This window comes from Ruditapes philippinarum, unplaced genomic scaffold, assembly GCF_026571515.1.
Source record: "Ruditapes philippinarum isolate M1 unplaced genomic scaffold, ASM2657151v2 ctg494_1_1_1_1, whole genome shotgun sequence".
In the NCBI taxonomy this organism is placed as follows: Eukaryota; Metazoa; Mollusca; class Bivalvia; order Venerida; family Veneridae; genus Ruditapes; species Ruditapes philippinarum.
Window position 1 is genome coordinate 454226 of NW_026858021.1, and position 72089 is coordinate 526314.

General features: G+C 29.3%; 1 protein-coding gene across 1 annotated transcript; it reads right to left on the reverse strand.

Moving 5' to 3' along the window:
* Window positions 1-9932: 9932 nt before the first annotated feature.
* On the reverse strand, window positions 9933-32752 carry LOC132751843 (secretin receptor-like). Its single transcript, XM_060742055.1, has 13 exons — window positions 32151-32752; window positions 21351-21447; window positions 19216-19326; window positions 18602-18738; window positions 17812-17906; window positions 16949-17117; window positions 15947-16103; window positions 15151-15211; window positions 14556-14625; window positions 14146-14237; window positions 13454-13592; window positions 12462-12503; window positions 9933-11884 (listed from the first exon to the last, which is right to left on the reverse strand). The coding sequence occupies exons 1-13, from the start codon at window positions 32226-32228 to the stop codon at window positions 11582-11584; spliced, it is 1551 nt and encodes a 516-aa protein (XP_060598038.1). The 5' UTR covers window positions 32229-32752; the 3' UTR covers window positions 9933-11581.
* Between the last annotated feature and the right edge of the window lie 39337 nt (window positions 32753-72089).

Consider the following 72089-nt stretch of genomic DNA (forward strand, 5'->3'; position numbering starts at 1 on the left):
GAAGATAATCTTACAAGAAGTTTCTTTAAATAACGTTATCACTGTTAATTAAAAAAATTCAAATCCCGAAAAATAAAATAAATCACTTATAATCAAGAATAAAGCGAATTATTTGAACGGCCTGCAATTTTCACATATGCTGAAATTAATCATGAAACTTATTAGTTGAACCGAACTATTTCAAGAAAACAAATTTGAAAAAAGTACGTATATTTAAGAAAAGCAAAAGGATCCAAGATTCAAGTTATAGAACAGAACAGAACATTTCTTTTATTTCATAGACACAGATTACAAAACATACATTTTGTAATAACATGTGAACAAATAAACAATTAGTTTACAACATAATATATATGTTACTGCGTTTTTAACGATAACTATACACTCAGGATTGTGAGATATGGGGATGGTGATCATATCTGTATTCTATCATTATTAAAGAAATTTCAGAGCATAGGAAAAACATCAAATATCATTAAGTATTTACAAATAATTATGGTGTCAAATGTTCAGTTTTTTATTATGCATTACTAATTGTTTAATTTCATGTATGAAGGGAGAGAAAAAAGAAATTTACAGTAATCATTCTTTATTTATATATATGTACATGCATAATCATGATACATTTACTTGTTCTTACAAAAATGTCAAGTAACACACAGAAAAAATAAAATAGAATCCAAACACATAAATAATAATCCTATTTTTTGAACATAGTTTCGCTCGTAAAGATTATAGTTTGGAGAATTGCATGGTACCGATAAAGTCGTGGAAAGCGTGACACTTCATGTGTGGTATTTCTTTGACTGGTGAAATAACAATTGAAATTGGTTTACGCCTATCTTTTTTGACTGATAGAGTGACAGGTGAAGGTGAAAATGACCCAGTTAGTTGAAAGTAAATTTTGATGGTATATATTTTTTCCTTTCTACGTTAAAGACGTGGCAGGTCAAGAGATAATGCATCTCGTCACCTAGGTCATTGGACGTACAGAGTGGAAATAATTCACATTGTATTGTGATAGAAGACAATTTTGTTATTATTTATTACAATATTTCTTCTGCGTAACTAAAGTAGTAAGGACTGTTTTGCATATTCTGATCCCCTTTTTTTTTGGTAATTAAACTAGATTGTAAGTGCCGCTTGTAATGTATAAATAACCATCTTTGTTCACATGATATAATTTTACTTTTAAATACATTTTCAAAGTTTTATGAAAATAAGCTTGTATCTGGTGGCATATAACTTGAAGATTTATGTACAATGTATTCAAATAAATCTTGATCACTTAGGAAACAGGTCTGTTCACTTTAAATGGAGATGTGACGTATATATTTTTGTTAATATAAAGAATTTCGATTAATATGTCAGCGTTAAATGAATAATTATTCTATAAAGACGTCAGTATAACTGATTAATTGAACCTTGATTATTTTACAAATGGCATAAGATTGGCATATTTTCTCCTCCGCTATATTTGGCATGTCAGTATAAATTGAGTGAGTTTTAGTGAGTTTACAGAGATTAGAAGAAAGTCGGTGTATGATTATTTGAGATTATTTGATTACCAAATACTAGTCTTAAATGATTTCCGTCTTGCTTAAGTAAAAAGCAATCTGTATTGTTGATTTATTTTGAGAGATTGATTACGTCGAAGCCTTACTAGAGAGACAAGATTCCGGACAAATTCTTCCCGAAAAGTGTCACATAGTAATAAAAAAAAAGAAATTTATGGACGTTTATAGGTACCTGTTCGTAAACAAATTAGTGATTGTATACTTAATTCAATGTTGTCTTGGTAAGGGACAAAATTGTTTGCTGTTTACTGAGAATTGGGTAAATTTCCATTATCAGTCATTCGTAATATCAGAATAATAAAATTTTGGTCTAGAATTAGGAAAACCCCAGGTACACTTATGTATAAAATTATGTATTTAAAAGACCAGAATGATAATTTAGTCAATGCCTGGACATTAAATGTAAAACGTTTGTTAAATTCGCTTGGTTTACAATATTTGTGGGATCCAAACTTAGTATTAAATAATTCTCAATTAAATAGTATTATACAACGTATTAAAGATCAAAATATGCAAAATTGGTATGCTGAATTGCGTGTATCTAGAAAATTAGAAGTTTATAAAGAAATTAAAACTGATTTTGGTTATGAAAAATATCTTAGTATTATAACAAATGATAAACATAGAAAATCCTTTTCAAGATTTAGATGTTCGGCTCATAGATTAGCTATAGAGGAAGGTCGCTTCAGAAATATAGATAGAAACAATAGATTATGTGTGAAATGTAATATGAAAGTGGTTGAAAATGAGTATCATCTGTTATTGATATGTCCATATTATTCCGATTTAAGAGCACTTCATTTACCTAGGTACTATTATACTTGGCCAAATATAAACAAATTTAAAAGTATAATGACTGCTTCTTCTAAAAACGTTATAATAAAATTAGCTTAATATATTCACTTATCATTTGAAAAAAGAAATACTGTCTAGTTTTCTGTTAATATTTTTTTCTTTATTTACAAACAATATTAATTTGAAAATCAATGTTGTTCTTTGTGTTTCACTGTTATTTGCCTGTAATTACTAGTATATAGCTATGTTAAATCCATCACCATACTTTTCTGTACTTAAATATTATGTATGTTTTGTACATGTATTTATTACAAAATTTGTAATTGTATATGCAATGTTTTATGTTAAATTATAAACCGCCATTCATATAACTTGGCGATGAACGTGTAAAATGTTTATGCCAATAAACTATTTGACTTGACTTGACTTGAGAAAAAAAAACAAAAAAAAAACTGTGTGTTCTGTACTTAGATGTATGGGATGATTGCAAAACATCTTAAAAGTTAAAAAGTTAAGTTTAAACAATTAAAGTTTGATAGTGCAATATGATTTTGCAAGCAATTGGTTTCATAAGTATCATAACAAACGGAGTGTAAATTAAGGCATATTTCCTCTAATACATGTATTGTAAGAGGTGCCCGTAAATTTTGCGTAGGTCTACTTCTGCGACAGCCCTCTAATAATTTGTTTACCATGAAGACTTGATTAAAACTCTTAAAACCGAGGATTTTATGAACGTAGTTAATTCCTGCCAAATATGTAGTGATTGATATAGGGGATAACCCCTTCTCAAAGCAAAATGATAAATATAAAATCATATGATCGACCGGAATTGGCCAACCAGAAGTTAAATTATATTCGTGCCTGAATTTTTCGAATGACCTTATGGCATTATTATATACGATCATCGAATTTGGAGCTACTGCTGAACTAAGCAACTGTCTAGCTCTTCCCTGAAGACGCTCCATAGAAAATGTGATACTAGACTGGGCTCGGGGTCTGCTTCCGGGGCGAGTGATCGAAATCGGGATAGCTGTAAACGAGACAAAGAGTCACAAATAGCGTTTTGATGACCAGGCACGTAAATTGACCTTATCCAGATATTTAATTTAAGGAAACGTAGTGTTATCAAACGTACCAGTCTCATTACTCTACAAGACTTTGAAGACAATTTATTTGGTGTACTTAATTTTTGTTGTCGGGCGATACCAATGGGCAGACCTTTTTCACGTAGATTAATTGATTCTATATGCGGGCTTACTAAACCATTTCACCGCATAAGGCTTAAAAAAGAGATAAGATTGGATTTAAATATGTGGTAATCGCTTCATCAAGATTTTAATGGTTTATCCTTATTTCATGACAAGTACTGGGTATCGAATGTTGATGTTCAACTTTTCACAGATAGCGCAGGGGGACCAAATTTAGGATTTGGTGTATATTTTTGCGGTCACTGGTGTTATGCGAAATGGCCCCTTGAATGGCAAATAACATACATATCACTTTCAAGTTTATTTCCTGGAACTATCTGGCACTGGTGTCATATAAGGAAACTCCTTTTATGTAATACAATACAGTGACCTTGACTGATTTCTTGCGCGTATATCTTAAGTGTGATGAAGTAGGATAATAAAAAACTGTTACAATGAAATATAATTTTAAGAAAACCATGGTTCATGTGACACAAATGACTTAGGGAACATAGCGTATTTCAAATTCATTAATGTATAGGCTGTAATAGCCTCTAGATAAATTACAATATTGATTTGTTATATATATGCATGACATTATATGTATGCGGTTATAAATAATTCATAACTTAAAGGATCTTCACTAAGGTCCAAAGGCCTGAAACATAAAATTTGAATTTGTTACACGTATACATTAACTGGGAATATATAACTAAAAAAAATTAGAGAAAGTATAAATAGAAATCATATTTTCGTGCTATACTTAGCCTGATCATTGGTCATTTTTTCACAATTAGTATAAATATTCTAGAAAAAAAACCATTGGGCGAATGTTCTGAATTTTATACACATGTTATTGGTCTATATATTATTTGATTAAACTATAACCAAATAGAATGTTATTGGTTAGTTTGTTAAAATGATTAAACTGATCTTGTTCCGTCCAAGCTTGAGGATTTAAAATCGATTTTAGAAATCAAAAAGAAAGCATTGTTTACTGAAGCACAATTCAAGGAGGTCACAAATATGTTTCTTTTTTAAAACGCCCTTTAGTATTTATGTTGCTTCATTTTTGCTATTATCAGTAACAAGCATATCTTAGTGTTGAAACATTACGTAGGTTCTTTTAAGAGCAAACAAAGCACATTCATACTTAGAATTGACGATTATTGCATACTTAAATACATAATCACACTTTATGTCATTTCGTGCTTAATGTCAGTCACCTTTGTTATGTACTTATAAACAATCCTTATCAATTGACTTATTAAGACAAGTCTATATTATGTCATCATGATATATAAACATTATTCTGATAAAGGAGAATGGATTGCTTCCGCCGTATTGTTATCAAAATGATTCTATCAACTTGATATGCATTATTGTTGCGTGTGTTATCACATTATATGTACCCTTAAAATGTCTTGCTGAATGATATTGAAATGTGTTGAGTTTGAGGTTAAATGAAAAGCCATAGAAATGCGCTATGTTCTATTCATACTATAATTCAGTCAATGATGAATTTTTCTACACAGTTAAAAATGCATAGATAAAATATCGTTAGCTTTATTCTAAGAAAATATAGATGTATCTGTTTCCATTAAGGAACTATAGCGTTTTGTGCTATCTGATTTATATTCTAATCAAGTAGCCTGTAAACATAAAGTAATAATTTGATAATTGTTTTTAACAAAACGCTCTGTAAAAATGCGTATGCATATTATAAAGTCACATTCTGACAAATTAAGAAGCTTCTTTACTTTTAAACCATTTTGATTTCCTGATACGAGTTGAACGTGTATTAATCATCCAATTTCCTGAAGGATGTCAGTTCTTTGATTGATTATCGTCTATGTTAGTATGTTCAAGGTTATCATTATCAAAATCTGATCAATTTCAGATGAGGGAAACTTTCTTAAAAATGATACAAGTGTAATATCAGGAAAGATCACACTGTCTGATGCATCTCATTGATACATGAACTAGTTTGGATAACAAAAAATATCACTAAATTAGAATAAGTTCGTTGTTAAGTAAAATAATCGAACAAAAGTTATGTTTATCGTACAGCATAATATAGAGAAAAACAAAATCCCTAAAGAACACTCAGAACACAAAATTGTTAATGTTGCAGGCTCAGTTTAATTAATCTTGTTCATGGACGGTACTGGAAAGTGCAAGTTACCGAGCACACAAACTTGCACCGACTTAAGCAGAATTCAACATTTAATCATAAAAATGGTGTTTTTTTTTAATCCAGAAACATCCGCAGTACATTGTATCATGCGGAAACAAATGTTTCAGACATATTATGAATACTCGAAAGTATTGCAGTCCCCAAAAAGCTTCACTCATGCGGCATTTTAATTATTTTCTTTATCTATAATTTGTAAATTAATTTATCTTCTTGCGAACAATTCTACGAGTGTAAAGATTAGCGGTAGAATAGTACTAATAGATATATGGCTTTCTCGATACGCATTTGACTGCTTTGTTTTGGGATTGATACCAAAATGAAATACCTCCTAACATATGCAATATCGTAAATATAGACTCTACAAAGTTTAGTAGTTTTGTTGTTTTTAATGCTACCACAACTTTTCTAGATTTCACAACAGCAGTTGACAGGAGGGCTGATGGACTTTTTTCTCTTATGAACAGATTCAATCAGACCTAGTTTTCATTTTTGGCATAATTTTCTTGGCTGTCTGCATTGCTTCCAAAAGAAACACGCCTTTTTTTCAAATGTTTGCATAAATTTATTTCTTCAATGCTTCCAAAGGAAAAACGCTTGACAAGAATTTTAAAAACTAAACATATTCTGCCACTCAAAGTTTTGTTTCCGTCTTAATTTAATGTTTAACTATTTAAAATCTCAAAAAAAAAAAAAAAAAAAAAAAAATGGCGTTTAATCGGCGTTATTATGGATTCTGTACTTTTCCCTTTTCCTAAAGTATAATAATATAAAACAATACATACAAAAACATGCAAATTTTGTTTTTCTATTTCATATTAAGCCTTATACTGAAATATGTCAAAATGGTTGAACAGAAAAAGAAATTTCATAATGCTTCAATGGCGTCATTGCATGGCACCTTAAATGTCCCATATTGTAATTAGACAAAGTTTTTTTAAATTATCCTAATAACTCGACACATAAATTAAGCAAATTAATATTTTGGCTGTTAGTTCCAAAACGTGTAAATGAATCGACAACGTATCCCCGGAAAACAGACAAAACAGAAAAATTGATGGCCCCATCCTTTTAATAGAACATTTATATAATTCTCAGGTAATAATCTAGATAAAGAAAAGGACAATTTAAATTACGAAATAAATCATAATTTGAAGAAATAGAAGATTTGTTTAATTAGCATTAGCCTTTGTTTGTTATTTCACTCATAAACACGTAATTTCGCAATTACCATTTTTTATATTTTCAATTATACAGAATTATACAAAAGGAAAACGCTGACACAGTGAGTTTACTTTACAAAATACTGGAACAAAGCATCTGCCCTGATGATAAAAATAAATGATCAAATCAGGTTTAACTAATTCACAATCATATGATTAATATAATTGTTTATAATGATAGTAATAATTCCGCAAAAATGGTTAAATATAGTTGTTAAATGTAGTCACGATACTCAAATTTGAAACAAAATATGGATCTAATTTCTTCAGTAATTTCTTTAGTAGTCCAAAAACATGCAAAAGAAATCTTATCGAGTTGATGTTGTTTTTTTCTTGTTGGTTGGCAAACAAAGAGCAAATATAATTATTGTTTTTGTTTGTTTGTATTATTGTAAGATTAAAGCCATTCTTAAGAAAAGTATCCAAAAATGAAAACCTATCGGGCTTTATTTAGGCTTTTAAGATGCTCATTCGTCTAGTTTCTCTGCGCTGGTAAACAACTTAATTCAGTATAAAATTGCACAAAATACGATGTTGGGAATTAACTGAATTTGACAATATTTATTTTTTTGAATCCAGACAAATGGCTTAAGTACAAGATTTAAAATCTTGAAATTTATATAAAATACAGTCTGCAACAGATTTCTTACACGGTCAATGTATTACATGCTTTGTTATTTGTTTTGTTTTTCTTATTAGTTGGTTTCATTTAGTTGTACAGCGCACTAACACAATTTAGGTCATATGACAGTGAAAATAGGGAAGATGAGTTTGACTAACCTACTTTTTAGGATGTAACAATTAAAAGCAACACAGGGATCAAAAATATCAATTTTATTTGAACCAATTTAGTTGCTTCTTACGATTACGAAGAGGAAAAGGTTTGGTTTAACCCCTCAGCCACAATTTAATTTATTGTTTAATAAATACTTGCAATATGTTATTCCTTTCAACTGATGAATTCGATGAAAATGTTAATGTGATAGCTGAGTCACGAAACTTGTAAATTGTTTTTGTATTTTGTCTGTAGGCTGATTATATAATAAAACTTGTTTTCGTTATAATACCAGTTGGGTATTTTTTAGATAGTTCTGAAGTAGCATTTATAAATGATATTACCATTTGCCTTCAAAGTCTACGTTACATTAATTTACTTTTTTGAGATTTTGAAATGTTTCATAATATCACACGTCAATTTGCGATGATAATTTCCGACTCAACGTTTTAGATTTTACTATTAAAATCCATGTTTGAAATTATATAAAACTATATGATCAGAGCACAAAAAGTACTTCCAGAGAAATATTTTTTTTGTGATAATTCGAGCTATAAATATTTGTATGAATTTTGTACCGGCTAAAATGCAAGATATTGACGTTTTTAATAAAACCTTTGCACAGAAATGTATGTCTTGATGAATTTATTTTTGTTAATCGTTTTTTTTTAATATATATGTTTTCCTAATTTTAGAGAGAAACAAGACCAAACATAGTTCGGCGGCCAGATTAAAAAATCATCTTACCTTAGTTAGATTTTGCAAAAATACTTTTTTTTTTCTATTTCCTGCGAATCAATCTCTTAAACATTGCTTTCTACGACAACAAATATATACTTTCCAAAATTTGGGTAAGTGTCACACAGCAATTATTGGCAGCCTGAAGCTTAATAAATAAATTTTAATTGTTTTAAAATACCAGGTTATATCTTACAATACACCATCTGCTTATCAATTCGTAAATTGCTATTTTCCGAGGTTGAATGATAGAATAGGTGTTATTTGCACCTTATATAATACTTCCTTTAGTGCAGTAATGGTAGAATAGTTGCCTAGATTTAAGAATTTATGTTCCAAGACAGTGAAGCTTTTATTATATCATTTTGTATATCAAAAGTAATCCAAGAGTGTTTTGAATAGATTTTATTTCTGTTTACAATTATTGTTACAGACAGAAATGCTATGAATACGAAAACTATGTTTGTTATATATGCTAAACTGTTGGTTATATATGTTAAATATTTATGTTGTAAATGTTTGTTATATTTTTATAATGTTTGTATATAATGTTTGTTATAGTTACATTTTTGCCTTTTTTGGTCTTACTGCGCACCAACACAGTTAACGTCATTTGGCGCCATAGATGATTTTAGCTTACCTCGGGTGTTGCAAACTTAAAGTTATACCTATAGTCAAAATCCATCTTACCTACTGAAGCCTAAGAGACGCATAGATGCCAGTAACTTATGCCCATTAAGCCGCCGCTGCAATGCTGATACCTCAACTAGCAAAGGCAACGGGTTTGTTGTATATAATAAAAGATATTTTTGCGGAATTTTCTTGCTTCATTTATATCTTATATCGTATAGATAGTAACGTTTACCTTGAAGTTCGTTCTACAGAGACTTTATATTTCTATTAAGTGGGCATTTGTTGATTTCTTGTTCATTGTGTTCACTAACTGTTATAATACATTGTATTTGTGGTATACCACTAGTATATTCATATAAAGTAACATAAATAAAATAAAACAAAGAACACATTATTACATGTATATTCATCGGTATATAAACATTATTAAATTGAAATCAAAACAAATCAAATTTTCAATAACTTTATTATCCAGACATAATCAAATATCACAAAGTAATAACAATTTTAACAAACACAATTTCATAAACAGTATATGACGAATTCAATATGTCATCAATATGACAGAATTTTATTTTATGTGTTCAAAGTGACATAATGCCCATCCGATTGTAAAATATGAGTGAACCGGAAAAGGTCATATGAATCTTATAACTTTAAACTTTGTTATTTTTGTTTTCGAGTCTCAAATTTGTTACATATAAACAATCGGTAATTCGTGTGATTTAAGTGAATTTCTATCAAAAGTCTTCGTTAAATATCGGTAATGACATGTAATGAAAAAAAGGTTGGGGAGTCTTTCTATATGTATAACATGCACTCGTTTTAAATACAAAACCAATGCAGCTATATTTGACAACAGGAAATGAACATTATGTCACTTTGAGTAAATGCACTGAATTTATCAGTGATATATATAATATATCACTCTTAGCCTTTTTCTTGTCCTTATTTCTTTTACTTACAAAAGAAATAAAATTAGAAATCCTAAAGAACGCCAAAAAAGCAAATTCATTTGAAACTGTTAAAGGATCAGTTTAAGTAATGTTTTATTATACATTTCAAGATACATATTATAGTTTATATCCTTCAAATCAAATGGAGTTACATAAAGCTCAGTCATAAACATTTTTTTTGTTAAGAGGTATAAACTTTAGTAAAACAATAGCTCATTTTGTCTTGAGTTTAATCTATTGTTAAAGTGACATTATTTCATCAAAGGGCATGTACCGAGAGAACAAGTGACAGTCAAATTTAGTTTACATTTTGCCAAATATCCTTTCAAATTTATAATTGTTTTCGCCTTGACGATAAAACACTCACGATACCTAAAGAAATATCTGAAACGTTCAATTTATAAAAGGAGTGGGACAGTCTTAGTATGTTAAGCAGATTTATATTTTATCCTAAACATTTTCCAATATCAACTGTTGGTCAATCACCGTTATAAAAATCAATCGTTTTTTGAATTTATAGTTAATGCAGCTCAACTTGACTATGGAAAAATGAACATAATGTCACTTTAACAGCTACTGTTTTTGACACTCCTGTTTTAAAAGTAGCATTAAAAAGTTTTAATTCAAATGATTGTCATGTGCAATACCATTTGTTGTACACACTATTGTGTCGAAATTAGTACCTTTTCTAAAAAGTAATATTATGAGGAAAAAATAACAATCGCGTATCGATCGTGGCCTAACATGCACAATGCTTATAATAACATTCACCTAACAGAATGTGTATATAAAAATTAAGGAGATGACAAACACGACTTGGAACTGTTCAAGATTAAACTGACATAATGCCCATCCAAGGGTAAATGGTCAGTAACTTGTAAAAATAAAAATCACTTTTAAAAAATCCGCAAATTGTTTAGCTTGTGGATTTTACTATAAAAAATAAGTAAAAAGTTAACTTGACCAAAATAATTTTTAAAAAATATCGTTCTAAATGTACATGTACACTCAATTCTTAAAAAAGTTGGGCAGTCATTTTTTTAGTAAGGCATATTTTACATTGTATGAAACCCATTTTTTCAATATCAGTTATTGGTCCATCACCAGTATAATAGCCAATCTTTAGAAATATATTACTAATTCCACTGAACTTGACTGCAAAAACATTAAGCATAATATCACTTTAAAAAATGAGTTGTAATGTTGAAAGGAGTCTACAAGCAATGAAAAACATTTTGTGTCTTATAAAAAGACATAATATAAACTAAATATAATACTAAATTAATTAGACGTTTTAGTAACAATTACGGAAATCGAGAACAAAACACATTTTGTCTTTTCAACAAACGAAGAAATTTTAATGTGTTTTATCCTCATTATTATCTTAATAGGAAAATGGAATGTTAGCATTCTTGCAAAATTTAATCTAAATCATATCATCAGAATATATTTAAAACAAAAAGCGCCATTGTACTTCCTAGGCTTGATTATAACAGATTATCACATTTTCGTTTCATGAACCAACAAGTTCTTTTTAGGTCTCGATGACTTCAATGGAGCCGTTTTAACAAAAGAACATCGTAACCTCCCGTTTTTGTCAAGCGTCCATTTGCACAAGCAACCGTCTATCATTCCTGATGAACCTTCTGAAGACATGTGCTTGTCTGAATGTAAATTTGAGCGGGATTCTCGTGGTCGCCTGGCACCATCGTAACTATTGACTAGTAATTGAGCTTGCTGTATATATAGAGGGTCAGGTTTGGAACAAAGTCTATACCACGACTTCCTTATTTCCATTTGAACCTAGGTGGGAATTAGAAACAATAATCAACAATAATTATTTTTGATATTCCATAAATCTGCTAAATAGTAAAAAGTTAATAATCAACTTAAAATTCTTAAAATTCCCATATATATATCAACATTTCTGCTGAACAGCCTTCTTAAGGGTACAAAAATAATAATTAACAATAAAAAATTATGTCAGTGTCACATGACTTCAATAGAGACGACGTCAAAACGTAAAATAAATTGGCGTTATAATCATAGACAGAATCATTTCGATGCACTTTACAAGTGAAGAAAGCATTAAACAAGAACTTTGCAATTCATTTCATTTGGTGACAAAATATATTTGAGTGATATATCCAGAAAATCTCTTTTAAAGGTCTTTTTCAATGTCAATGATGTGTTTCTGTATTAAAAGATATAGATCTGCTAAAGAATCCTTATAATAAAATATTGTGTTGCAATAAGTTAAATTTAGCTAAATTGAAGGAAATACTTTAATAAATTATCTAAGGTTAAATAACTGTCTAAGAACATACATTTTTATTCCGTAATTATATTTTTGTAATTCTCATATAATACTTAATCATACCTCTTGATTGAAAAAACATAACAAAACTGCTACGAGAAAGCCCTGAAAATATAATTAAAAATGTCTTATTAGAAATGTATAAATTTTCTTACAATTATTGTTATTTAATTATGGTCATAATTTCATAATTTTTCTATTTGTTTGAATAGAAAACAAAATAAAAATGATATGTCATGGAACTTTAATGCCCTATACCACGTCACTGTCTAACCACAAACTAAAGAGCTAGCAGAGAAATTAATGAAATATAGTAATACCTGTAGTAATATTTAATATTAAAACATTCATTATCTTAAAGAAAAAATATATAAAAAACTATATTAAATTTTCTTGCAAGATATATGACAACGGAGGCAATTAAAATCAAACTTATAAAGTGTTAAACTTCTTCGATATTAAAAAAGATGTATTCTTAATATATGAAATATGACGTATTTTGTATGTTTATGTCATTAAATGAAATTACAAAGACAATGAACAGTTACAATTCGAGAACAGTATAACTATTTATTCATCACAGATTTTACTTTGTAAATTGACAAAAAAGGCTTTTTCCTTTATTACTGCGTTAAAGTGAATTGGATGAAAATGAAAGTTTGCTACACAATTGTTGCTAATTTGCTAATTAATATATTAAATATAAAACATAAGAACAAAACCACGAACGAATTATACATACATGTTGTTGATAAGTATGAAAAACATGATCCGATATAACTTATCTGTATGGAACAGATACAAAACTGTTCTCAGACAGAATGTGTCATTATTCATATATAAAATTATATACAGTAAATGTTCATATCAAATCCCTGATAACTCTTACAGTTTTTCCTTCCAAGAAATATTTAAAACAAATATATCCAATTGATACATTTGACTTGTTTTCATCAATATCTTAAATACTCTTTGATAAAGTACCCATTGTTGACCAATTCACTTTAATTCAATATCAATTTTGCGTTGAGAAATGTAATTTGTATCCCACTTACTTGAAACGAATTGAAAAACATTTCAAAATACAATTTCACAATTTCTGCAGTTGGATTGAGATTTTCTGGCACTCCTATGAACACTATGTAATGCACACCAAACAGTGGAATTAAGATTAATGTTGCTTTCGCTAAACGTCTGAAATATACAAGATAGGAAGATAATTAATGTATTTATAGTTTTGTTTTGTTTGTTTTTTCGGCGAACGAACATAATTGAGGAAAAATGAAAAATGATTTTGGCTAATATCAAATGTTACAAACTTATATCAACACCATGGCTCAAAACCACCTCACCTTTAGAATCGGCGGACTTTCAATTTCAGGGAAGTACAAACGATCATATACACAAAGTAAAGAGAGTTACATATTGTACATCTTAATGTAATTTAATAGTAAACTGAACTTTCAATTTTAACATTTTAACCCCTGTCCCGCTAAATATCTTCAATAAACACGTATATCTTTCAATCTGGACACGATTATTTAATATCATATTAAGGGAAATTCGCATAAATATGTACTGACTGAATGGGCGAAAAACAAAATGTAATCAAACACATTAGACAAGTTTGAAGCTTCGTCGGATACCCACGGTTGATAAACATGTAACATAACTGATATATGTTAATGGTTCGGCCGTGGGTATCCTACGATGGTTTGAAGTAGCAGATGTAACAATTTTCACTCACCTATATCGGTTTCTTCTTGCAGCCGATGTGCTGGGCTTATGCAGTTTTGTAAATAATGCTCGTAATATATTTATAAAAAAGATGAAATTTATCTGAAATACAAGAATGAAATAGAATTAAACTCAATCAAGATAATTGGGAAAGCATTTTACATTTAGGTCTATGATAAATCAACAGTGATCTTTTTTATACTGTATAATGCATTATACAAATACGATGTGAAAAGATGTGAATTAGATGTTTAAAGTGCATTATGGCAGGTGAAAAGTCGAGATTTAAGCGTTTTATTATTCAAGCCCCTTGGCCGGTATATTCCAGAAAACGGTATTAAGTTTGCTGTTTCAACACTTGTTGTAGTATTACTGTATTTAATATATGTATAACACAAGAATAGACAAGAAATTCATTACCAGTGTGCTCAGAGCTATTGGCCCCTTTAACACCCAAAAGTATCCTAAAGTAGGGTTTGTGTTCCAACATCTGAAGTAAAAACAAAAGAATTCATGTTTCTATAAATGTCGACTTCTTTAGCTTTTTCTTACAAACAAATCAAATTCATAATATAAGGGTTCTTATGTGTAAATCATACTTTGTTTGAGATTCAACGCTCTGGACCAAAACAGAAGATGTTCTTATATAAAGTATCAAATTTCTCATAAAGTAGCACGAGTTTGATAGATATTTTGTGTTTTCAAACACTCTACATGTATCAGTTAATTAATGTTACTGTAATACAAGTAAAAGTGATATACAGTAATTGAATTAAAATAAGTATATGAATAAAATCAGAAACTGATGAAACATTGTCATAATTGCATTATAGAAAACAACAGTTTGCAATAATTTTGACAAGTATTATTATATTAAAAACTAAGCAAACAAAACAGCAAACAATACTTAAGGATTGATCATATTTGAATTTTTTTCATAAGTCTTATTTTTATCCCTAAAGTAACCATAGTATTTATTCTGCGTTAAATAAAGATACGAGGAAAATACACTTACAAAATATTTTCCAAAGTCAATCGAATAATAACCCATGGAATGACACTCAGTAGAGGAGTACCTGATAAATTAATCAAATCATACAAATCATACAAATCATACAAGAAAACTCTAATTAAATAACAGCACAATAAAATAAAGTATAACATAATTGATTTCCAAACAGCGTACATCTATTGAGACGCTATCAAATTCAAAGTGACAATTTGTAGATATAAAATTATTTAGATAGCTTCATTACAAAAGTTTGGAAGGCATCATTGCATACAATAAACATGCAGATATCCTTATAAAGTCACACGCACCAACTCTTTCTTATCAACAAATTCATTGTAAGAATGTATAATAAATTTATGAATATTTTCATTGTTTTGAAGTCACAAATGTATCTAAATGCGTAAAATAATATTGATCGCATTTTCTTACACATGTTTCAAAACACTGAAATATTATTTGCACAGTTTACTATATTTTGTTACAGCTTTCTATTTGACAAGTTTACAGGTCTTAAGAATACTTGCCAACCGTTTTATAGCACGTGAACTTATACTCCAGCTAGTATTCACAACAACTGGTACAAGGAATAGATCATATGACGATATTCCAGTTTATTGGCTGCGGAAGAACTCAAGTGCCGTTTCGTGCATCTTTTCAGGCTAAAACGGGAAACCGACAAGAACCACCGACGTAAAGTAAGCTAGATGGCTTCCTCAGACCGAGTACAATAGACCCCAGACTGCGTATGCATGTATCAGAAGTATAAATAGAATGGGATATCCAAAAATAAGTATCTTACCCCAACCAAGGAGGTAATACCATTTGACACTGCCTCGTTCTGAAAATACTGATACGTAAACCAGGGTGTGGAGATATAAACCTTCTACAAGGATCCACATATAGTTCGCAGTTAACACATAATGAAACAAAGTATACAACAGCTTACATTCCCAGTGCTGAAATAAGAATTCAATTAAATTTAAATTAAATATAATTATTTTTTTCCGCCTTTGACAATACATACAAAACATAAAGTCACATGAAATATGACATACACAAAAAACAAATACATATCATGTTCACATTAAATGAAGAAACAAATCAAAATTTCATTTTTTGCCTTTTTTCCAGAGTTCAAAGTTTAATTATTTAGATCATTCAGTTATATAATAATCTATAATATTAGAAATAACTCCTTTTTTGCACGTACATTGGTTGTTTGAAAAAATACGACCGCCATATTTTCAAGCCTGGTTATCGAATAAAAACAAAAAAAAGACAAAAAAGATATCATCGTATACAATACTTGGAAATATTAAATCATGTATATCAATTCAAAATAATTTGAAACGTTCGAGTCGTTATAATTGAAACAATGCGAACAGAACAACAACAAAACATCGTATACAATACTTGGAATTACTTATGAATTTATTGAACCCACTGAGGTTTAAAACATTAAAAATAAATTTGAATTTCTTACTTTGATCAGCTTGGGCATTTAATAAGGTATGCACAATATAATTAATTAAGATATTGATATACTTTAAAGAACTTAAAAAAACGTACCTTTGTGTTAATCTTAGTTTGATTGATGATATATTTTGGGTCATTATTTTACAATGAAAATAATTCTTCTGGGAAAACAGAGAGAGCAAATAATCTGATTTTTGTTACAAGTTATAGACTAGATCTACATCAAATAGAAAAAATATTACTATTCCAGTCAAATAAAAAACCTCAGTGGAGTCCCTTTAATACCAGTAGCTTAAACCTGTTTTAAATGTTTGTACCAACTTACCGTACCATCTTCTATGAAAAGAACAGTGTCGGTGGATGTCCATTCAACGTCAAAAGAAAACCCCAAGCCTTGCACAAGCAACAGGTCTTTAAGAAAAGACAGAATGGCTCGAAGGATAAAAGATATGAACAAGTTGATATGAACTGTATTCCTTGGACAGTGTAGCTTTCTGGATTAAAAAAAATTGTATTAATACAATTATTAAATGATTTGTCAGTAATTTGACGTTTACCTGGAATTCTTTTTTAGAAAAATGGAATGCTGTTTTGTTCTAGCATAAGGTTCAATTGAAAACATTTAAGGTGAATGTTGCCATTGTTTTTTATGTCTTTGATGCAATTTCATTTGAAAATAATTTTGACCAAAATAGTTATAGTTAATTAATTACAGCATGAAGATTCATGTGTTGTTATTTAATTTAATTGTTTTTCAATTAAATTGTCATAAGTCATATATTTTTTAAAATGACGGTGCCTTTCTCTGAAAAAAAAAAAACAAAAACAAAAAACAACGTCAAATTCATTGTTCTTCCAATGAAGTTATAATGAGAACACTAGTGTCTTTGGGACATCATTAAAATTACTGTTACTAAATTGCAATTTAATTTGTCGCATTAAACCTTACACAGGCATCCTTTAACTCGGGTTCCATTAACAAATTTGCTTCAATAAAAATTAAAAATTGAACTGCAGTTCAGCAATCAAGCAGAGGCTGTAAGACAAGTTTAATCTAAATGTTTGAATGATGAAATTGTGTGATCCTGACTAGATAAAGTGCTTACTTCTTTAATTCATAATTTAAATAGTACTACTATAAACAAATACAGGTATTTAAATATCAAAGATGTGAATAGTCAAACTTACCTGAATTTTAACATAATGAAGACAGCAAGAAGTAAAGACACGAATGATATTCCATATCCAGTATTGTACATCAACTGTATGTATTCTATATGGACCTTTAAACAATAATAAAAATAGTCTCTAAAAAGTCTATACACAATCATAATAATCATACAGTTTTATTTGTAATATAAAATATGATAAACAAGATCAACAAGGAAAGGCGGCGTTCAATGAAATTTCGTAATAATGTTTTTATTTTATGTTCGATTTATGAAAAGGCCTTATCAAACCAAATACTTTTAATTGTATCGTTTTTAACGTTATTTGGGGATCCCGCTGGACCTCCTTATGGAAGGTACCGTACACGTCTACTAGTACCGGCTTAGGCAGGTCAATAGGGAAATTTAGAATTTAGAAACATTATGCAGATTGGTCAAAATACAAAAAAAAACAGAATCCTTATAGTATGCACGAAATACGCCATGTGCTTCTAAAAGTGTCGTTGGGAGAACATATACATTATAACAAAACAATATGTATATATAAATTTTAACCATGGGAAAGAATATAGGAACGATCAACAAGGTAGTATGACACCCAATAACTCATCCGTAAGTTATCCAGCATAAGCAAAAGAGATCAAGACAGGCAACAGAAATAGGGAAAAATGTCAAAGTAACAAATTATATATCAACTTACCATTACTAGATTTGATACGTGAGCAACAAGCCTTACACATTTTTTCAAAATACGACAAATTTTAAAGAAAAAAAGAAAGAAATGTCAAAATAGCAAAATACCAACTAACCATTAATAGATTTGAAACATGAGCAGGGGTTTCCCTACTTCTAAGGCACTGTGTGTAATTAGTCCATGTTTTATTGATCTGTTTAGCCGGATTGACATACCACTGACCATCAGGCATACATCTCTTGCTTGCATTACCTGATATACATATGTAACAATTGTAGGTGTGAGTTTAGAAAATGACAAGGTTATTGTAGATTTGAAAAAGAAAGTTTACTTATGTCAGGAAACTTATTTTCGTTATTTAGTAAAGATAAACAAGCAAGGGATAAAAAGTATACACAAAACTAAAATCTTTTTAAATTAGAAAACGTACACAACACTGAGGGCCTAATATCATAATAGTGACTGATAAGTGAGACCGAAAACATTGTGTGCGTTATTTCAGGCACAAACAGGAACCCGAGTAGAACCACCGACGTTCCATAAGCTAGTTTCTTACATGATTGAATCCGTGACGCTTACACGACTCGACATTTCAACGATGAGTAGCAAGTTGTTTTAATTCAACAACATTAACCAATCTGTCAACTGAGATGAGCCGCCTTAAGCTCTTTTCTTTTAGACTTTTTCATAATTGTATATACAATATTTCATGATAGATTTATACACAACCTAAGGAATAGAAACCCTGTATATAGTTCGGGCAGGGTTGGTAGACGATACTTCCGGCGGGCGTGTCCGGCCAGCAAGCGAGGTTGTCCCATGTCCTGTTGCAATATACACCTAGAAACAAAGATATTTACACAATTTTCTTGCAATCAGACAAGATTATCTATTGTTTACGTCGATGCTAGAAAACCCGTCTTACACTCCCCATGTGAGGCAAGTTGCGTGATTTCAATGATGTCATTCCCAAGCGCCTTTTTGAATGAGTTGAGTTTTTAGAATGATGTTATTGTGCCGTTATGACAGCATATGTAAATTAATACGCTACTATAAAGAGTGCTTAATGAAAACATTTGTTTTCGTTATTTTTTTTCCAAATCGAATTCATGTGTAATATGAAAGAAAAATTAATCAAACAATGACTGTCGTCACAGACAGGAATATTTATTTATCGGGTAACTGTTTAGCAGAAACTCGTCAGCCTCGTTACCGCCGTAAACAGTTACGCTCGAGCTAGATATTCCGATCTGTACTGGCAGCCAGTGCAAGATACTTATAATCTGCTACGACCACTTGACTAAGATTCGCTGCATTCATGTTTCCTTTCGTCACGATCAGAGAAACTTTTTGCCAAGAATAACTCGTCCAAAAGCCTTTCATTTGCATCATCTGAAGATTTTACCGGAAATCATACAAATATGTGATCGATTGCACATGTCATGTTTTCAATTTTGTCCGGATGTAATCGAAACATTAAAACCCATACGTGTGTTGAGTGGCGCTACAAATGCTATTGATAAAGACGAAACGGAAACAGCTATCTCCTTAGATTAGGTCAAACTGATGTGTATAAATATTGAAAAATGTGTAATGATATCGAAAAAAAAAAGTTCCTGCATCATTTTAAAAGGATATTAGACATTGGCACGAATAAAATCATTTGGTCTGCCTTGTTGTATCAAGAAAAGTTTAAACACTTTAACAAATGATCTTTTGAGAAATATTAATTCAACTTGTGGTAACTATTTCAAAAAATATTCAAGTTTTTACAGGTTAGTGTTCAGTGGTACACGGCCAAATTCAATAGTTGTATTAACAACGTGACTAAAAGACGAGTGGTTCCAAAAGCATGAACATATATAATTGCCTCGTTTTAAAATGCTCTTACGCTGATAAAATGTTCTTCCCAGGCAATCAAATCAACTTGTTACAAAAAATCGTTTTAAGAAAATTTAAACTTTTTTATTTCCACTCATGTTAATTACTTAAATTACATACTGAAATGTACTGATCATTCTGAAAAATTTCAGAATAAATACGCCTGTCTAGGACGATTACAAGTTAGGTTCGAAATTTGCATAATTTTGAAATAATTGGTTTTCTAAATGCGTTAATTAGAATCACCTGTGCGGGTTTAAAGTTACTGCAACAGATTTAAACTTTGCAACAGATTTAAACTCTGATGAACAATAAGCATTCGCTACGAATAAAGCAGATTTGTACAATAAAACATATGCACTTTAATTTCTTCAGATATTATTTAACGAAAATGTAAGACAAATTTAGCATATAAAGTATTTGCTTGTTTAATTATATTTCTGGAAGCTGACTAGCTGTCGCCGTAAAATTCAAACAAGAAGCGATTAAGAGTCTTTGCATTGAAATATATAAACAATTTCTCATTAGATGAAGTCATTTGCATATTTTTTTCTGATTCAAATATTTGTTTAAGACCTCGCTGATATTTGTTAAGCAAGGACCAAAGTCCTACATTTTTTTGTAGTTGCTTATACAAAACTTGATTGTGTAACATTTTACTGGCGTCGACCTAAAGAAAGATAAACATTTAAAATTTACGATAAAGAACGATAAATACAGATAGAAAGTTCATCGTGCTTTGATATTTTCTTTGCATTTTATTGGCTGCTCTCATTTAACAGAAAGAGAAAAACTTCTCTTATTGCAGAGCAGTTAACATTAACTGTCGCACATTGTTAAGGATTTAGCTTGGTATATTAGCCTTATCATCGAAACATTGTATTTTTGTAATGTAAATGCGATAGGGCCTTTTTCTAAATACTCAATATATGAAATATGAAAATCAAAAGCAACAAGGAAGAGCACTTTGTAGCACTATTTACCTGGCGGGTAGGGATCGTATAAAATACTATGATAGCACTTGACTTGTTCGTCATACACTGCTTTATCTTGTTCTTCTCTTGAAATATGAACTTCTCCCTGCAATCATAATTTAATATTTATAGTTAGAATTATTTTACGAAATATTTATCATTAATAACTTTCTTTATGCGTATTTGCTCTTCTTTTGATATATGAACTTCTCCCTGAAATCATTATGTTATATTTATGGTTAGAATTATTTTACGAAATATTAAACTTTCTTTATGCGTCCTTGTAAAGCTCACCTGTTTAATTACAAGCTGAGAAAGTCTAATATATAAAATATTTGTTTCAGAGCAATGAACTTTTAGATTAATTACGATGAATTTGTGGTCTGTGAGAGAAAACCTTATCGACAAGCATCATATTTGCATATTCAACAGGAACTTTGTAGAGTTAATATGTAAAAAATCAACGAATTTTAAATTCAGTTTTACAGACTGCGCTCTTTAAAAATTAATGTAGTGTATTTAGATCATAAAATCAAAATGAAACAATTAAATGATATTGGTATATTTCTAACAAAGGGTAGAGCATGCACAACATCAAAGTCAGTAACTAAAACTACCTAAACTTGTTTTGTTAATGTATTTTTTTTATTGCGGTATATTATTTGTGAAAATAACAGAAACACCTTTTTCATTAAAACTGTCGCCAGATTTAATCATTAAACAAAAAAAATATGACATTTACATTGAAATAAGAGCTTAAATCATTGGGAAAAAAATCATTATCTTTTTGAAATGCAATTTAGCAATGTTGTTTCACATGCATACACAACTTACCATATGTTTTTGTAATCATATACTATACATTTAAAATGGTCATTGAAAGATTTTGTTTGTAGTTCCGTGTTAATATCTTCTGCAACAAGCTGCGTTACGTGCTATTCAAGACAAATTTTACTCGTGGAAGAAATATGTATTTAAGACCTGCCACACGTACATTTTATACTGTCATAAGCATCTAAAAGTGTTTTCTTTGTTGTCCAAAGAAATTGTATGCAGTTATTCGCATACTTCATTTTTTTGGTAATTCAAATTTCTAGTATTTGAAATGTACACAAATACTGAAGAACAAAAACGGATTTTTTTTATATTGCATATATATCAAACATTATCAAATTATTGACAAAGTGTCTGCTTCCATACATTTTGTTAACAAATTATACGGAAAAAAGAACTGTAACATCTGTCAAAAAACTGTTGAAATAAAAACAGAGTAACTACAACTACAACTTCAAAGAGTCTTAAGGTTGAAATAACTTCCTTTTAAACTACATTTTATTGAAGTTCAAAAAACTATTCCAGAATCAAAAGTGTTTTATTAAAAAAAGTTTAATTCAACCACGCAATCGAAACATAAAAGAAAGAAAATGTTTTATTTTTAGCAATTATGCGGAAGTAAGGCATTCTTCTCCTGCAGACTTCAGTCTCTGAGTAAAGCTCCAATAGGCCATATCTGTCTTAATAAATCCACTAGCAAATCTTTATTATTCTCTGTAAAGTGGCGACTGCCAATAAGCAATGTGTAAAAAAAGGAAAGAAACATTTTATCATCAAGTTACCAGAATTACGGCTACATTATACAAACTTCCTTGTAACTGTGTAACTGTTTTAAATAGAGGAAGTGTGTTGCTGTTAAACAGTGAAAAAGAAATCAGGTTAAAAACTTTTTTCACAAGCAAATTCGTTGAAAGAGTTACATCCCTCGTGTTATGAATGAATTGTTTAAAAATGTTAAAAAAATTACCTTAAAGCATAAATATAAAATTCAAGTTACATTTCCTATTCACATAACTCCCTTTAATGATATTTTACGAGGATACATAACATTCTTTTAGAGTTATGCCCCACCCCAGAAAAAAATGAAATAAAATGAATGAACGAATGAATGAATAAATAGATAAATAAAAAAAAACATTTAATAGGAAAAATAGCAAAGTGGGATCTATCAATGTAAAATGTCTTAATCCGAGAAGAATTTGATGCGAACAGATATAAAATCAATAACTAAATTAAAAAAATGATAGCAATGGTTCTAAAAAAGTGTGTTTCGCAAAAATGAGATAAATCTTCCTCCAATCCTTTAAAAGTTATGCCGTAGACTAGACTTAAGAATTAAAAAATAATAAGGGCAATAACTCCAAAATTATGGAAAATCGAGTGATGTGATTTGAATGCACTGCTCTTTGCCTATATGGGATATTTTATTAAATAATATTTCAAGTAGATACTGGCTTTATCTTTTAAGATATTCCAAATGCAAAAAGTTCGAAACATTGAAAAGGGCAGGAACTCAAAAACTGGATTGTTTTTCATATTATAGAGGATTAGATATTGTTTTCCTTATGATTTTTGGGAATATAAGTTCCTTGACATTTTTTGTACGAAGAAATGACGTTGGATCATTATAAATTCAGAAATTGCCATATAATTATACATTATTTGTGCCAAGGAAACAAAATTGAATAGTGTGATGTGTATTGGGGTTTTGTTGTTGGATATTTACGTATCAAGTCAAATAATGTGAAGTCTTTGTTAATGCAGGAAATGCCACTGGCATCTTTTTTTGAAACTAGGGCATGATATTGAACGGATATTAAAAGAGGACATACTAAATGATGATACTGTATTATATCCTCGTAATTAAATATGTTGTACAAGGCAAATCGAATTGAGAAAACCCTTAAAGTAGTTTGTTCACTTCCGTGTTGTTATATTTGACTGGTCTTTCAGGATCATTAATATCAACACTTTTAAGTGTTGAAAATTGAGAACCACACAAGTTAGACTTTGTTGCACTTGTTCAATTTCCTTCATGCACACAATCAATCTAACAAAATAGAGTGAATCAGAATCCGTAAAGAAAGTCCAACACAAAGTCTGCAAGTTTCATGTTATTTTGATGACTTAAATGCTTTCGAGGGATGCTCCTGATATTCATTCGATTTTTCCCCGCTCAAATGACCTTTGATAATAGTTCAGATTTTTACATTTGACGCTTTCACTTTGCTTTTGTCCTTTCTTGTTGCTAGCCTCATATGAAATATTACACTTATCGACGACATCTAACGCTATTTTATACTTCATTTCACCTCTCCTCATATTCTGATAAATTTTATTATTAAGGTGTATTATTTCACTTAGCTTACTTTTTCTTCTCTCCTTGTTGTTCAAGTCAAATTTAATAAAAGATTGATCACACTTATTCCATGTACACACTTGAAACAATGAGATGGCAAACATGAATGTCAAAGCGCGTCAGTAAAGGGCAAATAAAGAGCACTTAGGCACTACTTATTCAATTGAAACACGGTGTTTGTGAGAAATGTTGGGAGTACGTTCAAAAGCATGACTTTCACTCCTACATGTTTTTTTGGCGGTCATACAGTGATATAACTGAATGCGACGTAAATGAAATTTGAATAAGCATTGTCTAAATTACAAAACTGAACCTTGTAAGTAACACTTCATAACTGTTAGGCACACATAGTTTGTAAAAAAAAAACCAAGATATTCCATAACAAAAGCATATGACTTTCTAGACAAGTATATTTACTTTATAAATTATGGACTTATTTCTTTTTTATGTTAATTTAGCTAAACACTATATAGCAGAGCATAATTTTTTGTGTTTTTTTTTTGTTAAGAGAAAATCGTGTCGTCTGAAACCATATATATTCTAATGTGAAAACCCAATTCTTGTTTTCATAACATTTTTTATTAAAAGCAAAGTTCTATAAAAACACAATGACGTGTTTGCTTTTAAAAACAGTACAAATGAAATGTCATGTCAAGGTAAATTATTACTTCTGATTTTGCCTACGAAGCTTTATAATTTTGATAACTATAACTTAAGGTTTCTTTTTTATGATTTACGTTTCTTTATTTCATGCTTTCCAGTGTTTTACTATAATATATCAGATGGGTATATTCTGTTAAACACTAGTGAAATTTTTAAAATATAAGTTTCGCTGAAGCTGGACTATATCTGCATGCGGATGAAAAGAATATCATAACTAAATGGAAAAACATGCAACAATAAATGCCGTCATACGTTAAGTTTGCTCCTTTATGAAAAAGAAAGTCGATGTCATCATAAATCATGTTAAAAATGTAACACAATTAGAGAAATTTAACAGAACTATATTTCAAAATTGATGATTTGACGTCATGATGTGATGGCGTCATAAATCGTAAATCGACAAAACCAGTTTAAAATCATTTAAAAAGCATGAAATTAAAAGCACATTTATTTGTTATACATATAAGATTGATATTTGTTATTAACAGCTTTTATATTTTCACTCGTAGCTACGCCACTCGTGAAAATATTGAATTTGGTGTTCACTCAGTAAAATATAGTTTAATCTTACATGCAATGCAAACAAATATCCTCTATAAATTCCGAAATTCACAATTTTTGTGTTAAATATTGTATTTTGCTTAAGTCGATGCTAGGGGGTGTGGGGGATAATTTGCACCTTCTATGGATAGGCTTAATCAAACATAGCCTGAACAATTTTCAATATTGTCGTTTTAGGTGTTCTTTTCGGAATCCTGATATTTCTTTTTTCGACATAATGTTTCTGGTATATGGCTTTTACTATTAACAGATAATCGTACTGAGGAAGAACAATATTTAATGTTTCACTTCCAAAACCGCTTCTGTACAAAAACAGTATATGAGCTTCTTAAATTCAATAACATTGTTTTATAAGTTTGTATTACAAATATACGTTCAGAGCAAGCGTATACATAAATTACTGCCAAGTCATTTAAAGACTAGCCAAGGTCAAAGAGAGACTCACTTCTTATGTGTATCATAAGATATATAAAGCATGAAGTATAACAAAAGTTAAGTAAGTATATCTTTATATGTATCGCTAAGTTATAATTAATTAAATATGATAAAAAAGATCAACAAGGAAAGGCAGCGTACAATGAACACAGCCCCCACACGACCTAGCAACAAGAGCCATAGGCAAGGAGTCATAATGTGTTGAATATAGAATATGTCTTCTTAAACCAATTCCTCGCATATTCATCTGTAAATATCATGTATGTTGTAATTAAAGATGTTACCACACTCAAGTGAAATTTTATATATGTATATAGTTATGCTTCTAAAACAATTTTCAAACATCGAAGAATATGTAAAATATGTACTGCATATATTTGTGTACATTATATGTTATCATTAAAATATATGCAATCATTCCTTATTGAATAATTTGACTTGAGCTTTATATAAAATAAATTTCTAATTACCTCCCTTTATTAACATGAAAAGTAAATTCGGTATTATCTTTACTAATAATGCTTTTTGGAACTTACAATATTGAAAATCTTCATTTTAGCACTAAAATTAAGAATATTAAAACCATAGAAAATTGAGCTACAGGATCTTTAACGTTCTAAACTAGTACCTTTTCCTTGTTAAAGACATAATGTTTATAATTAAATTCATTTACACTAAAAAAACAACACGTGCTATACTTTAATAAACACGTTGCCGATTTTTTAACAAAAAAATGAGCTTTGAATTTAAAACTTTCTCATGTTAAAATATTTTAACCAATGACTGAAAAAGATGCCAGTTAGCAGCGCTGGATTTTGGTTCTTTTATCAAAGTAGAGTGAAACAGAAAAAACGATTTGATTTCCTTCACTTTTAATTGTTTGAAATTCATTAGAAAGAGATAGAAATATCAAGTGAATTTAATATAATGACATTTCAGCAGTTCTCGGTTATTTGATAAGATGAAATGTGTGTCGAAAACATGCTATGTTATTAACAGTTCAATAAAATCGCAGAAACACATCCTTTTGTGGCTGTGGGGTTACCTTTAAGGGTTGAAACAACAGCATTGCAGTCACAGTTTAGCGCTGCGTGATCATAAGAGGTGACTAAATTGGTTCGAAATACTGGAGGCTATGCATCTCTTAGCTCTTGCAGGTGAGATGGTTTTCATCTCTGGTATTGCTGTAAGTTAAACATGTTAAACACCTGAGATTAGCCAAAATCAAGTTTCCTGTTTACGGCGCCATATGACCAAAATTGTGTTGATACGCCGTAAAACCAAGCAAACCAGTAGAAAATCATTAACTTATGCTTTTGATATGCAACTAGTTTTGTATATACAGTATTGTGTTCTAATATAAATAAAAGGCAAACCATAAATATGCTTAACCTTTTGACATGAAACTATGTGATCTGTTTTTCTAAAGCATAAACATAACTCTTGAAGTTATATACACAAAATACCAAACCCGTTTTCTGATTATCGTTTTTATGTTTGCTATGGAAATATAGATAATGATAAATTGCACGTTAGTTAGTTTATACTTGTAGGACGTTTTATTTACAGACTAAAAGCTTGACAACCAAGAAAAACAAACCTCAGAATATCCGATGATAATAACTTGATGGTAGAAACAAAAATTATTCTGTCGAATTCTCTGTGTAAGCAATTTTCAATTGTCCATATTTATTTTATAGTAGATTTGTGTATTTGCATAAATGATCTCAACAAGAAACTACTAAAAGACAAAATTCTAAGATGTTACTGACAACGTATATCCTCATGCTAAACGCATGATACAGACTTTACATTCATGAAATTCATGAGATCTTTATCAGGGCTTTTGACAGAAAACTAGCTCAAACTGTTATGATTTAATGTAGGATAAAATTCTGGAAGGTATGACATTCTTCGGAAGCAATGGTAACTTATGCAATGCCACCATGTTGATAACGTATATAATGAGTGGGTGAGTGAGCGAGTGATTTGATGAGTAAAATAAATTTGTGCATGTGAGTGTTTGGGCGTGCAAGCATGAGTAAGTTCTATAACAATAACAGTTTGTTCTGTTTATGTACAGAATGTGGAATATGGAAAATACAAATAACAGATTATAAAACCTTGTCAAGTTGGGCCAATAAGTCATTTTACATTATTTACATTTTCATGAACATGATTTATAAACAATGCGATGAGAAAATGAAATGAAAAGTGTGGAAAAAGTAAACATACTGTTACATTAAAACTAGTTTATTTACAAAGTGCACAAGTTTTGTATAATTATACAAACAGTTCATATTCAATTTTAAAAGACAGTTTTTGCAAATCAGTTTTCAGAGCTTGCTAAATTGTATGATTTTATCACTTTATTTGTTTATATTTGAAACTCTTCCTCATTATTTCATACTTAGTCTATTATATTTAATTTTGAATTCATATTCTCAAAAATTCTTTTAAAGTTCATAAATGTAAAAAAACATATGATGAATAAATGTAAACTGAACAATTACGAGGGTCAATTTGTAATTCTATAAGGTCAAAAAATGTAACAAAAAAAAGCAAATATGTTACAAATTTATATTTTACCCCTTCGAAATAATATAGACCTGCAGAAATATAAAGTCGAATTTTAAAATGCTTTACCACAGTCCCCCTCAAGTAAACCTTTAAGTAAACTAAAATATGGCCGATATTTCATTTAATTATATTCTTTGTGATTCTTTTTTATATCTGGCATCATATATCTTTATCAACGAGTCTTTCCACCCCCGCACCTTTCCTCATAATTTATCTTAATCATTTTACCAATAAGTCTTGTAATTATCTTGATGACAAGGCAAATTTTGACCGACTTTTCGTTTTGTGAACTACAGTGTAAACAAAGGTGTGAATATATGTGTGGATATTTATAGCAGAGACCTAAGGCGTGCATCTGGTCATTATGATCCAAGGCGTGTAGAATATCTTATTAAATATTTATCTTATCAAATCATGTACGAGTGCTAATTGTCTGGTCATACATAAAATAAGAAATAGTATTCCGTCGGGTATAATTTTCCACAAATAAAAACCAATTAACGTAACTGATGATTTTTATATTCAAAGTTGGTTTCGTATGTCCTTTTATTTGTTAATAATGGAATTTGAAACGATACAATTAGATAGGTCAATGGTTAAAGGAACTCTACTTAAAGGAGGTTCAAATGCCCGAAAACGTAAAATTTGAATTTCTTACATAGATCAACCGGGGCACTTAAAATAGAGAGATATGCAAAAATGATATACTCTGAAATAAATTGAACACGTATTTTTGTGTTATTCTTAATTTAAGTAATTTTTCACAATTAGTAATGATTATTCTGGAAGAACCGGAGCGAGCGAATGATCATGATCTGAAACTTTGTACACACGATATTGGTCTAGATTAACAACAAAAGGAACATTAATCTCGAAAAACATATCTCCAGTCCCGTCATGTAAAAAAACACAACAAAAACAACAAAAAACAACAATATAGTGGAGACACTTTAAGGAGAAAATTATCAAACATTTAACCAAATTTCTTTTATCCAGCTTTTGAAAGTTAACTGGTACTATTCGGATTTTAATTGTAGTCTAAAACAATCTTGCATGAAATTGATATTTATTTTTATTGCAGGTTATCAGGTAAGTGATATTTTTATCTTAGATATTCATACGATAAAAAATCTAATTTGCGTTCGGTTTCGTGAGAAAATATCTTTTTATGCTGAATTTTGTGGTTTTTAAATCTTCTGAGATGTATAAAATATTCATTATCAAATTTTTTTCTGATTATGTTCGACGAAACAAAAATCCATTATCACTCATGTACAGACTCAGTCAAACCGAGTCTGCAATGTTCATGTAATTTTGTTGTGATTAATGCTTCCGAGGGTTCACTTTGTTTAAAACTTTTTATCATTTTTGAGCATAAGAAACATATACTTTTATCAGTTTAAATGTTAGTGCAATGCATCGCTGGTTGATAGAACGATATAAGGAGATAAAGTATTATGTACAGCTGGTTGGTATAATAATATAAGGAAATAATTTAAAAGTGTTTATTAAAATAATATAACTGTTTGGTAAAAAGAAAAAAAAAAGAAACGGATTTCGCGTAGAAGCATATAATTTCATCTAAGCAAAGCTTTAAACTAAATGATATGTTTTATTTCTATTTTTGTCTTCTTTTTTAATTGATACGCAACCTATATTTGAAACTTCTCATTGACATAACGGAATACTTTGAGAAATGTTAAATGAAGACATTATTTAAAATATATTTAAAGTAATCTAACACATCTATATATTTTCATTAAAACATCGATATAAATTTCACATCTTCAATTTTTCAAATCAAATTTCATTCACTGAAAATTTTAGCAGTGAAATATTTAGATAGATGCACACCGAATTTGCGTATTGATAAGAGTAATTGTCTTACGCATTCTTAAAACTGTTTATTTTCGCAGAATTTATACAAATAGCAAACCTTTGGGATAAATATTTGGAAAGGAAAAATCGCCCGAGAGCAATCATAACAAAAACAACAAGTTATAAATCGCAGACTTGGTTTAAACCATAGTATATTCACAAGAGATATTAAAAGGTGCAGCAATTCCTCGCGGCCCCATGACACCGGATTAAAGTATTCATTATTCAACGGTAAAAAATATTGGAATTTTATGCAGCAATGCCGTATGACCAGACAAATATATCAACACTTAGATAAATTACGAGCCACACATTATGAATATTCCTTGTTAAGTGAATTATATACCAGTAAAAATGTGTTCTTAAAGCAAATAAGATCATAAATATTTCCCCCTTGTGGCTGAGGGAATGCCTTTAAAGGTTGAGAATTAGAATTGCGACCGTCGTTTATCCCTGCGTAATCGTAAGAAGCGACTAAATGATTTTAAATAACTTAAGTCTATGTTTTTACTTGCTCCAGCAGGTGGGGCGATTTTGACCCTTAGTGTTGCTTTTGAGTTTAAAACACCCGAGGTTAACCAAAATCATCTTTTCAGTTTCGGCACAATTTATTGTGTTGTTGGTGCGCCGTAAAACCAAACAAAGCAAACAAAAAATAAACATATTCAAACTGGACTTACGTTGTTTTAAGCTATTTCAAATAATTTTTTTTTTTTAAGAATTTAAAAACGGTAAATGTGTGTTGTTTTGTTTCCGTAATCCTATGGTCGTTTCCCGAAACAGTTGTAATATAGAATGTTTCTGTCTTTAAACACACATGGAAAAAGAGTGTAAACAGAAGAAATTGTGTCCGAACAAATGTTATGGTGCCATTTCAAGTAAGCTTTTGATTTTATAAAATATTCATAATATGGTTTTGCACATTAGCCAGGCGCTCAAAAATTACAAAAAATCAAAAAAAAAAAAATACTGTTGAATCTGGACCTAGAAATGTCGGATTCATTTAACCGACATAACGAAGATTTACTTAAATAATTGAAATTAGGATAAAAAAAAGCCGAAGAACGGTGACGACAAAAAGAATGTTACTATTTTAACTATATCTCTATATATTTGTAAATATATACTCTAAAACAACATTCGTCATTGATAAAATACAATCATTTATGTTCAAACACTACTTGCTATTGTTATAATCTCAAAATAATTGCATGCGTTTGCTTAAAAAATTATGCATGAAAATAAATAATATCAACAAAATAGCGCTTATGATATATAATTTACTTTTATCAAAAGAATAACTTTAACTGTATAACGCATAAAGTTTGCGATGTACAAGTTTATCGAAGTACATATTATAATTCAAATCAAATTACGTTCATGGTGCAAATAAATAAATAAATAAATGATTAAGTAAATTAATAGATGAATAAATAAATAAATAAAAACATTTATAAATACTAAATTAGATAAATAAATAAATGAATAAATATACTCACCGTTTCTGAAATAATTTTATTCCCATAGATCACACTGTACAAACTTATCAAAACAATATTCCGGTAAATCGTGCACATATTTTAAAATCCAAACTATTCCAATTGTAATTATTGTGAATAATAGAATGATTCCACGAGCACATATCAATGAATCTATTTGTCAGTATATTTCCTATATCGAGAATGTATCCCGCATGTCCATTCCATTTCCAATGAATGATCGGAATAATATCTCACATATTGGAAAAGCTGGCAGGAGTTTGTCGTAGTGCAATTTTACGAAAATCTGTTAACAAGCGGTAACCATGTCTATATCTATCAGATAGTATCAACTAATTACAAGATACTATGTTATCATGTGTAAATGATGAAGAAGCAACTTCTGTATTGATTTACAATTGTGTAACACAGGTGATAATTTTATAATTGGGGGTAAAGAGATAATGTTATCACACTTTGAATAATAAACTGCCCTGTTTTCTTAGCAATACTCCTCAAAATCACAGATCAGTTTTGGACTAAGACTTCTTGATCAATTTCACAGAAACGGTTGAGTATGGTGACTTTGACAAATCATCAGAACACTGGAACAACTTTTATAAGAATATCTGAAATAACAAAAACAGAAATATGTTCAAATACATATATGAATAAATCTATATATCTGCTGCCTGTTGTTTGCACTGATATTGCTTGAAAAATAGATAAGAATAATTTAAAAAAACCTGTATATAGAGATATGTTTTTAAATATACTTTTATGTGTGAATACTGCACAATCTTTAACATTAAGGCACATTGTGCATCAGAAACTAATAAATTTCTACTTCTTTTAAATTGCAACTTTTTATCTTAAAACTTGACTTGACTTTCATACAAAAAAAGTAAATCGCTACCTGCCAGAAACAACAGATGAAGCAATGGTTTATGTTATTGCTAACTTAGAAACGTTTTGGAAACTATAAAAGCAAACAAAAATAAGCGCTTTTGAGCAATAAAAGTAAAAAAGATTAAAAAGTAGGTTGTGTTATATTATTATTACATATTTCCATATACTTTAATTGAAATATAAGATTGATAACCCTTCAACAAATGGAGGTATATAAATGTGCAACATATTTTAGTTCTGTTTATTTTTAATTAACAGCGTAGACAACAATAGCTGCTAAAACATACGCTAATTGCATAGTAAATTTCCAAAAAAGAATACAAAAAAATAGCTGAGTCGTCTACATACCATATTAAATCTATTCTTAGAGGCACATTATTATGGAAATGTAAAAATCATGTTATATAAACAAAACGTCAAGAAAGAACAAAATAGTGAAATATTGAAATGATTGATTATGTGCATTTGTTATAAATTATATTTAATTGTACATGAACATGGCAACGCTTTTCGTTGGCTGTCCAGTATTAAAAACAACAAATATTAAATTTGAAATTCAGATGCCACATGAATTTATGTACGTAAACAAACATTTTTGTTCCATAATTTATTTATAGGAATGGACTAAGTGCATATAAGACATTTCAAGGCAAGAACACTTGCGTGCTAAAAGCAATTCAGTTATCATAAGTTTGTGTTACAGACGTCTGGGGAGTCAAAATATAAAATATTAAATTTGTAGTTGTGTTTTTATTAGTAATATCCCTATGAAATGCAAAGGTAAGTAATTTCTTATAATAGCATTACTTATCAATTCCCATTTTCCATTTACATTATATTACATTAGTTTGTTTGCTGGTTTAGTTTGGTTTTACGCCGTACTAATACGATTGGGGTAATATGGCGTCGACACAGGAAAGATGATTTAGTTAAGCTAACCTCGGGTGTTACATACTTAAAGCAACACCAGCGGGCAAAACACCTTATCCGCTGGAGCTAAAACATGCATAGACACTAGTTATTTTAACCAATATAGTCGCTTCTTATAATCACACAGGGAGAAACGGTGGCTTCAATTATAATGCCTTAACCGTAAAAGGCCACCCCTCAGCCACAAGGGGAATTTAAATCAGTGATATACTAAAAGCAATAATGATCTTACCAAAACGCTAACATTGTTGTTTTAATATTCTACACTAGTACTAATTGAAAACAAAACCAATAATGTGTTAGGGCAACCAAAAAGCATTATAGTTAATTTTCAGAGTACAGCAACATCTTTGGATATTTATGTATAAGTCGGTGAGCAGCTGTTCACAGGCGATTCCAATCATAACATTTCTGCGGTATTAAGCACGTGTATAAACTTCGAAATGGTCCAAATGCAGTGAACCGTAAACTTGTTAGGTGTTCAGATGTGAGTAAAATTAAAAACATGTACTACTAATCTTTCACATTTTATTAATTTAAACGAACTGTGTCTATTGAATTCTTACAACTGTGCTTATAACTATTACTTTCCCGTTAAAATGTGCACCGAAAATTAAATACGTTCTTGACCCCAAAAAAACAACAACAACAAAACAAAACAAGTTGAGTCCATACTGCTCTGTTTATGAGCCCAGTTAAGAACTTGCTGAATTGATTTTATATTTGCATGTTTTATCTACAATTGCAACTTTGTAAAAACATTCTTTTCTTAATTGTATATTATATCCGCCATACAGGTGAGCATTGGCGATGAACATTGTATATGTTTATGCCAAATAAAATACTGAATTGAATTGAAAAAAAATCATATATTTACTAAATTAAGTGATCAAATGCGCGGCTTTTTTTTAAAAGTCAAATACAATAGTAGTGCACGCACGATATTTCATTTAACGGTGCACTTGTCATTCAAGTAATAGAGCATCTTTAAAAAATCTCAAATCTTATCACACATCTGTGCTTATGTATAAACAAACAATGTTTCAAAATCACCTGATCTTTAGATTCAGTCAAAAAAGTTTCAATTTCAGGTGATAATAATTTAAATGTTACTGAAAATATTTTCTTCTGGCGATACTTAGTATCATATTTATACACGACTGATATGTTTCCGTCCGAAAGCACGAAAGCACGTGCAAAAAGCAATTAGATATATTATTTGCTGGAGCGATATAAATCGTTTAGATAGGAAATTTGTATTTGTTGTTTGGTGTTCTTTTTTTCGTATTATCATATTAAAAATTAATCTTTAAAGGCACATTATGTCAGAGTATTGATTAATTTCTTTTTCTTCTAGAAAGGGCAAATATGTGTTTATATGTGCTGAAGTATGTCGGCTGCTGCGTCCTGTGAACTTGGCTATGCCTTGCTGATTTTTGGTCTCGTACTTTTATAATGTTGTGATAATTGATTTAGAAAACATGAAATGTTTATCACCTAAAGACAATAGTGTAGAATGCGAAATTGCTTGTTATAGATAGAAAATAAGTAGTTTTTTATACCCAACTGCACATATTGCTTAAAGACAAAGAAAAGCAAATGACCTATAAGCAGTACAGTCAACGAGTAATATTTTAGAAACTAAAAAGGAACACAAAATTTGGAAGAAAAATACTTTTTGAAGAAAAAAAATTGAATTTATAGATTAAATAGTCCATTAACTTTAAAAACAGTTATAAAATTTCATAAATGTTTGTACATTAACACTTAAAGCTACTTTGTCAGTCTTTCTGTTCTTATTTTTTAATTTAAATTTATATGTAATACTTGATACTAGATATATTAATATTATGAAGTGATAAACAATGCAAAATACTTAGATATTTATTAAAAACTTAAATAATGACAACATATAATTCGTCATCTATTTGATCGCAGTTGTCGCAATAGTATCCAATAGTCAATCATTAAACACAGAAAGTATATGTTCTAATCATTATAAATTAGTTATGGAAACAAACAGTATAAGGTGTGGGAAAACCCTGGGGTTTCCAATATGTAACAACAAACATCTATTTCGAGTCGCATCAAACCGTCTAATAAATATTTTTCAGGGATGATACATGTGTGTCTGGCATTTTTACATTAACATATTATTGAGTATGTGCCATTTTTGCCAATAATGCAAGGAGCGCTTGACCATTATTAAAAATCGTGAGTGATTCCTCGGAAACATTAATCACAACAAAATTACATGACAATTGCCAATTTGTTTGATTAGGTCTGTAAATGAGGGATAAGGAAAAGGTAGAACATCCACCCCGCAGCACCGGTTTTGGCGGTACTCAATTTTGAACCTTCTTTTCATGTTGGAAGAGAAATTACCGACTTATCTTACCGAATAATGTTCATACTGTTTATTAAACTTACTTAAGATGACTGAGTCTGTTTATCACAAACGCACACACAAACTGATGGACAAGGGCAAAACGAAATTCCCCTGAAGTGTTAACATAAAAATGATTCCCCTCATCACTTTTACTACAAAATAAGGATAGTTCTACTGAACATTAAAAGTAACAAAAGTGTACACTTTAATTATGTAGGTTAGGTACTGGTTTAAAATTGTCTGTACCGATAATTAAGATAGTAAACCATTTTGGAATAAGAATGAATTAGGCGGTTCTAATATGCCTTTATGTAGGTGTAAATGCGGATGGCCCAGGTATCAATTTTAAATAAAATAATATGTTAAAATATCAACAGGATGTTAAATATTATGGTAAATACTCATCACCGATATATTATAATTATAATATTTCCCGCACTTTAGCATATGTTGCTTATACAATGTCTACATCATTTCTTTGATCTGTATATCACCACTCCAACTGTAAACCAGTGAAATATCAGTCAAGAATAAACAAAACCAACATATGTATGTTCTACAATTCATTCGTCCCTCATTCTGACTTTTTGTATAATTTTTTGCAACAGTTTAAAGGCACATTATACTCAACATCAACAATTTCTAAAATCGTTTTGTCGTCCCTCAGTCAAATGTTTTGTTAGAATTAATTATTTGCATCGATTTAAAGTCACATTAAGCCCCGGAAATCCATATTGTTTTAATTATGTAGAAATGTCAAGCATGAGTTTAATAGTGTTTTGAAAATGGATTAAGAGTATATTAGACTTTTACCAACTGAAGAAGTAGTGCTGAACATGCAGTAATGTGTGGTAAATGTAATAATATGTAAACAAGGTAGTATTTTGACTTCATACAAAATATTTATTCTAAATAACTATACCAATAGCCAACATTACAAGTCGTAACAGATAATTTATGTATATGGCAAATGAGTACTTTTTTTGAAACTGTAACAAAAGTGTGTGCGATTCAGAAATTCAATATATAGGATTTCTGAGGCATAATGGACCTTTAAAAATATAAAATATGATGACGATGCTTGAACATCATTTCTAAAGTCCATTTTATGAAAAGGAAATAAATGCGAAATAAGCAAATGATATAAAGTAATCGGAAAACAACAACATTACAAATTAATCCCGAGACATTTGAAATTGCTTTAATCAATCCAAAATTAATTACATAACTTCAGTAACAAATTAACACATTCAATAATGATATCAGCTTTATAACATAAAATGGTGCATTATTGGTAGACATCAATGATTCGTAAAACATATACTTATACAAGCGATTTCGCTGACAATTAAATCAAATATAATCGTTTTGCACTTGATGAAAATGACAAATGTTTGTAAGATTAAGTACCGTTTTATTTGAAAGTGTGATGGATGGATAATTGATATTGTACTTAACGGCAATGGAATATATTTGTTATGCAATGTATTACAATATTGGTCAAGTCTCGTAAAGTTCTGTCACGTTGCAATATTTGCTGTTAGAACAGAGCGTTAAAAGCTGCATACCTCAGATAAGACAATAGATTTCATGAAAATTAAAAATTTAAAAAAAATGTACTGACATTTTGAGATAAGTAAAAGGATTCAATATTTAAGTAATAATGAACATGTAATGATTGCTTTTGTAGTATATATCACAATATTTCTACTACGTGACTAATAAGATATAAATAGATCATAACCAAAAAAAAAATATAAAAACATGTTTCGCTTAAATTAGCTTCATTAGTTGATAAGAACATGTATCGAAGGAAAAAATCACAGTAAGGGCTATTTTTGCACCTTTGTTCGGTAGTTTACCTTTAACGGATTGTATGAGCCGTTTGTATAGTGTGAATAACTTTCGTTGTTCCCTTCTCAATATTTTGTATTTAAGTACATTTTTTTAATCTTTTTGAAAATTTAGCATGAATCTGGAGGCATGCTGCTTTAAAACAAAATCTTTTGCGAAATTGGCACTTTTTTATTGGTTGAGACCTTTGTCGTTTTGTACTTTGTCAGGTTATGCAAACAGCTTGTTATATTATATTCACACATCTCGTGTTTATGTCTCTTTCACTAATGAATATTTTGTGGAATTTCTAGCAAAGATATTCGCGCCCTGGTATCTACCTGGGAAACATTACAGAACAACCAACCTTAACGTATATTGTGTCCTTCAGCAAGAAACCTTATACTTATTGGTCGGGACTGGTTGGTTCAAGAAACGGTTTGCAATACAATCGAAATTAAAAAACAATCTGTATATTAAACTAAATCGTAACATACAAATAGTGAGTGTACCAAAACAAAAAGCATTGGGTACAAACCATTGGCCTCTAACACTTATTATGTATGTAGCTAATATAAATATAAAATGTATTGCGATTTAACATGACCCTTGATTGGAAATAAAAGTGACTCTATTCTATTCCATCAAAGTAGGCTTACACTGTCAAATACTTCAATACCGTATAGATATATTAAACTTTAAATACTCTCAACCGTTTTTAATAAAAAATAAATTGCAATAATACTTCAGGTCTATTACATTGTACCAAAGCCGATGGATTTCTTATTGGCATTTAAACTAACAATCACGTAATTTGAAATTACGTTGAATAATCTTATTTCCTTTTTAAGTTTGATACAATTAATTTCAATGTTTTCTCAAAATCTTATGTTATCATTTTAAAAACCCCTATAGAGAATCAGATAATTAGAATTATGTCACTTAGTGAATTATTCTCTTTCGTGTCTGGAGTTTTGTTGTTTGTTATTATTGTCTCTTTTGAATATTAAAGTGATGCAGACACATGAGGTTTTTATATTTACCTTAAAACGATTTTATGTGTTTAATCTTATTAAAATGTGTTTGTTTGTCATACAATCAGAATTTCGTCAGCTAATTGCTCGCTGCAGTCAAATCATAAAGCTGCAGTCAGATCAGACAATGTGTGTTCTTTGTCGAGACGACATTAACACTCAGTCTGTTAAATTCATAGCGGAACGTAACAATTTTAAAGGGACTCAACTGAGTCTTTCCAACATGACCGGACGGGAAATATTTCCCTAAGATTTGAGTACCGTTTGAAGAAGGACTGAACCAAGAACTTGTGTGCAAAATTTCAGATTTATTCCCTCATCCCGTTTTTTTTGCAGACAAATCGTTTTTATTGTGCACTTTTTTAAAATGAAAATCATTGCAGCGCTTTCAATGAAATTGGCTAAGTATTGCACTAGCTACCATTTTTCAATTTAATATTGATTATATTTATTATTATCTATATTTATTATTATCCTTCACAGAATTGTCCATTTTCTTGCTGCACTTGATTAATGTAAAATTTCAAATTAGATGTTTTTAGGATTTTACACTTCGATGTCCTTTAAAGCTTGACTATTTATTGTATAAGTTTTTGCCCAGAAGGATGTTTTTCTTTTTTTTTTATTACAAAATGAAAATTCTAAGAATACTTAATTACATTTTCTATTAATAATCTAGTTCAAAAGGTTTATGTCCATACTCATTATTTGTATAACTTTTCAATTTAAAAGTGTTAACCCTTTTCTGTCCCTTATCCCCCAAACAATTAAATTGTTTCGAAATTATTCAATTCTATGCGTTGTACATAAACAATCTTTGTTATTAAAATGCATTATCCTTCCATTTAAATCAGATATGCGTCATCCGCCCAATGATTGAATATGAAACATTATTGCATTGTTTCAATTTAGCGACAAGTCACCATAAATAACCTTAGGTGTTTTAATTTATAAAACAAGCGCCGCTTCGTCCTATTGTTTACTTTGTTTACATTATAAAATCAAATAACCGCTTGTCCAAAAGGGTTGTATACTTAATAACGCGACCCAGAAATATTATACTTTAGTTATGTATAAAACAAGGGCCGCTTCTACCTTGTTGTTTACTTGTTTACTCTGTAAAAGTTATAAAATCAAATAACCACTTGTCCGTACAAGTGATTGTATACTTAACAATCAGTTTGTAAATGAAAAGTTTTTAGGTTACTCAAATAATCATGACCCAAATATATATTATATTTATTCAATTCAAAAGTGAAAACTCTTTTCGCCGTTTTAATTCACCATACATTGATTAAAATAAAGGTTTGAAAAAGTGTTACTCCCTGTTAAGACTGAATTTTTCTATACATCTTCATTTTCAAAATGATTGTTGCAAGTTTAATAATACACATATTGCATAATTATGTTAAATTATATCATAGCGTTTGTAAATGTGATTCTGCCGAGAAACAAACCATTGCTTACATGTTATTTGTTTCCTCAAATTTTTTAAGATGAATCAAATCTCTTAGAAAATAATTTCCGTTGAAGATAATCTTGCGTTAGGTTTAAGAAAGTATCACTACAAAAATGACAATTAATAACTAAGATTGGATGACTGCTCAAATGTTTTCAATCCTAAAAACATAATCATATCTCTAAAAAAAGAACATACATGTATATCTGCTTATCATTTTGATTCAAACTAGACAGTATATACAAAGAACAAAAAAAATCAATTATTATATTCATCATATTTATATTTGGTTCATTTTATAGCTTTAAGAGTCAAATATTTAATCCTTTTACGTGAAGTAAAAAAATGCTGTAATATTTAGTGAGTACTATTTACAATAAATTTGAAGCATGGAAATAAATTTTCTTATTCCTTAAACTGGTAAATATAACTTGCTGTCATATCAAGAGAGCACGCTATTAATAATTCATCAATATCAGCAATCATATCTGACATATTTGAAAGTGCCAAAATAGCATTCAACCATTTATATAAATAACTTATTAGTGCAAATGAGCAATTGCCGAGTGGTTTAAATGTCGGACAAGTAACCTAAGGATCGCAAACCGTCTGAGTTCAACCCCTTTACTAGCAAGCCACTGTTTCCAATTTTAACACTTCATAACACTACAGATATATCTCTTGGAAAACTTTAAGTGTGAAATGCTAAAGGCAAACAGATGCAGTTATATAAATAGACTGCATCAATAATTTACCCTTTGACAAGTCATCTGTTACAAAAGATACGTAGCGTTATTCACTTACGAAAGAATATTGGCTAGTCGAGAAAAAACATGTATTTACTTTCTTACTCTAACACCCTGATGATGATGGTAATAATCAATTTTTATGGGTTCCATGTATTAGATTATATCTAATATATGAATTATTAATAACACCATCTTATAAATGAAAGTTCTTCATTAAATCTAAGACAAAATGTAGTTCACTCTCTAATTTAACTTTTACTTTGTGGTATTTATGGGATACATGTATAAGCTGTGCATCTTAAATTTGTTTAGTTTGTCTCTACATTATATTATATGTAAGAACTGTTTATTTTGCGTTTTGATTCATTATTTTAGTGGTCGAGGTGCAATGCTCAAGTACAAAAAAGAAGAAATATACATTATGTTCTGTTTTTCGATCATCGTCAGTTCTACAATACCCATATATCTAGAAATTTTATTCGCAAAGAATCAAAGAATAATCGACATTATGTTACTATGTTAACTTGGTGGTTATTTCTTAGAAGAATGTTATAATTGAGGTTAAGTGTTGCGATCCCTATCTGCCTTGTACAATAATAACAATAACGTATCAATTAAATGAATAAGAACTTTTAATAAAACCTGTTTAATTAATTAACAAGATATTATATTATAATGATGAACAATATGTTTATTATCTACTCCTTGTAGCAGATGCATGTACATACAATACATGGTTCAAAATAAAACAGTTGTAAGGTAATGTATTTTAAGATAATGTGGTAAGTACTTAAAAAGCTTTTGAAAACACCACCCACCAATAAATTGGATGATCATATCTCGAAAACATTTATAACGTACACCTCCCCTAAGTATTAAGATGATTATTGTGAAGTTTGACATGGAAAACTCTTTCGTAATTTGATTACCTTATCTCAGCAGCTGTAAAGTGTAAGGTTATTTCAAATACAAAACTGTCAATAAATATATGCTCAAGGGAGTGAATTTGTATGGCACAAAATCCAATACTAAATTAATTTTATCATTTAAAAAGTATTCCAGATGTTAAAGCTTTATTAAAAGCATAGGTTATACAGTTAAAAACCAAGTGATGTTACACTTTTTAACTTTGTCTGTATCCTTTTCCTAATTGCTTTTTTGATCTTTCCTTAGGGATTCCATTGTTATCGTTTTGATACTTTGTTATATATACATGTTATCGCTTAACAGAACCTGTGTTGTAAATGTAATTTTTGATAATAATACAGGTTTTAATTCAATTTCTATCGATGCCTTACTTTTTTTCTTTTCAATACTTCAATACAATGTTAAGATTGATATTTATTCCCAATGGAGAGATATTAGGTTTATTGGTACATGCAGGTATTTGAACTTACCTTTTATTTAACATGACTTTATAGTATCACTCGTTTGTTTTAGGACATTGCAAACAATAAAAATGATTTTTGAAAACAAAGACGAGAGAGCGAATGATCTCGGATGATCTGTAATTTTGCACACAAGCTAATGTTAAAGCCCTACATTAAAAGGTTACAAATCCTGAGAAAAAACTCCCAATCTCGTCATAAGAAAAATGCATTAAATAATTATATTGACAAAATTCGGGAAATTATTTTAACTTTTAAATTAATACTAAAATCGACCGAGTGAAAGCAAACGATATGCAATGACATTTTTCTTTTAATATGTGTTTAATTTACTTTTGAAACAGGTTTCTTAATTTGAATGTATATACGAGCAAGAGTAAATTACTATAGAAGGCATCAGTCAGATTGACTATATTTTTTATAAATTCTCTCAAAATGAAGTTCAAATTAATTAACTTAAAATACATATGATTATACAGTTAAATTTAAATCTTAAATACCTTACATGAGAAAGAAATCTGTAAATTTTAAAACTTGTAAATTTTAGCCTGCCAAATAACAGAATAAAATGTATAATTAAAGTATATTAAAAGCACTTACATTTTCTGCAATTATTTTATCCACATTTACCTGTATTACACTGTAAAATCATATGAAAATAATATTCCAAAAGTATATATACATAATTATTAAATGATTAGTTACTGTACTGTATCAAAACTGAGACAAGTCTGAAACAATGAATCACCTCCATGAACGCGTCAATTATAAACATATCCATTTGTCAATGTGTCTGTAAATGAAGATAGAACGGAATACTTATGTCGGATTCCAATGAACAGCATACCCAATACTGAAGGTATTGGAAATATCGGTGAACAAAATGGAAAGGCCGGTGATATTGTTACGGTAAATGCAAGAATCTGTTTTAAACCTAATTCCTCGATATGATCAAATCTGAAATGAACGAACATTTGTCTTTACATAGTACGATTTAAGTTAATTAAAAGTCTTATGTGTATGACCTAGTATGATAAAAATACCTTAACCATTAAATCATACAATAATTATTGGAGACCCGAGAGCAAAACTATTCTATTTTTTATAAATTTTACGAGTTCGTGAATATTATAGATAAGCTGTTCAAAATATAAAGGAAATGTGCCACAATGCATGGCTGAATTTACTAAGATTTCGTAATGTCAAAAATAATGCAGTTTAAGTAATGATCGTTGTTAAGGTATATCAGCTATGACATTGCTCTTTGAACCGGATGGATTAAAACCCAAATTTTTTTTTAATATTTACCGTTTCTGTCTCGACCTTCTACCATTTTCTTAACTATTGCGAGTCTCAACCCACAGAAACTACCGAAGCAGATTTCTGCAGTACGCGAAACAAAGAAATAAGAGAGAGCACAATATAACAAGGAGGAGGCGTAGTAGTACTTAAAAGTAATGAATGAAACCATAGGAAACACAATAAAAATATTAATAAATGCGAGATAATAAAAACCAAAGAGTAATATATATCTTTTGATACAAATATTGCTGATTTATTTCCATAAAATATCAATTTTTTTTTCACTGAGCAATTCACGATATAACATTTGTATAGGAAAAGCTAAACAATTTAAATTATTCAAAAATATAAATATTGCAACACGATAAATATAAAAAAACTAATGATCGTTGCAAATGTAACTTTTTAACCATATTTCAGAATAAAATATATTTCAGATAAATTGTGAGGAATATCTATCTATTACTTTATCTACAAAGTGTTTATATTATAAACTTTTCGAAAGACATAATCATTAAATTCTAATAAAACTGTCGGAAAGTCTAAACCGTTAGTTTGATGTTGATCCAATAAGATGTCAGCGATATCGCGCTTTATTATGATGTTTCTTCTAACACCTAATTGATATAATCTTGATGAAATTTGCTTTTATATTTTGTATAAATTATATTTTAATGTGAACGATAAAATCATATTACCTCATTTGTTGGCAAAATTAAAATAAGTTTTAAGCTTTACTCAAGTGTTAATCACGACTTCTAAAACAATGTATTCTATTTTATGGTTTGTTCAAGCCGTAAAAAACTTTTACAAGTTTGTGATAAACTGGTGATGATATTTTCACATAATTCAAAGGTGTAATTTACATAGATTTTACATATATTGTTAATCTATGTAAACATGCTGTTATACTCAAGTTTCGTTATAATATGTGAATCGATAAAATATTCTGTCTAATTTCTATTTTTAGAATAGTTCCAATAACAAATCAGAAGCAATAGGTTTGAAAAGTTTACTACTTAAATCTTATGAAAAACATTTACATTCAAGTTACATACCAATATCAAGATCAGTCACGTGGTTGATTTGGACATTCTTAACTTCATTGATTCTATAATATCAACTATTTCATTAAAAACAACTTTATTGATAGCAGTATATTGTTAGATAGTTTGTTTTAAATTCACGTCTTTGACAAATCATGTTAATTTGTCTTAAGTCCTGGCAATTGTCCTTGTTGCACATGTATGTTTCAAATGAAAAAGCAATATAAATCTACCATATAAAAAAATAAAAACTGCAATATAAATTTATAAAATCCATGACACTAAAAACCAAATTCTACATCAGTTTTGTTGATAATAAATTCTTTAAGTAGAAAGTCTATTCTAGAAATCGGATGCAGAAAATGGTAAAATAAAATGTATCGGCGATAAAATAATGCACTTCCTTTTTTATCGGTCATGAGTTCAAAGAGTTAGATATATTAAGTAAAGTAATTTAGCCATTCTTAAAGAGTTTTCGCAATCGGACTATTATAGGAAACGTTTGTCCTTGAATTATCTCTAATCATTCTCTTGAAGAGAAAATATAATGAGCCTATCCTTTCTCGTTGCTGAATAATTTACAGATAAAGGAAAGTTTTCCTATTACTTTTGTTACAAATTACCCCTGTCAACAATTTATCTAATTAAAAACTGGGTAAATAACTAAATACGCTCTTGCTTTCTTTCGGTTTGCGAATGAATCATCTTGTATGATTTGATTTCTTTTTTCCAAATAGTTCAAGATTTAAATTTAAGCACCGTCTAATTGAAAAGAAGACATAAATTTACATTATAAAGCTTAAACAATCATAATTCAAAATCTCATTAGTGTCTATTTTAGTACCTTTAAAAAGCTCTCTATGATATTGAATGAATTTGTTTATCCATCAAAATATGAGACTTAGCATTAAACTTTAACTGTAGATATTTGTATCAAACAATGAGCTTTCCTTTCAAAATGATGAATATCAGCAACAAAGACATAGCTTCGGCGGTGCAGTTAACACTTTATAATTTATAGATTAAGCATTTTATTGTAAAAGTGATTCAAGTGATTGCCAAAGAGCTTTTTTGTTAACTGTTGTTTATGACACAACGAGTTGCAATGAAATCCATAAAATTTTCATTTAATTTGTCATCTTGCATGGCAATAGATTTACTCCAAAACCCGGCAAATGTAGTACTTTCTTCCACCTAATCCCAGGGTAGAAACAAATTTGTGCAGTGACAATTTGGTTAATATATCGGTAACAACCGTAACGCGTTCAGTTGTGGCCGGTAGTGCACGGTGAGGCTTTAATGGTATAAGTTTTCTTGTACCACAGGATTTGACGGGGGCATCAATGTTGAAATTAAAGAAAATAAATTAATTAAAAAGACTACAAAAACACAAACAACATAAAGACAAACCAAAGAACAACAACCAAAACCATACGAGTTAGAAATATGTTAATATGATGCTACATTATGACTGAGTTTGAATAATTATTCGGGATGAAGTGAATTCTATTTTGTTTATTAAACTGAACTATTCAACGGGGAGCAACTTATGTAAATGTACAAGCACATGTATACAATTATATGTATATATCATGATTAAAAATCTAGTCTAACCCTTCGTTTTTTTATTTATCACGCTAGTAATTTATTCGAGAGAAAAAAACAACAACACAAAACAACAACAAAATAAACAACGTATTTGTTCTCAGGTTTGAACAAATCCTTTATGTTTTGCTGGTTTTATTAACAAATTATTAATTTTATAGTCTTATTACCTTATTCTGTGAAAACTATTCAGTTGCTGTTCTTAATTAGGTTCTTTGAGTACATGTACTTAGTTATAGAATAACACCTTTCGAGATGTTAAAGGTACCTGATGTATTTCATATTTTTGAGCGTCTGAGGGGCATGGGCATATAAAGATTGATCAGTCAGAGACACTCATTTTACCACACACCTGTCAAGATAATTTTGCTAAAGGCACACTCTTGTCAATTATCGAAAGGAGTCTGCTATAGTAATAACTTACAAGTTAATATTGATATGTTCGTCCAACTCTTAAATATTAATTTCAAATATCCCTCCAAGTGTACAATTAATATCATTTCAGTGTTTCAAAAAAAAACAAAAAAAAACGAATGTTTCCATTTGTTCGAATAGACATTCATTTACTGTTATGTTGTTTTTGTTATTTGGCAGTGAATATACTCATTATTTACTATTGTGATGAACGAATCAATATGGCTTACATAGTTACTTATAACTGCTTATGATTCCATACAAAATGCTGACCATTGTTTGCCTTATAAATTCAATATATCAGTCAGAGAAAAAAAATGAATATTGGAATATAAAGGATAGCTAAATTTATATATTAATTATAAAGAATGTAATGATCTTTCTAAAACTGTTAGGTTAAATAGGTTTTGGACATCGCGAATAAATAATACGAAATAATGAAATGGCTATGAAAATAAATAACTTTTAATCCATGAAATTATCATAATATACGTTCTGCATAACATAAAAATGACCCCTTTGTACACATTGTAAATTGAAACTTGATATAATATATTCTTAGAAATAAAGTTTGTTTACTTACTTTGTTTTAGAATAAATAACAATGAGTCCCACTTACATATACACTAACGCTTTTTGATTTTGATTTGATAATGTTTTCATTATTTTCTTTTTTTATAAATGGAACAATTTGAATTCAAAGCAACTTTCCATATTTACTATAAGATTGTAAATACTAGATTCAATTAAAATATATCGGATATATGACATACTTTCAATTTAACTTAAGCGTAGCAAAAGCATCGCGTACGATTTTTTAAAGTAAATAAATTAGCATCACGCAATATGAACATTAGTGTATGAATACTTTAAAATTAGATGTCGTACTAATCTGTCGAAAGTTATATATGATATTGCCCATTTCTTTACAGGGCGAAGTCAGATATTGAAAGCATGTAACCTAATTTTTTAAAAATATATCCATTGTTCCCTAAATCATAGTGGACATTATTTTTAAGGTTGTTTATGATAGTCAACAAAACGAAACAAATTCATTTTGTTTTTAGTGTCATCCCATTGTATCAATAATAACCCATTAGTAAATCAATATAGCTGATAAAAATAATATGATTTGATAGATATTTTGAGTGTTTTTCTCTAAAAATAAATGTTATTGAATTGATTAATTTAAATCGGATTGATATATAGAAACATTTCAAATTCTATTTTCTTTTTACGTCGCACGAACACAGTATAAGTCATATGGCGACTTTACAGATGAACTGTTAAAGGAAAACCTCATGTATCCCTTCGCGCATCATTTAAGGCACAAACGGGAACCTGGGTTTTAAAATCACCTTAGTTCCGTAAGATAGCTGGATAGTTTCCTCAAATAAAAGAAACAAAAATTCCTGGAGGGACTCGAAACTTCAGCAGTGAGAGGCAAGTTGAAGTCAACGATCTTGCCCACCAGGCCACGGACGCCCAAAATCTTAAATTGTATCTTTACTAGAAGCAAAGCAATGAAGCAATTTAACAAGAAAGGTTAGGGGATTGATTAATTTGCCACTCAAAGTATTTTTTGATCACATCCATTTTATAATGTTGCAAAAGAGCAAACATGTGACAATAAACAGTAATTTATATCATTACTATACGCACTGGGTATTTTTGTAATTATTTTATTATCTGAATAGATGCTTAAAACGGAAATGCTATCTATAAATTGAGTGAAGTGTGTATTGTTTTGTCATAGTATGTATTACACATGTCGTTTATAGTTGTATACGACATTTTAACTTTCCACGTCCATGACCTTTCCAGACCTTTGTTTTCTTTTAAGCAAAATCATAAAACATATTAGAGGGGAAGCCATATTATCACCAAACTAAGGAAACATTGTTGAAGACTCATTATGGCATAGTTCGTTATTTGTAAAGGCCATTTAGACAATAAACTTGGAAATATGTAGACTTTTGTTATAACTCTACCGTTATAATGTTATTGTATGTGATGATTGGTCGTTTGCAATTTACCTAAGGCAAGCAAAATAGTCTACAATTTTGACATTTTCATAAATCTGAAGTAACATCTCCTGACATACTTTTGCCCCGTGAAACATAGCAAGTGAGTAAAATGACGTCAACACTAGGCAAGAAGATATTAACTAAATTAAAAAAATGAAGATATGTCTGTTAGACGATGCCACTACTTCTTTTAACACTTCTCTCGTATATTTCAAGATATAAAGTACATGAAGTAGATCTTAAGACATTTTTATGTTTGCGGAGGCAACGACCTAATGATTTAATGATCTTTATAAAAAGCCTCTGAGTCAAAGGACTTTTTCAGTTTATTATGTCATAGATGACCTTAAATGTACTTTATGCCTCGGAGACTAATAAACGTTTCCCTCTTTAGAAAGGGCAAACATGACATTAATTTCATTAGTTTTATAACAATTTAATAATGGTTTTATAGCATGTCACATGCGTATCACCTGAAGCATGTCGTTCTGAATGTGATATTATTTGTCCTAAAAGTATCAAAAAGTAAACAAAGTAGCATTTTGACTTCCATACAAATTTAAAGAAAAAACAACAACAAAACATATAAATACAGAAGAAAACAAGAAACAAAACAAACAAAAAAAAACAACAACAAAAAACAACAACAAAAAACCAGCAGAAAAATAAAAAACAACAACAAAAAACAGATACTAAAGACAATTCGGGTAATTGGCAAATGAGTCACATTTTAGAAAATAAAACAGGACATCAAAAATAAAAGTATTTTGAGAAAAAAAACATTTCTAAGGCAGGAAGGGTCTTTAAGCGATCTTTATTTCGTTTTTTTTTTCTAAACAAAAACAAAAAACAACAACAAAAAAGAACAATACAGAATAGTCGTCTATATGTTACAAAACCCACATCTACATCGCACTTCTGAATACAATCCGTTTTTCTTTTATCGCTTTATAAAAGATGCAAAAAAGCAACAAAGGGTACAAGTATTGTATAGGTTTTTAAAATAAAAATGCAAAGAACATTAAATTTGAACTATATGATTTTTATTGCCCTGGGACATGTGAGATCTCCCCTTTTGTAGATTTTATTTCCATTTTAATGTACTCGATAATCGGGTGATATAATAAAAGAAATGAATACAATAGGTGAATTCAACAGAAATAATCTTTTTTCCTTTAATTACAATGTACACACTAAGTACTAAAATATCCCATTACAAAAACACTCAGTTAGAAATATTAAACAATATGATAAATAATTCCAGAATAATTTCATTGAAAAGTATTATAAGTATTGAATCGTCAAGTACCTAAATTATTAAATGGACTTATATGATATGCTTTATCGATAACTGCCGCCGCTTCTAGGTTTTATATATCAAATACTTTATTCATTATCATTGAACACAATATGTCACTTCTTGATGCATGGAAACAAAGTGTATATCAATTTTATTGAATACATTGTTCAGTATTTAAATTTATATTCATAGTGTCTTATCACAGTTTACACTTGAGACATAAATTTGTTTTATCATCTGCATTTTAATGTTTCAGTTAAGTTCAGATAGCCAGCAATTTTACCTGCACCTGTACAAGCTTTATATAAATATCATTAAAAATATATTACAACCCAGACGATATAAGAATACTTAATTGTTATGTTTTAAGAAAATCTAATCAGATGTAAGAGAGAATTACGCTTTAGAATTATGACATTTTCAGTTAAACAAGAAAAGAAAAGAAAGAAAATTGTTTAGCAGACATGTCCGGAAGAAACAATAGCTTGTCTATAAAACTTTCTAATTTAATAACCTAATTTTCTTGCATTAAACGTTTATTATTTAGTAAATTTAACTATACATTTTTAAACTAAACTTTGTATTTTTTGGGCTACTGAAGATAGCTTACACATTTCACTATAATTTTGCTTTTTCAAAGAGGTAGTTTCGTCCTGGTGTGTTTTTCTTTTCGTTGTAAGTATATATCTTAAATATGTTTAAACTTTATAATTTTGATGATTTGTTCCAATTCCTTATGGTGACGGCAACATTTTTCCGTTTCTGTTTGAATAATTAAGTAAAGGAAGCTGATTTCCATTGTGCTGTTAACAACTTATTGCAAACAAATGAATTTATATGTAAAACGAGAGAACGTAATTTAATTGTATTTGTGTTTTTACATTTGTTTTGTGTTTGTTCGTATCAATTAAAGCCTTTGTTCTCAATATTCATTGCTGGTAAGTGTAGACGTTATTTCCACCATTATAAACAAAACGACAGATGATGGCATTGTTCGTCTAGTACAAATCGTATTTGATTACCATAAGTACAACCAGTCTCTGTCAACATGGTGTCAAGATCGACATACTTTGAGTCAGTGGTTAAAAGCGTTCCTTTTGGAATCATCTAGCGAATTTTAAAATGTTACCCAATTTAAACATTAAATCTTTTACTTCTCTTTAAGAATGGACATTTCTCTCTTCCGTTCCGGCATCATATTTGAAGTTGAAACTATATAAAAAAAAATTTCTTAGCGACTGAGGTTAAATGTTAAAACAGGAATCGATTAATTAATCAAAAAAGTGATTTGATATTTTTAAAAGACTGAAAGTTAGTAACACTTGATAAAGTGCATATTCATGATGTATTAAATGAATTTTATATTATTAAAAGACCAATTTGAAATAAATAACTTTCATCATATTTATTGTTTTATTTGCCTGTATTTAGGGTAATGACCCGAGAGAACAGTTTTAAATTTTATTATTACGTTTAAGAGATCTTAGCAATTAATATGACTACGATGACATTTTAATTTAGTACTCCAAGCATACATGATTCTAAAACAATTTCCCCCAGTGTAATAAACGTCACTCAAAGCAACGGAAAAATCTGTATGCCACCAATTAAACGAATTAAACGAAACATAAACTTTATAACACATTTACCAATGTTTCTAAATTTAAAATTACCATTTTCGAGTTTTAATTCTACAAGAGCCGGTGTTAGGGGGCGTAGGCGGTATCTTCCACTTCTCAGTACGGTTCATAAACAAGCTCTCAAATACTACATGATTTGTTTGATTGTCTTTTACAAGTCGGGTACATTTGGAGGCATGCAATTTTAAATTCAAAGAATAATGACGACTCATTACCTGTCTTGTGACTACTTTAAGCAATATAGAATTTATGTTCAATGTATTTTTGAAGTGCAGCTTTATTAACATATTGCAAAGGGTTTATTATCTAAGCAGACGATTCAATTCAAAGGCACGTTTAAATACAAATTAATTTCAGTTAAACTGTCTGGATTTAAACAGGAGTCAAAACATCCCGCGACAAAACAATAAATCATTTAAGTAAATTGTTCATCAACAATAATTCTTCTGATATAGCCAGGGATCAAATTAAACATTCCTGTTTTATTGCCAATTTATTCAAATCGTTTGACAAAAATCTGGCCAAGTGTCTGTCACATCTAAGAATGTCGTCTTTTAAAATTCTGGAAACAAAGTGATCCCTCTGAAGCAATAATCACAACAAAATTACAAGAGTTTAAAGTTCATTTTGTCGCGGTATTTATATGCATAATCATTCTCTTAATCATAAGGTTTGCATTTTTATTTCATTCTAAAATGACTTTCAACTTTGCGAAGAAATTTATTGTCATTTGTAAAAATGTAATTTTGATTAAAACAAATAAATACATGAATTAAAGATTGAACAAAAATAAAAAGATACATGAATAAATAAAGTAAAAAATAAGATATGAAAACTAAAATTGTATTAAAATAACTAGCTTTATTATCATGTTAACCGAATTTAAGGTTTTGTAATCTTCACTTTGCAGACAAATAATTATTACATAAGAAAATTAAACATGCATAAAAGGTTAGAGCGTAAAAACAATTTAAATGCATTTATGAACCTTTATTCTTTGTGATAGACTTATGTTGTATAAATGTTATGCATGGCAATTAATACGTTATACCGTTTGTACTTGGTTTGCAAACACACCTTTAAAGATCGTTAAAAAATATTTTTTTATGACTGAACATTTTTATAAACACACGTGCATGTAAAAAATTTCAACAAATTATCAGATAAAAATAAATTAAGTATCTGTTAGTATATTGAAATCATAAACATTTTATAGCCTCTATGCCAGTTTTCATGCGTCAACAAGAGTTTGAATAATAAGAGCATGTGTTATTTAATCGAAACTAATTAAATAAATTAATCAGATATAAAGTAATGTTATACACTGTCATGCATGGCTTTGAACTAATAAGTAAAGCTGAAATGTTTTTTTCTTTTGTACATCTCCGAATTGAAACAGTAATGAGTGCCATTTTAAGTCAAAGATGTCTTAAAATCAATTCCTTTATATTGAAGGCAACCTACTAATTGAGTTGTATTTAACTACAATATGCTTTAAATCATGCAACACAATTCTTCGTCAAAATATAGTGTCAAGTATTTTTTTCCATGTATTTACAATGTATAAACAAAATTTTTAGATAATTGTCTACAAATAGGACAACATAACCTTTAGAAATACTGCCAAATTTGCGCACTTTGCTAGGCAGTTGAGTAAGGTAAATATGATAAACTAGATCACTAAGGCAGCACCACTGAACGCGTCCCAAAACACAGGACCACCAGTAAGTAGCCCAGCTAGAAACCAGAACACAACAGGGCACACGGGAAAACCAAGGACAGGATGCTGCAACACACTATTCAAGAAAGGAAATTAAAGACCTGCCAGTTTTTTATGATAATTTTCTAGTTTTGCATTTAAGAGACTGTTTCATATAATTTGTAATATCTTTGTTAGACTTTTTTATGTTGTAAATGGCCAAAAGTATATTGTATATGCCAATATACTGAAAATGAAACTTAAAAAAAAAATATAGTTTACATCAACAAATTAAATTGTTCAAGTGAGATAAAACTGGCAGTAATAGTATGCTTATTTCTCTATGTCAGTATCAGTGAAGTTTATGAAACCCAATGAGATATTAAAAGACTGAACCGTACGTTCCCAGATAATCTAACCAGATATAGAAATAAAAATCAGCATGCACTTGTACTATCGGCGTTTCTTCTCTTGTGATTATGTTAATAGATAACTAGTTGTACGTTTCTGAGTTTAATAAATCTTCAGATGTAAGTGAAAACTAATTTTATCTTTTTCACAAGAGTGGACATTATCGGAAGATCATATTTGAATATTACACCGGCTGCCGGTACAGACCGGAATATCTAGCTCGAGGGTGACTGTTTACGGCGGTAACGAGGCTCTGCCGAGTTTCCGCTAAACAGTTACCCCAGAGCTAGATATTCCAGTCTGTACCGACAACCGGTGTTTGATTCTTTTTCTTACATATTGCATATCACTTATTTTCAGAACAGAAATTACGAAAACTGATATTCTCATCAGCACTTTTTTCTTATAGTAGCGTATGAATGTACAACTTCATTCATGACGGTTAAGTGACGTCATCCTAAGAACGCAATTCATTCATAAAAGGCGCACAGCAATGACGTCATTTAAAGCACGCGACTTGTCTTACATGGGGGTGTAAGACAGGGTTTTCTAGCACCGGTTTAAAAGGTAGATAATCCTGTCTGATATGCAAGATTGTGACGTCGTTTACGGAATACTCGAGAAATAGCCATCAACTATTTGTCAGTTTTGGAACAACTTAATAACAAGTTATTTAAGCAGAAATTATTGTGCAAAATAATAAAAATAGAATTTGCGATATTGTGGACACTTAAGTTCATAAAGATCTTATTCATTTTTTTCCTGAATTTTCTTTTTTTTCCCATAAAACCTATAGTATCAGTTGTAATACGTAGTAAATAGTTTTAATTTAAACTAAAGTTCAATATGCTTTATGTCAATAATTGCCGGCTTATGGCGTCGACATCACTTTGTAATTAACCCATGCCATTAACGAACAAGCTTAATAAGACCAAGCCTATAAAATATTCAATTTAGCCAGAAAATGCGAATTTAAGATTCACATCTAATCTTACTAATTGCATAAGATTAATTTAAGATACATTATATGGAAAGTTGTTTAGACATTAAATGAAGTGTGTACCTTTACGTAGTAATTATTTTGACATGTTGCACTCGCTAGAATGAATAGTATCTATGGAAACACATTGGACATATTGAGGGATGGTTGAAATCTGAAGACGTACGCTTGCTTTGTAAAGGGTTTGAATCGGCACTATATATAAATATCTACTTTCTTTTAACTCTAAGGTTGGGTTGTGTTGGGGGCTGCTTTTCTGTGAACGTCGCCTTGCTTTGTAGACATTTGTCCCCATTCTTTCACCATGTTTTACTTGAAACTAAAACTGATATTACTATTAAAAATCATAGTTACTTATATTTGTTTCCTTTTTTAAACAAAAACATTGACAATGCATTGAACTTGAAAATATGAATTTTAGATCTCCTTAAAGGATGCCTCATTTATACTTAATTGCCCATGCAACGAATGACAGCTTTCCGAAAACTAAACCATTTTATTGATAGATAAAGTTGACTATATAGTCCGTCGATTCCGCTTCTGCTGATCTCATTTCTTATGAATTCTTCCAAACATTGATGTATTAATTTAAAACTGATTAAATTATGTGTTCTATCCAAATACTTTAGGCGATTCCCCAATGAGAAATCTACTTTATTCAGTTTCTAGAACATGTTTAAGATCCCTTTTGTATAATTATGTTAACGATGACCTTAAATGACAATCACATACTACCATTGTCAGACAATAAATGAAGATGCAAGGATGACCTTAGCTTGCAATTACCATTTTCATCTATGAACCCCCTATGAACAGACTATATCCGAAATTGCCATGTATTCAATTTTATGGTGATTTTTAAGAAATTCATTTTTCTCTATTATATCACCAGGAAATGTAGCGTTACTATATTACTGTAAAAGTCAAAGAGCTGTTACAAATTAATTCTTTCAGTATATGCGTTTAGTATATATAACGCATAATGCTGTAACTTTGTCATCAAAATGCAAACGCTTTATTACCTAAATATAGGGTGCAGTAGAGTAAGAATTTGTTAAAATAAAACTGTCTGAAATTTGCTTTGTTTGTGGCATAAAATAGCTTCAAATTTAAGTTAATTTCCCTTTTACTATAATATCAGTACAATCGCTTTGACGATAAAATAAAAGTATTGCAGAACATTTTTACTTTATTTCCATTTAGTTTTCAATAAAATAGCAAATAAGCGCCAACAATCTGTATTATGAATTGAAAACCTTTTAAAACCTTTGTTGTTTTATTATCAAAATATTTTATTGAAATATAATCATTTTCAGAAACATTTCTATTCCCATCTTTGCTTTATTATTAAGATGACCTATAACACGTATTCATTGAAGTCATTTGTTCCCATTAACATTCGTAATACCTTTATAAAAGTATCTTTAATTCACTTTTAAATTATTAAACAGAGAATAAATATTTTATTATACATACTTATATTCAATATAGCGTGTAACAATCAAATTATTAATAACTAAATAAATTGCTCATATAGCTTTGGCGTGGAAAGGTTTTTGAAATAAAAATAGTTTATACCTGTTTTACATCATAAAGACAGCGTGCTGTAAAAAGTATAAATAAAATTACTGCTATTAATTTCTTTTCAAAAAGTGGTCCTCATTCAATTTGCAATTTAATTTTATCAATTAAAATCTGACATCTTAATTGTAATACAACCTACATCTGCATAAGACATTATTCCTATACTTATAGTATTTATGGTAAAAATTCTGTTAAACAACAAATAGAACATGTATTACATTGTTGTCTTTAAACTCATATGCAGATGGCTCGAGTTTCTGGTAAATGTCTAAGGTTAAAAAGGAACTATTTTGATACAACTATAACATCATTTTTCTCACAGATATTGCATGTAGAAATTGATTACCTTTCGTTCATTTCTGAATTCATTAATAAATGTCTACATAGAAATATTTATAACATAAATTCGATGATCCTGTGCAGGTGTGTGTTGCTTTTTTTGTTTGTTTTGGGTTTTACGTCACATCGACACAGTATAGGTCATATCGCGACGTTCCAGCTTTTACTGGTGGAGGAAGACCTCAGGTGCCCTTCTGTGCATTATTTCAGGCACGAACGGGTACCTGAGTAGAACCACCGACGTTCCGTAAGCTAGCTGGATAGCTTCCTCACATGAAAGAATCCAAAGTCCCTGTCGGGATTCGAACCCACAGAGGTGAGGGGCAAGTGGTTTGAAGTCAACGACCTTAACCACTCGGCCACGGACGCGATTAGGTGTCAAACGAACTTGTATAAGGATAGTTGAATTCGCCCAAAATATGCAAGTATATAAAGATTATACATATGTGCAGAAGGATAAAAAAAAACTAAATACATGTTATAACACTTTTCGTTTTAAAAGTCAGTACAATAAAGGTTATTTTCACTGTCAATGTTAAGATCAGTATACGTTTAAGTATTTCATCTTTCCAATAGAAGAGCCATTGCAAAAAAAGGAATAATAATAATAAAAAAACACACACACAAAACAAAAACAGATATCGACTTAATACCGTGTAGTTGTGTAACTAAGACTTATGTATGCTTGTTCATATGAACACATGTGCGTGCAAAATACAATGTAATGGTTGAGTAGATAAAAACTACCCCCATTAAGTTGATTAGACATAAAATATTTCAGAGGAGGTATATGCGCACTTTTAATCACATAAAAGTACGTTTATAACTAAGACAAAATCCATTTTTTGTACTTTTACTGAAATTAATACCTTTGATTTTCAGGTCTAAGAAATCACTGACAAAACGTTTGTCGCAAACAAATATCTATAACTTGAGAAAATAACCATGATATTAATAAAGAAATGAAAACCCTAATTTCAAGGATTTGTTTGTCTTCTTTTAACAGATCTCAACTTGATATTCATATGATATTAATATACATTTCATCTTAAAATGATTTTGTTGACGTTTTCTAACAGCGTGAAATAGAAAGAAGATTTGAGTAATAAAGTGCTTCGCACGTATTAAATATATTAGAAAAGGGACATACAGAATCCCCAAAGAAAGCCCAACACGAAAAAATTGAAAAAGTTGCAGGCTCGGTTTGATTGAGCCTGTTCATGGACGGAACTGGAAAGTGTAAACTACCGTCCACGCCCCTAGCACCGCCTTAAGCATAATTCAACACATTTAAACACGAAAAATGTTAAAATTTTGAATTTAGAGACATCCGCAGATGTGTTCATACGCGATTATCATGGAACCTTCAATGTGACACAGTAGTGCCATTTCTATGAAAAGCAGCGTATGGTCCCCAAGTAAAAGAATGCGTGTGCCGTTTCGTTTCGTTTCTTTTAAATGCTTTTTATACTCCTCATAAAAATGATATAACAAAACTTAGTTAATATATCCTTGAGCTTAGCAAAACATTTAATACACGCTTAAATTATATATGAATTTTAATTGTAATATACGCTATATTGTTATCAAATATTTGCTATTGTAAATATTATGTTTAATGTGCTTTAGTATAGACTTTCAAATACATTTCTTTTATAAAATCTTTCTCTTAGCCTAGGCCTAATTTGAATGTTTTTCATAACTATATTAAAATTTATTGATAATATTGCAATAATCAAAATGAATACAAAAAACACAAGTTTATACTCACATTTTCAGAAATAACCTTATTTCCCTTCATTACAATGAACAAACTCAGTAATATAAAATCCCGGTATATTGACCACATCATTATAATATTATTATATATTATTATAAATACTAAAATAATAAAGTTTGAATAAAAGGCTGATACATATTCATGAACGCTCATTCATAAAATATATCCATCTGTGAAACATTAACGAAGTAAACATTAACAACGCATGATGGAAACAACATTGTAGGCATTTGAAAGGCTGTGGAATTTTATAGTGAACTATTTAAGTGTTTATCAATACCTGCCGATGTATTTTAGACAGATAAAAATTATATTTCTAGAAATGTTCCCTCTTAAAACAGTTTGCTGGCGATAAACTGTACATTTTGATAATATTACACACTGTTTATATTGTTTCTAGGCAATTAAAAAAACTATTTATGGATTCTCCCAATATAATTTTAATGAAGTTGTAGTATTAATTAATTTTTATTATGCATCGTTCAATATGAAAAGTTTGAATAATGCACAAATATTGAAGAAAAATTGGTATAGTAAATGAGGGATATGGCGTAAAAAATTATCTTTGACAAAATAAAATAAAGCAAATATTTATAAGGAATAGCTTGTTAATTCAGTGCTCAAAACTGATACATTATGCATGTTTTTAATAATGACCTCTTTTGTATTTCATATCAAATACATTTTTTTAAAAATATTCATCGTAACCTCTTTATGAATAATTTACGAACGAACGAAATAATATATTTTCCCAGGGACAAATAAAACTTTATAGTTTATGTCAAGATTATTGAGTACAAAATTCAGTTCTATATTTTCTCATATTTCATCGTTAATATGCAATTCATACAAGTAGATTGCTTTTTCTATCAGCAAATTAAATTCTTTAAATGTCGTAAAACCTGCATAGTTTGATTGTTGTTATCAGTTCTTTTGAAAAGTATGCCAGATATGATACCTGTACGATCTCTATGTAATTATCATCCAAATTTACTACATCTCTTGAGATATAAAAAAGCTGAATGCACATTTTTAGAACAGTTTTCACGTAAAAAAGAGAAAGCAATAAGCAGGTACTATGCCAATTCGTTTCTATTTGTAAGTTTAATTATCCATTATTTTACGTTGCTTGATTTAAAAAAAAAAAAAACATGTAAATGTAATTATAAAAACACACCACTAAAACGTTTTGAGCAATGAGACGAACATATTGCGGAAGAAAATATGAAAGACTGACTTAGTTGAGATTGAATTTATATATTTCACAAATTTATAAAGTAAAAAATCAACCTTTAAACGTAGTGTAATGTTTTCTACTGGATTTGAAACAATGAGATTTTAACTAGGAAAGCCAATTTTTAAGAAATAATACAAATTTTTTTGTGGAAAAACACAGTTTTTGTCTTTTTAAAATTTTTAAATTTTGTTTGAATTTTAAAGGGTTTTTTTAATTTTTTATACCCTTTCGTAGTATTTAAACCCAAAGGGTTATTTGTATTTTTTAAAAATTTTTCTTCTTTTTTGTTGGAGTGTAGTCAATACTTAAAAAATTTATTACTTTTTTCAGGGTTTCGTAAGTTTTTTTTAAAATTTACAAACCCTTTCCTTAAAAACCCCAGTTAAAAAAAAAATCATAAAAACCCCAAAATACTTTTTAAACGCCATTTATAAAGATGGGGAAATTGTTAGGAATTTTTTGGAAAAGCGTTTTTTTTCAAAAAACCCTTAAAAAGTAAAAAAAGTTTTAAGGACAAGGGTCATTAGCTGATTCTGTATTGACAGCTACATTTACCAAAATTATACAATAATACACATGAACTACATTAAGCAAGATATTGGTTTGTTAATTACAGAACAAATCTGTTTAAGATAAGTAAACAAACCTTTTTGATATAGTACTGAACAAATATTCAATAAATAATTGATGAGTATAATCAAATGAGGAAGTACCATTAGACATGCACTTATTCGATAAGGCAATGACCCGATGAAAGCATTATTACGTACTCTTGTTCGTGATGTTTTGACAGTTTCATATGTTTACGATGACCTTAACAGCGAATGTATTTTACGCTCTGTGTATACTTGTTCTAGAGAGAAAAATCTAAATATGAGAGAAGTCACAGCTAACACAACATCCAAATCAGTCAAAAAGTACCGCAGAATAAAAACGGACACGTGTTTGTCATTTGTTTTTGAAGAAATATATGAGTCCCCTAAAAGTCTGTATTGGATGTTGCAATTTTTCATTATCACTCATATACAGTCTCAATTTAACCTGGTATGTAATGTTCATGTAATTCACCCTTCTGCCAGGTATGTATACTCCACAACAGCAAGTGTCAAGTGCCATGTAGCAGCTTTGCTGATCCTTCGGGATCATTGATTCAAGCACTTTAAAATGTTGAAAATAAAGAAAGGATGACGCCGATGCTAAGGGCGTGAAAGATGACGAGGTATATTGTATATGCCGATATGCCAAAATGCTGAACCTATAAAAATGTGACACTTCTGGCTTCTAATATAAAATTCCTTTTGCATCAACAAATCATTTTTTCAAGTGTCATAAGACCGGCGGAGTTTAATATATATAATATCAGATATCTGTAATAGTTAGATTATATCATTACATTAGTATCAATGAAGTTTATGACACCCAATGAGATAGTAAAAGACTGAACCGTACGTTCCCAGAAAATCTAATCAGATATAAAAATGTAAAAGCAGCATGTACTATCCCCGTTTCACCTCTTTTGATTTGGTGAAGAAATAGCTTTAACGTAGCTTGGTTTCATTAATCTTCGCAAACGTGTGTAAATTCAAGTAAAAACGAGCTATAAATTTTTATCACCGGAACGGTTAGTATCGGATGATGAATATGATCAATATGGCGGAAAGAAGATCTTCAATGTTTGCCGTTTTTCGTATACTAAGTAAATAACGTCATCTACTAAATGTCAGTCTTGGAAAACTATGTAACAGGATATTTAAGCTGATTTATTTATATTTTTTAGATACTAGACATTTTCCCAAATTTCCTTTTTTCGTAAACCTATGAGTAGCATTTGTTTTACATAGTAAATACTTTTAAACTAACGTTTTAAATGTATTATGAATTTTTTATTGGCTGTTGGCGTCGACAGTTTGTAATTGCCATCGAGGAACAATCTTAATAAAACGAAACATAAAACATTTTCAAATTAGCCAAGTAATGCAAATTTAAGGTTCACATCTTATCTTACTAATTACATGAGATTAATTTGAGATACATTATATCGAAAGAAGTTTAGACATTAAATGAAGTGTGTACCTTTGCGAAGTTTTTTTTTCATGCAACATTTGATAGAATGGATAGTATCTATGGAAACATATTTGATAAGTTGACGACAGATTGAAAGCTATGCGTATGCTTGTTTTATAATGGATTTGAAACAGTTCTACATATCATATTACTTTCTGTCAATTTTAAGGTTTTGTTGTTTCGGAGATGATTTTTCGTGAAAATCGCATTGCCATGTAGACATGTTCCCTCATTCTTTCACCGATTTTACGTGGTAACAAATGAAAATGATATTACTTTTGAAACGTCTTAGTAAAAAATTGTGATAGCAAATTACATAACTATGCATATATTTGTCAGTTATTATTCCTAATGCTTTCAAGTAATAAATACATGAAACGATTCTTTTCTTTAAATCTGAATATTATTCTTATTTACTTTTTTCTAAACATTAAATTATTTATAAATATCAGTTGTTTTAGATTTCCCAAAGGATGCCTCATTTACACTTAATTGCCAATGTAACGAAATGACTGCTTTTCCTAAAATATATCAGTTAAGTGATAAACAAAGTTAACAATATGTCACTCAGTATCGCTCCTCCTGATTACATTTCTTATGAATCCTTATAAACATTTATGTATCAATTTAAAACTAGATACATAATGTATCATAAGAGCTGTTATTTCAAAATATCTTAAGCAATTCCCGGACGATAAATCTCCTTATTTCAGCGTCTGTATCAGAAAATCCTGCTTTTGTAAATGTAAATGTAAACTATGACCTTAAATCATAAGTGACCGTTACAAAATCCTAAAAGTATACTATTTATGATGAAAGTAAGAGAATTTTCACAAATAATTACCACGTAACATACATATAAATGAAAATTATTTTGAGACAAATACGTGTTTTTAACAAACATTCCTACATCTAAAGAAAAACTATTGAAAATTAAAAATGATAAATATAATAAAGCATCTTATGTTGGTGTAGTAACTTAAATAAACATAAAACGTATATGATATTATTTTGTGAGAACTAAACGGTAAGTCGCCATGTCATTGCTTTTCGATAAAGTTGAGAAATATTTACTAACAAAGGTTAATCACATGAATTGTTCATAAAATTGAATCACAGTCGTCTCCGCTAAAATTAAATACTTACACCTACCTACAAAATATGATATTCGTAAGAAGGGAGACCTCCTTGATAGCAATGAACACAAAGCAGACGTGTACAGAAGCAGACTCGGTTTGATTGAGTCTGTTCATGAGAGATTATATAATTGGCAACATCTCAAGCGTCGCTTGGCAAAAGCTTAAACGGTTGCCAATCACAAGAAATGAAATGTATTGTAAAAATAATTTCAAAGGACCAGCAAAAATATAGCAACAACGAACATATATCAATCCGTAAATAAAAACTTTATGTGCATAAGTGAAAAAAGCTATACTTGATATACCTTAACGTATCAACCCAAAACTCCACATAAGAACGGAAAACTACCAAGATCATTAAATTATGTTGCTAGGATGAACATATATTGCAACATAGATTAGCACCTATGAACAGACTCATTTTATCCCAATCTATTTATCCAAAAATATATCTTAAATTTTGCCATTTGTAGAGTTCCATAAAGACTCTGTTTTTAATATCATATCATAAGGAAATGAATGTTATGAATATGTAGATTTAAAACAGGAGTGAATTCGTATATGCGTTTATAAAGACTAATGATCCCTGCATTTTGTCATTATCAAAATACAAACGCTTTATCACCCAAATATGCGGTCCAACGCATAAGGTGGGGATAAGACCTCGTTAAAATTAAACTGAAGTGTCTGAAAATACGCTATTTGTTGCATACAATAGTAACAAAATCAAGTTAATTTCTCTTCTACAATATCAGTTCAAACACTATGAAAATAAAATAATACATTTTGAACATTTTCACTTTATTGCCTTTTATTTTTCAATAAAATACCAAGTAAGCGCCAACAATCTGTAACATCAATTGAAAACCTTTTGAAAACTTTGTTGTTTTGTTATTAAAATATTTTAATGAATATAATAAATTTTTTAAAACATGCCTATTGTCATATTTGCTTTATTATTTATAAGACCTTCAACACTTTATTTGTTCCCATTGACAATTTATTATATGTTTATGAAAATATTTTGTATTTCATATTATGAAACATGCAAGAAACATTCTATTATATATACTTATATCCTTATTGAATGTAATACTCAAATTATCAATTTAACTTCATAAAGTGCTAGTTTATTTTGCTTGAAAAGGTAAGTTAAATAAAACTTCATGCATCGTGTATATTGCTACATAAAAATTAAATGCATGTTAGGTTGGATATTTCAATTTCTGGTTAAAGTGTAAGAATTAAAATCGGAACTATTTTGATACAACTATAACATCTTTTTCCCACAGATATTGTCCGTAGAAAATTGTTACCTTTCGTTCATTTCTAAATTCATTTTATAAATGTCCAGATAAGAATATTTCAAATATAAATTTGACGTTCTTGATGTGCTGTTAGTTGTTGCGATAAGGTGTAAACATATTAATAAGAATTACAGACTTAAAATAACAAATAAAATAACAAGTAATGAGAATAACAAAAACATAAAAACGGATAGCAACTTAATACCGTGTAGTTTTGTAACTAAAATTATTTATGCCAGTTTGCATGAACACATGTGCGTGTAAAAGCCATTTAAAGATTTATTAGATAAAAACTAACCCCATTTAGTTGATAAGACAAAAATATTTAAGAGGCTGTATATAAGCAGTTAAAGCCACATAAAAGTACATTTCAAACGAAGGCAAATTCTTTTTTTGTACTTAAACTGAAATTAATACCCTAGATTTTCAAGTCTAAGAAATCACTGACAAATGTGTATTGCAAACAAAGATCTATCATTTGAGAAAAAAAACATGGAATTAAAAAAATGATTTGTTTGCTTTCTTTCACTGATTTTATATTTGATATTAATATTATTAAGATAATTACACAAATTTCCCTATAAAATTGTTTTGTTGACGTTTTCTGATAGTATTAAGTAGAAAGAAGATTTCAGTAATGAAGTGTTTTATATGCATTAAATATCTTTAAGTTAGATTTTTCTAAGGTTTCTATGAAATGCTTTTTGTATTCGTCATTTAAAATGAGATAGCAAAACTATATATCCTTTAGCATAACATTTTATACACTTAAACTAAAATTATATATGTATTATACATGAAGTATACAGTATATTGTTATCACACCCTTGCTTTTATAAAAAAATATGTTTAACGTGCTTTAGTGTAGACTTTAAAATACATTTCCTTTAAGAAATCTTACTCTTAGCCTAGGCCTTATTTGAATGTTATTCATAAATATAATTTAATATTTATTGATAATATGAGAATAAATAAAATGAATACAAAATATACAAGTTAATACTCACATTTTCAGAAATAACCTTATTTCCCTTTATTACAATGTACAAACTCAGTTAATATGAAATCCCGGTATATTGAACACATTATTATAACGGATAAAGATTAAAATAAAGTTTAAATGAAAGGCTGATACATATCAACGAACACCCATTCATCTGTATAAATTTGTGAAACATTAACGAAGTAGGTAACAGAGATAAGCATTGACAACGCATGATTGAAACAATATTATAGGTATTGGAAATGCTGAGGAATTTTATAGTGTAACAGCAAAAACTATTAAAGTGTCTACCAATACTAACCGAAGTGTTCGGATTAGATTAATTCAAAACCGCATGTTTCTAAAAATGTTTTCTCTGAAAACAATATGCTGGATATAAACTGTACATTTTTATACTTTTAACACACTGTTTATATTGTTTCAAGGCAATTAAACACTATTTATGGATACACCCCATAGAATTTTAATGTGGTTGGAGTATGTTTTCTTTTTTAATTATACATCGTTCTTAGAAAAGTTTTAAATAATGCACATATATTGGGGAAAAAATGGAATAGCAAATGAGGTTAAGAGCGTAAAATATTTTTTTCGATCTCTTTTCATTCTTGAAAAAATGACATTTTGAGAATCTATGTGTATTTATCAATTGCATAAGAAATTAATGTAATGATTTATAAGGACAAGCTTGTAAACTGATGAATTCTGCATGCTATTAATGATGGCCTCTTTTGTATTTCATATGTAATACTAAATTCAAATATTCATCGTAACTTCTTTATGAATAATAAACGAATGAAATAATATATTTTTCCCAGGGGTAAATAAAACTTCATAGTTTATGTAAAGAGTATTGAGTACAAAATAAAGTTCTATTTTTTCTCAAACTGTATCGTAAATATGCAATTTATAGATTGCAATTTCAATCAGCAAATTAAATTCTGTAAATGTCGTTAAAATGCTGTTATCAGTTCGTTTGAAAAGTATGCCAGATATGATACCTGTAAGATCTCTATGTTATTATCATCGAAATTTACTACATCCTACATCTCTTGAGATATAAAAAAAACTGAATGCACATTTTTAAAACAGTTTTCAGGTTAGAAAAAAATAAGAAATAAGGAGGTACTATCCCAACTTCGTTTCTTTTGATATAAGTCAAATTATTCAATATTTTAAGTTGCCAAAAATATGATCTTTATCCGTTTTCAATTCAAATATAACTTGTGTTGTTTTCTTTTCCCCTCAAGTCAAATATAACCATCTGAGCTTACGGAGGTTGATTCATAAATAATCATTTAATCAAAGAATGAATACTTTTATGAATACCGTAAAGTATGTCACTTGCAGTCAGGCATTCCGGTAGGGAATATTAGTGTTGTTTGACCATAGTGTGAAATTCACAATGTGTTTATATTACATTGCATTAATTCATGCAACATAAATTAAAAACAAAGAAGTTTTACCACCCTCCCACCCAATTTTAAGTATAATTTTGCCTTTTACAATGTTAAATTAGTATGCCAATCTGCAAGGTACATTCATTATTGGTGGATTGTTTAGATAAGTTTTCATAAATTTGTTTCATTTAACATGCATAATATTGTTGGCGGTTCTTTCCCCCAACTTTGTCTTTCAAGGAAAACATATTATAGTTGAATTTTTTCTAGTCACGTTGTTTTTGTTTTATGCAATACAGTTTTATATTTTCACTTTATCCGTCATTTTATCATTAAAATGACAATTTTAATTCAACTATAACTTCTGTTGTTTTCTTTTCCCCTCAAGTCAAATATAACCACCAGAGCTTACGGAGGTAGTCATAAATAGTAATTTTAGGAAGCCTCTATTAAAGTCTTGTGAACAAAAATAGGGTTTTAAGGACAAAGGTAGTTAGCTGATATGTTATTTATAATAAGAAAAAAATATACAATTATTCACACATGAAATACATAAAGCAAGATATTGGTATGTAAATTACAGAACAAATCTGTTTAAGAAAGGTAAAAAACCTTTTTGATATAGTACTGTACAGATATTCAATGAATAATTGATGAATATAATCAAATGAGGACGTACCATTAGACATGCACTTATTCGATAAGGCAATGACCCGATGAGAGCGTTATAACATATTTCTGTTCGTGATGTTTTGACAGTTTCATGATGACCTTAACAGCGAAAGTATTTGACGCACTTTGTACTCTTGTTTAAGAGAAACAATTTTTGGTGTGAGACAATTCATAGTTACAAAAACATCCAAATCTGTCACTAAAAGAAATACAGCAAAGTAGTAACTGACACGTGCTTGTTATTATCTTACTTTTTCAAAAAAAAAAGAAAAAAAACCCAACAACATATAGGTTCCGTAGGGTGAGGTTCCCCCCAAAAAAGATAAAAAATAACATAAAAAAATGTGCCATTACAAATTGTGTAAACAAACCTTTTGCGGGGAAAGACACCTTTAAAGTGTTTTAATAATTCAAATCTGATTGTTGATATTGTTGATGTTGTTAGGATTATTATTCCCTCAAAAATAAGCTATTGACCTACATAATCTCTAAACAAAGGATTCAGAAAATCAAGATCTGAACACTCAAATTCTGAAATATTTAAAAGGTTTATATTATTTTCTTTATTTTTGAGTGGTAAACAAGAAAGGATCATCTTTAAATAATAATATATGACCTTTTTCCGATGTTGGTGCCGTTTGTTTAATGATTTAACTTGTCTATCATCAACTATCAATGGGTTATGCTTTTCGGAGATATTCTTCTAGATTTCAGACATAAGACATATAATGATGTGCATGTACACGGTTTGAAAACTTTTACTGCCATCTTCATTAGCACAACCATCTAATCTAAAAGTACTTCTGTACTTACTAATACTATCTCTTTAATTAACATCGTTATTACTTTGTACAAGAGATTGAAAGTACTAAGCTGTAAAAGTGCAACATTATTATAGTTAATTGTTACTAACCATTCTAATTATGTTGTTTTTTGACTGTTAAGACTGATTGTTATACGGGCAATATCATATAACTAGCGGACGGAGAGGGAGGATCAACCAATATGGCTATAGACTGCAACCATGCTTTCTTTATTTCCAAGAAACAAATTGACAAGCCGCCTTATAATAGTACTAATTACGAACCTTTTATGACAATAAATTATAAAGTGATTCCGTAGTAACATGCATTTTTGTTCTATTGATAGTAATGAAAGTGATTCTGTGCTACATCAAAACATCTTCATTTGGCACATTCATTACAAAATGTGTTATAATTTTTTGTATTTTGTTATTCAAATTCTATACACTTTGGATGGAACATTCCAAATTTACAAGAAGGCTAAATCCATTGAAATACTTAAGTTATCGGTGAATCACTTGATTAAAGTGTCACGTACAAAATTATATGCAATTAATGTATCTATATATGTCATGACGAAAGTATAATGCAAACATTATTGTATTGTAAAATATAAATTAAAAATAAAAGTTATTGTATTTTGATTTTTTATTTAAGAGGCAAACCATCTGAAATTACGCAGCAGTTACATGTAAAAACAATAATTATTGCATGCGCAAAATTAATAAATCTCAAATATATTTGTAATTTCCTTTATAAAAATGCACCACAGGTACTATGACAATTCTCAATAGCAACTCATTACAGATTTCTTGCCACTTTGTTAAATTAGTCAAATTAGATAAGAGAAAAAGCACCAAAATTAAAGACAAAAATCTGGAATAATTATCTTGTAATAGCATTTTCTGGAGTCTGTCTAGTAAAACAGATTTCACCAATTAGAAGTAATTATCTCCAAAACATAAAAAACACGCATGAACGTTGAACTGAAAGAATAGTTTTTCTTTGAATGTTTGTGCGTTTGATTGATTTTTTCGATTATTTAATTGACATTCATATGAATAAGAGATGCTCGTGAGGTTCCGCTAAAAATAAAGTTTGTGCATTATCTAGGTCAATCAATACATAAAATGGAGTTGTTTCTAAAATACTGTGTAAAGTTAAATTGTATTGCTTATTATAAAAGTAAAATAAATATTAAAAGAACATACCCATATATTTTGATAAAATAACTTATGATTGCTGTGGGATTTTGTCATTTACATTCATTCATGAACTTAATTATTATCAATTAAAGTAATGACTGCCAACGTACAAAGATAATTGACAGGATGTGTTTGAATATTGGTATGGTTAGAGAAAAGAACAGGCTAATTCCGAACATATACAATTTATGCAACCAGTAAGATTGATTGTACAATAACATTTATCTGTTTGAATTGATCCATCTCTTGTCTGATAATCAAAGATAAACATATGTTAGTTACATTTATATTTTCAAAACGATCAAAGACAAAATGTTAACTTTGTGCCAAAATATAGGAGTTGTGTGAATTGCAAATTTGAAGATACACCGACACAAGGCACACTAAAATGTCAAAATAATTCCCTATGATACAATATGAAGAATCCATTGCTTACAGCCAATTATTACAATAATTTTTACTTACAATATATGTATAACTTAAAATGCTTAAAAACACAATATGCTTCAGAAATCCATATTTTGTAATTCTTTAGACATGTTAAACATGCGTTTCATAATGTTTTGATAATGACATTTAGAGCATGTTAAATGTTTAACAACTCAAGAAATAAAGTTGAACATTTAGTAATGTGTGGTAAAGGTATGAAAATGTAACCAATTTGAAGAATTCGATGCCCTTCCGTTTAACTTTACTATTTGGAAGGCACAGTCTAGAGGCTGCACAATTCGTCTTATTCTAAGGGTTCTTTGTTCTAGTTTTCAAACAGTGCAGTATCATACTAGAAACTAATTAATAAATAAATCGTCTATATTCTAAGTATCTCTTGAAAAAATGTATCATAGCCGCCACAATTTATACACATTGTGTAGCAACGATTAACAGTCCCATTGATTTGTACTACTAATCAATATAAGTTGTCAAACTAAAGGTTGTTTATAAGCATGAACAATTGTCTTGTTCAAATACACGACATAAACAAATATTTATTATTTGTTAGGAAACGTTTGAACTGTTGACATGATATGATATAAATTACTATTGCGTATTTGCTCTTTGATATGTGTTCATGACGATATTTCTTTGGCGATTTGCGAAATACTAGAACACACGAAAGGTCGACCAACAGAGTAAAAATGAATATATATAACAAAATCAGTTTGATTGAGTTTGTTCATGGAGTGCATCATTTATATTTTATGTATATTATAATGCCATAAATTGTATTTTGCACGTAAGCATCTTCAAGTTGACATTAACGAGTTTAACGCCTGGTATTCTAGTTTTTAACATTTTCGGAATTAAAGTTGCAACCGCCACTACTTAACGCCATAACGTTGTTGTAATGTAGTTACCAGGAAATTGTATTGTATTTTGTATCTTATCATTAATAAGTTATCAAATATGTATTTGCTTTTAAGCAAATTTATATCATTTGGATACGGTATTATGATTTATTACACTCGATCAGTTGAAAGTAAAACGTATTAAATGGGTAGAATATAAATCGGGTCTAACTTTTTGATAACAATACCACTGAATACAGCAACTTACTGCCTAACTATTGTGGACAATAAATGTAGTGAGTATGAATCTATGAAATATGAAGCACACGAGAAATTTTCGATTCAATATAGATAGTCATGCAATACACGCAGTTCATCGAACCTGTATCAAAGGATAAATCATTTATTCTGCGTCACCGAGCAATTACATATTTTCAGTATCAATTACATGCTCTTTGAAAATCATAATTGAAATTAAATTATGTATGGGAAAAGACATCGTCATTGCGTTATATCATATTAAAAATCTTTAAGTTTTTTTAATAAAATAATAATTAGATTTAATGTTCTTGTCATTTAATTGGTAGTAATTTGAGATAATGTTTGCAAGAAAAAATACCTGAAGAGAAATTGCGTCCATGGCAAAAGTTATGCTTGCTTTTACAAACATTATGTATAATGAATAAGAATGAACAAATATTATAACTAGATTGTACGTTACTTTCAAATTCAAACTGCAATGATATATACATATTAAGACATTATCGTGTAAACCTTGTTATCAAAGGAGTTTGTTATTTTTTCAAATATTGAAAGTTTTGAACAAACAAGCGTTTTTTTTTTATTTAAGTACTAAGATGTATGTTCTGGATAAATAATCATCTTATAAAAGTGTACATTTTTGCGCACATGTTTTGGTGATCTCGACCGACACTAAAAAACTGTAGTTTTCATCTGTTAGATATCAACGATTAATATACCATCGAAATAGGCCGTGCTACATGTATAA

Excerpts from the sequence above, each read along its gene's own strand:
- LOC132751843 (XM_060742055.1), bottom strand. The coding sequence starts at position 32,228 with ATGTGCACGATTTACCGGAATATTGTTTTGATAAGTTTGTACAGTGTG. Across the intron at positions 21,448-32,150 it reads ATAAAATTATTTCAGAAACG|GGAGAAGTTCATATTTCAAG; the intron begins GTGAGTATATTT and ends TTATGATTGCAG. Across the intron at positions 14,626-15,150 it reads TTGACTTTGGAAAATATTTT|ATGTTGGAACACAAACCCTA; the intron begins GTAAGTGTATTT and ends TTTTTACTTCAG.